Source organism: Xenopus laevis, chromosome 2S (assembly GCF_017654675.1).
Source record: "Xenopus laevis strain J_2021 chromosome 2S, Xenopus_laevis_v10.1, whole genome shotgun sequence".
Lineage (NCBI taxonomy): Eukaryota > Metazoa > Chordata > Amphibia > Anura > Pipidae > Xenopus > Xenopus laevis.
The window spans coordinates 48,332,109-48,404,197 of record NC_054374.1 but is presented as its reverse complement, the minus strand read 5'-3'; the positions used below and the strand labels follow the sequence as shown (position 1 = coordinate 48,404,197).

The 72,089-nt window shown below is 38.2% G+C and overlaps 1 protein-coding gene across 1 annotated transcript; it reads left to right on the top strand.

Moving 5' to 3' along the window:
• The first annotated feature begins 22,655 nt into the window (after positions 1–22,655).
• On the top strand, positions 22,656–71,676 carry LOC108709416 (amine oxidase [flavin-containing]-like). The gene is given in 15 exon segments (XM_041583745.1): positions 22,656–22,818; positions 31,869–31,963; positions 32,317–32,454; positions 39,420–39,524; positions 40,032–40,123; positions 42,526–42,667; positions 45,212–45,361; positions 48,865–49,024; positions 50,020–50,116; positions 50,616–50,669; positions 54,840–54,897; positions 64,751–64,848; positions 65,004–65,115; positions 65,726–65,788; positions 70,217–71,676. Coding segments are annotated over 15 exon segments (1,644 nt in total). The 5' UTR covers positions 22,656–22,694; the 3' UTR covers positions 70,373–71,676.
• Positions 71,677–72,089: the final 413 nt, after the last annotated feature.

The following is a 72,089-nucleotide window of genomic DNA, read 5'->3' as shown; positions in this document are numbered from 1 at the left end:
AAAGGGAATAAAATTGCCTTTAAATGCTATGTTAATTGCGATACAACAGGGTAATATATCTGTTAAAATGCCCTTGCAGTAAGGTGTATGTTGGACAAACAATTTATCCAGTAAAAGAACGAATTAAAGAACATAAATCGAATATTAGAAATTATAAAGAAAATTCCCAGACTGACACTTCCGTATCAAGGCATTTTTGGAGTAACAAACATAATCAGTCTCAACTGAATTGTTTAGTCCTTGAAGTGGTGTGTAAACCCCAGAGAAGTGGGGACTTTAAGAAGTTGCTTCTGCAAAGGCAGGCAATGTGGATAAAGAAACTAAGCCGCTTGGTCACAATGGGGGTTAAATGAATACTGGAGTTTTGTACCTTTTTTGTGGTTTGATATTGTTCCACTTCTTTACAGATAAAGTAAAACAGAACATATCCGCTGCCCTTTTCTACTATGAGTGGTAAGATTACCGTTAAAATTTGTTACAGGCAGTTATAAATTGATATAAATTGATTTTATATACTGATGCATAAATTGTGCTTGCTGATGGATTATCCTGCAATTGCCTTTTTCTGGTATGTTTATTTTAGTAGGCTTTTCTAGCAGTACCTGGGAGAAACGGACTAAGGACTTACACTACTGTATGAACTGGGACTTATGAATTTGGTAACTATGAACTTAATACTGTGATACTGTAATACTATTTTACCTTCACATATTTTGGTATAATATGTATTTCACCAGGGGCTAGGCTAATTAAGTATACTCCCTATAGCAGTGGCTCATTCCAATCAATGCACATGGTGGGTGTGACTATGTCTATTTAATTGAAAGGTGGTATACTCTGTGGATAACACTTGAAAAAGGGCTTTGCCTGAAACATGTCGTATTAATACATGTATTGCAGTTAATCTGCTAGTGCCTGGCTCTACTACTAATACTTTGATGCTTTAGCCTTTTATGGACAAAGGCAGAGCCACAGGTGCGAATAAGGCATTATTGGAACCAGTGCCTTTTACAAAGAAGACTGGAATGTTGTGTTTAAAGGAAAACTATACCCCAAACAATGTAGGTCTCTATAAAAAATATATGGCATAAAACAGTTCATATGTAAAACCCTGGTTCATGTAAATAAACCATTTTCATAAAAATATACTTTTTTTGTAATATGTGCTCTTCGGTAATCATGAATACAAAATTGCATTTTCAAAAAATATGGGTTGCCCCCTGGCCAAACAAACCATACGTTAGGTCACATAAACCTGTTTACAGACAGAGTTCTGTCTTTTGCGTCCACAATTCTTCCTTTTACAGTTAGAGACGAAGTCTATCTGGTCAGGTGATCTCTGAGACAGCACAGAGACAGAAGCATCACAGAGACCAGAGACCATCACAAAATGGTGTCTCAAGGGAAATTATGCAAAAGTGCAATATTTACTATATATACTGTAAATTCCAATTTGGTAAGATTCTTTAATATGCCACTCAATTTGATATAAATTATCTGTTGCTTAAGTATTCATTTTGGAGGTATAGGTTTCATTTAATAGAGAGGAAAAAACAAAATAGCTAGTGCCATTTAGGACAACCATCAGGTGGGTACACGGAGGAGACCAGTCAGGGGCCCCATGGCAGAGGAATACCCCTAAAGATGCAAGACCCAGTTCATGGTAAATGAAAAGGGTGTGGTATGAGGATGTTTGGGCAAATCAGTGGTAGGGACATGTTAGAATTTGTTGCCTATTTTTTAATTATTGAGGACCCATTCTGCTTAATCTGGAGGGTCCATTATACCTTGAGCCCATAGGGGCAGTGGACTAATAACTATGGCTTTCTGGGGGTAGGCCTAAATAAGTATTATTATGCTTTATGATTTATGATGGTGGCTGTGGTGGCATCAAACCTATAGGCAAGCAAATGAATGGCAATGCAATAGAAATAACTCTTCTCACATGAGAAGGCCAAGGCACGTGAGATTAATTTTCTTTAAATATATAAAAACAATGTATTACAAATATGGCCCAGCAATCTTAAAAGTTATATTAGCTTTTTTTTTGCCAATTTGAGTTTGCTGATGGAATGCACAGGCAACATGCAAATGTACAACCTTTTCAATATACTTTCTAGCTTACACTCCGAATCTTATTTATTAAAGGTTGGATTTTAGTGGTTTTAAAGGATTTTGAAACTACAACTTAACTCACATACTCTAAAACCTCGGCTGTCAATGAATTTATTAAAAGATCTGAATGCAAAAAGTATGAAAGAAAAAATGCTCTGAACGATGCACTAAAATATATGAATACCCCTGAAAATTATCGCAGCTCCCATTGACTTTATAGCATCTCGACAACTTTTATTTGGCAACGTTTTGCCATAGAGGTTTTTTTGGTTTTTACATTGAATTTTTTGAGCTTTTTAGAAATATAGGAAAACCACCAATTTTATTGTTGTCAGCCTTACCACTAATTGGAAAATAGAAGGGGATTAATCAATAAGATGGTGGTGAGGACATACTTGCTTCTTCTTCTTTGCCAAAAATACTTCAATGTGTTTATTTAATGTGGAAATGTTTTTTTCTGGTTATCCAAGGGCACCATAATAAACTCATGGGGTGAGTGGCTGACCTTGGTGTGTGCGTTTATTATGCTGCCATGGTGATGACCGTGAAAGGAAAATTATGGTAAGTATAAAACAATTTTCTCCTTTACTAGACTTAGCCAAAAAGCTTGAGCAAGCTTAAATCAGGGCCTGGCATGGTGATCAAAATCATGGAAAGATCCATTATCTAAAAAACCCCAGTTCTCAATCATTCCAGATAATAGCTTATACAGTACCTGTAGTATGGAGATGTAAAAGAACAAATCTGTACATTTTGCCACCCGTATAAATGTACTGTATGATATTGTTACACAAATCATTTGCAGTTAAAAAATACAGTGATGTCCTATGGAGTCTCTCTCCTAAAGTTCAATCAGATTAACTCCCCACTGTTCTGGTACTTGAGAAGTCTTTTTACAGTTCCTGTTCTATGTTATTTCCCCTGTGCTTTCTAGCATACTTTCATGAAAATGGCAAAAAAAGCCTTGGCAAAATCAAAGATGTTCATATCATTATTTCCCAGAACAGAAAAGAGTCGGTTTAACTGGAAAGGCCCTGTATACAATAATTTAGTGCTACGACAAAATGAAACACAGAGTTAGCAGCAGGAAATATTTTCATCATTCTGTCTATTTTTATTATTTCTAAATTCAATTACGGTAAATATATCAAGTTAACAATTCATTAAAGAGCACATTACACATAGTTTAGAGCTAAAATATAAATGAACTTAAAGGGGTTGTTCACCTTAAAATTAGCATTTAGCATGATTTAGAGTGTAGACAATAGATTCTAAGATAATATGCAGATGGTTTATATTCCTAGGTTTTTCGTTTTTTTCTCTTGTTTGGTATTTCCTAGCAACCAGGCTTCTATTGAAAATTCAAAATAGAATATTTATAGGAAAGTTTCTCTACCCAAGCAATCAACAATAAAATGCAGCAAAAAACAATAACATGTAGCATTACAGAGAATCTGTTTTGTGTTACTGGGTCAGTGTTAGACCTGATTTAATACAGTTTAATTTAAAATATTATTATTATAAGATAATCCCACATAGAGCAGCATGAACTACAGAAGTTGATGTATGACTATGGAAAGGAAAACATTTACAAATGTAACTTTGCAAGCAGTTTTGGAGTTTATACATGCAATGCACTTCTGCTTTAACTACAAATTTAAGCACAGGAAGATCTGGCAGGTTAGGGGTAGACAACCCCTATCTCACCTATGAGATAGCTTTTCATGTGATGTAGAGAGTGATATTCTGAGACTATTTGCAATTAGTTTTCATTTATTATTATTTGTGATTTTGGAGTATTTAGCTTTTAATTCAGCAGCTCTCCAATTTGCAGCTTCAGCAATACAAATTATCCTCGCATCCATGTATTGATTGAATAAGAAAATGGAATATGAATAAGAGAGGGCCTAAATAGAAAGATGAGTAATAAAAAGTAGCAATAGCAATACATTTGTAGCATTACAGATCATTTGTTTATTAGATGGGGGTCAATGACCCCCATTTGAAAGCTGTAAAGCGTCAGAAAAAGAAGGCAAGTAATTAAAAAGCTATAAAAAATAAACAATAAAGACCAACTGAAAAGTTGTTTAGAATTGGCCATTCTATAACATACTAAAAGTGAATTTAATGGTGGCACGTGCCAAACAAAGCAGGGAAAGAGCCCCAGGCTAATAGTGCTGATGACCAAGAGCAGGTTCCATGGAAGGCAGGGCTTGTCAGATTCCAGTGAACATGTTCCTGTTCAGTAATTGCCACCATTGAGCCTGGAACCAGAAGTGTCATGGCTAGACAGGGTGTCCGTCAGCTCCAGGTATGAAGTATCACTTTTCTTTTGGGCAGTTGGGTTAATGCAGCTGCCATCAGGGGGATCCTAGAAGAGGAGGGTGAAATCTTGTTTTGGGGAAGGTGCAAATAAAACATTTTTGAGGAGAACTGTGTTAAAAAATAGCAGTTGCACTTTACGAAAATCTTAACCATACCATACATATATTTAGAGTTGTTTAGAGATTATTTTATTTAAATGATACCCATAGTGCAATCTGAAAATATATTTGTATATCTAAAAAACTAAAATAATTCATAATGCAATTATCTCACCATACTTCAGAATATAAACTCTTGTGAGCAGAGACCTCTAATCCTACAATCATATGCCTTTATCACTAAAGATAAAGAGCCTATATACTGGGAATTTCTCTCTAATCCTTTTAATTTCCTATAAGGCCAATGCTTGTTATATATTAATTGTAAAAAGCTTTGTAATTTGATGGCAATATACAGTATGAATGAATGATGGTGATCATAAGGTTATACCTAAGCCTTTTTTTAATGTAAATGATTACTGCCACCTTCTGGAGATTACCCTGCTCGTCTAAAGAATTCCAAAAGATGTTAGGAAATGTCAGCAGTTATATTGCATTTTTTTCAGTTTAGTGGGCAGATGTTCCTGTTTTCAGTGGCATTTAAAATATGCCATGTGGATGATTTTGTTTATATGAAATATTAATGAGTTACAGATTTACTTTGATTTAATTTACTTTTTTTCCAGACTTAATTTTGGCATCATCTTTTGCCATCTTCGTTTATGTCATTTATAACATTAAATATTTATGATACATGTGCAATGGAATGTAATGAATATGCCTGAAAATAATGAAAATATCTATAGATCTATTATGTGATTTATTGTTAAAGAATATTTTATCATACCATTTTTTCATCTTAATAATTATGTCTGATGTGTTTTCAATTAATTTTCAATTCTTAAAGCTTGCACTCTCAGCTTTAAAGGATAAGTAAACCTTAAAAACAATGTAAAATTCTAATTCCTAAGCACTTTTGCAATTTACAATTATTTATTTTTTCAGTTTCAGAACTATTTAAGTTTTTTTAAGATTAACTGCCAATATAATGAATATTGTAACAACAGTTGCTGCTCAGTTCCTGTAACTGTACAGTTAAAGACAATCAAGTTGATACAGTATACTGTATCTTCACAAGGAAAACAGAGAAGTGTTCTGATGTGCTCTGCTCAGAAAGGGATCAGAAGCCTCAGATGCCCTTTCCCATCTCCTTTGTAACATCAGAACACTTGCAAAAGCACTCGAGCAATTTTACAATTATATTTTTTTTAAGGTTCATCACTGTAAAAACAATGACATGGTAAGCCAACTGAGCCCAAATATATAGATCTATTCATTTATGACTGCAAGGGAAATTAAAGGTAAGTTTAATGCTCAGAGGGTAGCACTGCAAATGTTTTTGTGAAACTGTGGCAAATAGTGATGGGCGAATTTGCGCCGTTTCGCTTCGCCGAAAAATTTGCGAATTTCGCGCGAAATTCGCGAAACGGCGAAAAATTCGCGAAACGGCGCCAGCGGCTCGTTTTTGAAGCTGGCACCCGTTTTTGACGCCGGTGCCCGTTTTTTTCTACGCCGGCGCCCGTTTTTTACGCCGGCGCCCGTTTTTGCAGCGAATTTTCGCGGGCATTTTGCGAATTTATTCGCTGGCGGCGAATCACGCAAATTCGCCGCGAATTCGCGCCTGGCGAATAAGTTCACCAATCACTAGTGCCAAAAATATGCCATGATACTCCACTTACCCTAAACAATGACATGAGCATGGAAGCATAACATTTAGCCGCTGAAGGCTGCTTACAGTTATTAAACTTACAATAGCTTAACTTTAATTAGCATAACCTATTTGAGCTACCCCACACCAATCCTGTGACTAAGCACCGGCCTCAAAACTTCCCACTTCCTGTGCCAAAGCCTAGCCCCAGGCTTGCCCCTCAACCTCGTGAAAACTTGAAAAAGGGCTCTGACCCGAAACATGTAGTGTTCTACACTGCTAAATAAAGAAAGCACTTGCAGTTTGAAATCACTGCTTTTGAAGCTGTTTATTCCATCTACAATTACTCTTGATTACTTTTGGAGTGTGACACAAACTCCTGAAATCTACAGCTGGAAGAAATTAATACGCTGGCACCAAAAATCTTTGCATTACCAGTTTCTATTGTCATTGAATGGATGGTTTGTAGCCCATAGCCTTCTCAAATTGCATATTAGAATCAATGTTTCCAATTATGCAGGTGTATGTTGGGATCTATGCTTTCTTCCACGTTCTAGCAATTAGTCTCCTTGCTGCTATCAGAATGTGGTTTAAGATTTTCTCTTTCATCACATCTCCCTGTTCTGGGAATATGCCAAGTAGAGCCACACTCGGGGTTTGTGGGAGATTAATGCCTAGGGATTTCGTGATAATATTGATAATATATTTTTATATGACCACATTTATATGAGAACAGCCTATTCCGATGATGGACCAATGGTTATGTGTCAGAGTGTAAGAATAATAAAGTCTAATACCAAATGTATAAGTCCCCTATCATTCCAACGCAGCAATACCAACGGTCTAAAGCAGGTAGGTGCAGGGAGGGGTGATGTTCCCCCGTTAATTATTTCTCTTGTAAATGACATCCCCGTGATAAGAATCCACTTTGTAAGCTACTGACAGAATTCAGAGTGTCAGCAGATGTAAGATGGGGCCCCTGTACAGATGTGTTTTCTTCATGGCTGAGTTCATCACAGAGTTTGTTTTAAACAGATAAAGAACTACAAGGCTGAGTGACAGTTGTAAGCGGGAAACTATATTCAGTTGCAATATCTGTAGTTAAGAACATCTACTCCTCTTCCAACATTTTGGGAGGGTTCAAGTTATATAACATATTTTTGTGTACACCCATTTGAATTTACAGTAATCATCCTCAAATTGCTATAAAAGTTTGTGACAAGGGGAGTGTCTTTGGCAAAGCCCTCATATTCCACTTTGGTGTAACATTGACTGCTTTCCCAAAGCAAAACCAGTCTATGTTCTGTTGTTAAACTCAATAAACCTCATTCTATTTGAAATAGCCTTATCTTTGAGTTTTGCTTTATATAACGAGGTCATAGCAATAAAATTAACAATATAAAACACTGTTTTCCAAAATACTTGCAGTTTAGGAGAGTCCCACCAAATGTGTAACATAGTCCCTTTATTTTTGCAATTCCTCCAGCAGAATGGCGATGTCCCTGGATAGATTTGAGCCAGTTTTTCCGGAGTTAAGTACCTTCAATATTTTGAAATAATAAGGTGGTCTGCACAGCTTGTGTGCATTTTCAATTGTCGTATGGCTCTCCACCAACTCTCAATCGGCATTTGTTGAATAAAACCCTTCTCCCAGTTGAGCATTGCCAAGAATTTCTCTTGTTGGTTAGTGTCTGATAGTATTTTGTAACACAGTGCAATGCCTTTGAGGGGTGCAGGGTTCTATGCACAGGTTATCTCAAGTGAAGATCGCTCCCTGTTGCAAGGGTTTGGGTGTTTTGTCAGCAAATGTCTGATTTGAAGATATTTGTAAAATTCTGATTTGTGGAGACCATATTCTGATTGCAACATTTCAAATGATTTCAGGAGGTTGTCTTCATATAATGACTTTAGTGTTGTAATCCCTTTGGTGTCCCATACTTTAAGACTGATTGGAATTGACATCTTCAAGGCTCTTATTGGGGCATTAAATGAGTGAAGCAGTGTTTTACTATTGGATCCTGTACATGTTGCCCAGACCTGTAAGCCAGCTTTTACCGTGTCCATCCATACTTGTTTAGTAATTTGTTGTGGATTTTGTGCCCTCAAGCTTTATCTAAGAGAAAGTTGAGATATGCAGTGACTTTCTATTTGCAGCCACCTCTTATTTTGGGTGGGTAAGTGCCACATACAAGTTTCGGCTAAAATATTTGCTTTGTAATAGCGTTCAATATCCGGTACCGCTAACCCTCCTCTATTGCTAGCCATTATCATTAGCCGAAGTGCAATCCTGGGTTTTTTTTGTTCCCAAATAAAGTTATTAATCTATTTTTGTAGTGCTATGAAAAAAGTCCTTGTAACTGGTATTGGAATAGTTCTAAATGTATAGAGAATAATTGGCAATATCATCATTTTCACAATTGCTAATCGGCCAAACCAGGAGACCATAGATATTTTCCATGTTTGCATAACATTTTTTATTTTCCCCATCAAACCTTGATAATTGGCATTGAATAAATACTAGGGAAACTTTGTTAAGTATATTCCGAAATATTTCATGTTTCCAATCATAGGAGTACAGTTTTTGCAGCTTTTTATATGTTACTTCTGGAATATGTGCTTGTGTTTTACTCAGACTAACCTTATAGTATGATACATTTCTAAATGTCCTCAACAATGACTGTAATTTTGCTGTACCCTCTATTGGGTTGGTGATTACTACAATCACATCGTCAGCGTAGAGACCAATTTTATGGACTGTATAGATTGTGTGTCTCTAACCCTTTATGCCATTGTTTCCATTATTAGGCTAAAGACTTAGGGGGATAATGGGCAACCTTGACGTGTGCCATTAGAGAGGGTGAAAACATCTGATAGGAAACCCCCCTTTTTTTCTGGTCATTAGAGTAAAGAGCTAGGATGGCTTTTAGACCTAAACCCTCAATCCCATAAGCCTTTAGTGTGTATTTTAAGAATGTATGGTGCACTCTATCAAAGACTTTTTCGGCTTCCAGGGATAGCACCAGCACTGGAATTTGTTTCTTCTTTAGTACTTGCATTAAGTCAATAAAGTGTCTGGTGCCATCCATGGCCTGCCGACCTTTTACAAAGCCTACTTGGTCTATGGAGACTATGTCTGTTAGAATGTCTTGTAGCCTTGAGGCTAAGATACTAGCATAAAGTTTGACATCAATGTTTAAAAAGGAAATTGGCCTGTAATTGGAGCATTGTTTGGAATCTTTTCCTTCTTTATGGATTAACAAAATGTGTGCTTCCAACATTTCTTTTGGAAAGTGTTGGTTTTCTGCAGCGTGATTAAATAATTGTGTTAGATGTGGTATCAAAAGATCTGCATATGTTTTATAGTATGTGGCTGTGTAATGGCTTTTTCCACTTCTGAAGTAGTAATTGGCTTATTCATATTAATCTGCTGAGATTCGGATAGTTTGTAAGATTGGTTTGTTGCAAAAAATTCTTTTATATCCTGGCTAGTAGGTTGGAAAGTAGTAGGGTCTTCTCTCAGGTTATATAGTTTGTGATAAAATCTAGCAAACCTATCTGCTATGTGTTTCGGATTATATATAGGTTGATTTTTTTTCTCATCCAAGATGGCTTGTACTTGTGTCCTTATTCATAGGTTTTTGATTTGTTTTGCTAGCACCTCTCATAATTTGTTTATTTTATAATAGCTTCTAATCTTTAACTTTCTGAGACATAGTTCCATTTTTTGTAAATCTAACTGGTGTAGTTCTTCCTTTGTCTCCCCTATTTTTTTGCTGTTTTCTTGTGGGGGAATTCTTATTTTTTGATTTCAGCTGTACTAGTTATTGCTCAAGTGATATTGTTTTTTGTTTATGTTCTCTCTTTTGCCTTGCCGACAGTTGTATACAAAGCCCTCTAATAGTGGCCTTATGGGCCTGCCAATTCGTAAAAGGAGAGGTTTGTGTGGGAAGGTTAAGTTGGAAAAATTCTGTTATGGCTTCTCCTATCTGTATCGTATTTGGTTGTTGTAGTAGCATGGCCTCATTGAGGTGCCAAATAGGGTCCCTTTTGGTTTGGTAGGTCTGTTTGAGTGTTAAGGAGGTTGGGGCATGATCCGAACAGGTAATATGCCCTATGGTTGCCTCAGTAACATTTTGTAGTATGTACTGATCTACAAAAAAAAAATTCTTGAATACATAAAATATACTGGAGAGAAGTATGTGTAGTCCTTATGGCCATGGGTCAAAATAAGAGCATGATGCTTTATGTTTCACTAGGGGGTACCTAAAGGGTTGTGTATAAATTTAGTGTTACTTTTCCTTTTTTCTTTGTAAATCTATTTCTGGGTTTTGTATCAGATTGAAATCACCTGCGATTATGGTAGTTCCCTTTTTTAACGCTTCCAATTTTTGTAAATCACCCTCTATAAACCTATGCCTATGCTGTTAGGGGCATAAAGATTGAGTAACGTGTATGTGTCTCCTCTTATATTCCCTATAACAATAAAATATCTTCCCGGGGGATCTCGCCACTGTTTCTCTATGTTAAACTTAATGCGGTTACTGATTAATATGGCCACTCCTTTTTTATTTTCCTGTGCTGATGCGGATAGCATCACTGGGTATTGTTTGTTTTCAAACTTGGGTTGGGAGTCACGATTAAAGTGGGTCTCCTGCATCCCCTTTAGCTCTAAAGGCTTCATGTAATAATTTAGACCTTTTGATTGGGGAATTAAGACCTTTCGCATTAATCAAAAAACATTTAACCGCCATTTTCGGGGTACAGGAGTTGCTGAGTTTCCGTGGCGAGAACCCCATGACAATATTTTCCACAATACCAATTATGACATACATTTGATCATGCATTGCATGTAATTAAGAGATTGTTTAACCAACATCTGGCTCTGTGCCAAATATTTACATATATGGGGAAAATAATTTTCCTAATGATTCCCATATATATGGGGGTTTGTTTACTACAAAAAAAAATTGCTTTAAAGAGCTTTAGAACTGTGATGTCAAAAAGTTACTGGGGGAGTGGAAAGACCATCTCAGTAGCCTGAGTCACTATGTTATAGTGGGTAAAAACCATAATATAGATATTATCGTTACCAGTTCCAGTTTCTACATCAACAGACTGTTGCTCATTGTGATCGGCTAGCGGTGGTTCTGTGTGTTAACCAATCTGTGCCTAGTTTGGGTCGGCTTTTTTTTTCTTCTGAGGATTGTACATACACGGCCAAGTCTTTTGTTGTTACTGACTCCGGTATGCCCCTCAGCTGCACGTTGTTTCACCGTGATCTGTCCTCCATGTTGGCCAAAATGTCCCCTAGTTCTGCACGCAAGTCTGTCACTGCTTTCTGAAAGTCTGAAAAGTGCCAGTTGCAAGACTATCTTCTGAGTCTGTCGGGCTTTGTTCCCGGTATTGCGTATCATGCTGTGGAGAAGCTGAGGAGACTGCGCGGGACACATCATGCTCACCGACATCTTGAGGCCTTCCCGCTGTGTTTGCCTCTTTGTTCCTTGCTCTGTAGAAGGTGGTCAGCTTAGTCGGGGAGCCTTTTTTCTTGGTACTTTTACACATCTTTAGATCACCAGCATTAACTGATCTTGATAGGGTAATAGTTGAGTATTCTTTACCCTGTTGTTATCTATTTTAGCGGGCCAAAGCTCGGAGCTTTAGTTTTAGTTTTTAGTTTTTACACAGCATAATAAATATGCCCCGTAGTGATTTCTGTTTTTAAAAACAGGGCCTGTGATTAAAACCTGATATATTTAGAAGTGAAGACACTGCACTGAGTTAGATGCATAGTGTAGTCATGTCACCAACGTGCAACACTCATTTATATGTCTAGTATAGCATGGGTTTAAAGGGATGTTATTAAATTAGAAATTTAAAACAAAGGTTTTAACAGTAGGCTCAGAAGGAAATGTAATCATATTGGTTGGTACACATATTTATAATGTGTATAGGACAATAACAATCATGTCCAGGTTAGTTTCCCAGAATCCAAAGCAGCAGATCTCTCTCTAGAGCAGATGTTTGTGTATGAGATTCAAAAAAAGAATTAGAAAACTGCTAGTTCTTGGAGCTGTTATAGGAATGTGGGAAATATATTCATAAACTGATTTTCCATAGGATGCATCTGAATATCTGTAGCACAGACTGCTGGGGTGAGACAGATTACAGCTGGAGCAAGGTAGGGGGAAAGGAGCACAGGAAGGTGCAAAAGATATTGTATTAATTCATGTGTATAAAGAAGGGGGTGGGGCTTTAAAGGAGTTAAGGTCTGAGGGTTTACTAATCTGCAGTAAATGTGTCAATATTTTTCCACCAAAATATTTGCCACATCAAAGTTTACTAAACGGCAATGCGCTTGGAAATCATTGAGGTCACTGGTGTTAACTACGCTAATGTACCATCTTACGATAGCTTTAATTTCAGTGTGTTTAGAATTTTCTGGCAACAAAATAAGTTTTATATTTTATTTACTATTTTATATTTAATATTTATGCTATAAAATAGTCTTTTTTTATGGCTTTTATTATGGCATTTTTTACTGACACATTTCAAAACCGAAGAACTTCATTAAAGTTATTGTGAAGGTACCATCAACATGGTACCGTCAGACTGCTGGGGGTGAGACAGATTACACCTGGAGCAAGGGAGGGGGAAAGGAGTACAGGAAGGTGCAGAAGACATTGTATTAATTCATGTGTATGTAGGGATGTGAAAACCTTAGACACCCTTACACTTTACAGACAGGCACATCCCTAGTTATATGGACGTCTAAAAGGTCCTTATGGGGAACTTGTGCTTATGTAACCCCTGTAGTTCACACAGTGTACACCAGATGGCACTGTGCCAGAGTATAAAAGGTTTAGGAACCATGAGGTTTGGGTCCATTCAGGGCCGGACTGGGAGTAAAAAGCAGCCCTGGCAAAAAAAATCAAAGCAGCCCACACGGAAATGCATGCTGGTCTTTTATTTACACACGGGCATATTTTATATATATATACATTACAGTAGGGGGTACATTATCACTTATAATACATGAATGATACTCAGAGTTCCCTGTATAACTCAGCCTGCAGCCTTGTGCCTTTATATGGTCACAGAACAACCCCACAGTGAATTCTAATATTCTTATAATTTACAGTAGGGGGTACATTATCCCTTATAATACATGAGTGATACTCAGAGTTCCCTGTATAACTCAGCCTGCAGCCTTGTGCCTTTATATGGTCACAGAACAACCCCTCAGTGACTTCTAATATCCTTATCATTTACAGTAGGGGGTACATTATCCCTTATAATACATGAGTGATACTCAGAGTTCCCTGTATAACTCAGCCTGCAGCAGTTCTAGAGTTGCCACCTGGCATACTACAGGGACTCCAGTGCCTGTCTCTGCTTCTCTCCTGCTAACTGTTGTTGTAACCCTGCATTTGTACTGTATCTCTGTCTTCCTTGTTCCATTAGCCCCCAACATTTCATGGAACGTAGTGGCCACCAACTATTACATACTATGACAGCCCACTGTCACAAGAATTACAGAAAGAAAAGGAAAGAGGATGGATCCTTTCTGCTTTATTTTTTGTTTTCAAATTCTCTCTCATAACCCTTCAGCATTAACTTTTCTTTATTCCAGCTTTCTCTCCTTTCATTCTTTATTCTGCTTCCCCATCTTCACTCCTATTTATTTTGCCCCTTTATTTTTTATTCCATCAGCCTCTCCTCCTTTTACTCCTATTTTTTTTTTCAATTGTTTTGTTTGCACATTGCAAAACAAAAAAATGTATAATTGAATCTTTCTGTGGCAGGGAGCATTACGTTCAGGGCTTCAGGCTCAGCACAGGCAGACCAGCAGTCAGCATAAACAATATAATCCACACTTGTCCACAGCCTCAGTAACTACTGGGAAGACGTGGACCTGCTGACTGCTGCTCTACAGTAATGTGTGCTGAATCCTGTCTGTACTTACTGAGCTGATGCAGACTGAGAGGCCCTGTTCGTCCAGTTTACACTCGTGCACGCACTGCATGGCAGCAGCAGCAGAGAGCAGAGAGGAGTGGGAGGGGCGGAGCCATAGTGGGAGCTAGTACGGAGGAGCGGGGTCCTAGAGCCAGCCGGATGTAGTGAAAGGTGAGTTCTAATTAGTATTATCGCAAAGGAGCGGCCCAATTAAACAAAATATAACACGGCCCCTCAGGCATTTGCCCGAACAGTTACATGGTCAGTCCGTGCCTGGGTCCATTGCTTTAGCCCAACCAAGCAGGCTGGAAGGGAATGGGTAGTGTCGACCCTAGGCGCCTTGGCCCTAGTAATTAGACAGCTATACTCAATTATAGATCACTCTAGGAGTGATAGAGAGGTTATTTAGTTGAGCAGCTCAAGGCTCCGCCGAGGAGATTAGAGGGATTAAGATCCCAGGGTATTACTGACCCGGAGTAAGGAACTAAGTGTTGAGATAGGGATGATAGGAATTCCCCTAGTCTGCTACTTGAAGATATCCTGAAAACTGGGCAATACCCATCACATGCCTGTGGGGATTCAGCCTATACGTGCTGTGAGTATATGCTTCCTTTATGCTGCTGTGTATATTCTATGCTCCATTGTGGATCAATGTGCTGAATGATCTATGTGCTATTATTCAATAAATACAGTTCTATGTTCAACCGTTAAAGAACTACTGGCGCCCATCATTGTGCTATTGCACCTGGTTACAGTTACACTACACCCTGCCTCCACCGCGTTGCGAGGGCTTGCCCCTGAGAAAGAGAGCTCATCTGTGGTCTCAGCCCACAAAGGAAAGTAGCTAGAACTGTCCTTGCACAAAGCAGTTTACTATAGCGCTACATGTATAAAGAAGGGGGTGGGGCTTTAAAGGAGTTAAGGTCTGAGGGTTTAATAACCTGCAGTAAATGTGTCTATTTTTCCGCCAAAATATTTGCCACAACAAAGTTAACTAAACAGCAATGCGCGTGTTTAGAATTTTCTGGCAACAAAATAAGTTTTATATTTTATTTACTATTTTATATTTATATTTAATATTTATGCTATAAAATAGTCTTGTTTTATGGCTTTTATTATGGCATTTTTAACTGACACATTTATGGCCAGAACCGAAGAACTTGATTAAAGTTATTTTGAAGATACCATCAACATGTATGCATCAAATAAATCCACAGTTCAATCCATCCAATCACAAGCCTTACCCCCTGCCAATAGAATCATTTCAATAAAAAATCATAAACAAGTTTTACTAACCATCTTGTTCTGCCCCACATCAAGGGTTGAAGAAGCATTACTATTCAACAAGCTAGAATCTGTATTAGCTAGTTACGTGCAGTAGAAATCCACTGCAACCTATGTTTCTTACATTTGTATAATAAAGTTGTTCTTAATTATGCAACTACAGTGCATTGTGGGTAGCTAGTGCATTCTGGGAAGGAGAAGGGAGCCACCATACTGTCTACAGCACATTCGTATAGCTCTCCTAGCATTCCTGCTTCTTAAATCTCCACTACCCCACAGCCAGCATATCTGGTAAGAGTTATACAAGTCTCACGATAGTCTGTTCTTTAGTGATGTCTTAGATAGTTCTAATCTGCATTTAGTAGTTGTTATGCTAGTAGATAGCCAGTCATGCGGTCTTATAGGTCGTCAGCCATCTTCAACATGTGCTTGGTGCTATGTAATATGTTCAGACATGCTGATTTAGAATGAATGCTGCTGTATATGTTATTCATATGTTTTTGCTATATACTTATACAAACCATTTGTATCTTTATAGTTTTACCGCGAACATGCATCGACACACATACATCGATGCTCCTGTTTACTAATTGCAACTGACCACTTACAGTCAAACAACCTGTTATCAATAAACAAGTTAGATTACAAGACGGTCTGCTTATTTGGAAGACAGGGATGGTTAAGCTGAATGTTGGATTGCACACTGTGAGAACGTGTATGAAGGCAGAACAGTAAAACAGATGCTGGTCAGCAACGATAGTGGATGTGACCAAACGGAGCTGCCATCACACACTCGGTTCCGCGGGCATCATTAGAAAAGGAACGAGTAGATCTGCAAGCGTCGCTAGAAAGACTAGCTGCAGAGAAGGAAGCGGCAGCCGCAATAGCCAAAGCAGAATACCTGGAAGCCCTGGAGTTTTCCGGATGTGAGAAACACAGCCGAGTACTTGGGCCAGACCTAGACGAACAAGATCCAGCCCAGCGTGTCTCAGAATACGTCCACCAACACCCCAAGACAAAGGGCAACTATGAGCCAGGACATCAGCCAGCTTATAAAGAGTGCCAAAGATCCTACCTTGAACCACAGTACCTTAGGCAGGACGATATGCGACCAAACGATGCTGACAACTACTGCCCTATGGAGCAGAGACTACAACCTTTGCCTCGAATTAAAGGGACACCTTTTGCATCAGAACGGCATTATACTGACTGCTCTAAGCCAGAAGCTCTTAAAAGGTATGGTAATATACCACACGTGCAGCATAACAGCACACCGGGTTGTACTAATGCTAACTGGGCCATCATGGACTTTGCTAAGTTCTTTGCTAAACGGGAGCTGGTTACCAAGGGACTTACAAAGTTCACCGATCAGGCCGAGAACTACAGGTCATGGCGAGCCTCCTTCCAAAACGCCATAAGAGACTTAGACCTTTCCCATCAGGAAGAGTTAGACCTCCTGGTAAAGTGGCTTGGAAGCGAGTCCATTGAACACGCCAAAAGAATCAGAGACATTAACATAAACTATCCTGACAGAGGCCTAAAGATGGTGTGGGAAAGACTTGATGAGTGTTACGGGTCCATAGAAGCCATTGAAAATGCTTTGTTCAAAAGGATTGATAACTTTCCCAGAATAGTGAGTAAGGGTTACCAGAAGCTCAGGGAGCTCAGTGACTTGTTAAGAGAGGTACAGGTTGCTCAAGAAGAAGGAGATCTACCAGGGCTAGCTTTCCTAGACACCGCCAGAGGGGTCAATCCTATTGTTCAAAAACTCCCTTATAACCTACAAGAGAAGTGGGTCACACATGGTTCTACTTATAAATGGGTTCATAATGTACCATTTCCCCCCTTCGAGGTGTTTGTAAACTTTGTCAGTAAACAGGCAAGAATCAGAAATGATTCCAGATTTGATCTCACAATGTCATGCCCCACTACCCCTGGTGTCAGACCTCATAAAACACCAGTGGCAGTCCACAAAACTAACATTGCCTCCACAGGTTCTCCATACAAGCCGTCTAAGTCTTCTCAAGAAGGGAACGGACACAGAGATCTTAAAAAAGAATGCCCCCTGCACAAGAAACCACATTCTTTACTAAAATGCAGAGCCTTCAGAGAAAAGACTTTAGAAGACCGCAAAGAGTTCCTCAAAGACAACAACATCTGCTTCAGGTGCTGCACTACAACATTGCACTTTGCCAGGAACTGTGAGGTCAGTGTGTCATGCTCAGAATGTGGTAGCACAGAACACAATACGGCTTTACACCCTGGACCACCCTCTCAGGCAGTGCACCAAACAGAGGATCATGAAAAGAAGCAGATAGACACTGACAAAACCAACACAGTAGTTACTTCTCAGTGTACCGAGATCTGTAAAGGAGTGGTAGGAGGAAAGTCCTGCTCAAAAATCTGCCTTGTCAGAGTTTACCCGGCCAGTCACCGAGATAAGGCGATCAGGGCATACGCAATCTTAGACGATCAAAGCAACCGGTCTTTAGCAAAATCCACCTTTTTTGACACCTTCAACATCATGGGACCCGGTTCTCCCTACTCCTTAAGGACATGTGCAGGTACAGTGGAGACGGCGGGGAGGAAGGCAACGGGATACAAGGTAGAGTCCATAGACGGGCAGACCTGCTTGTCACTGCCAACCATACTGGAGTGCAACCAAATTCCTGACAACCGTTCTGAGATACCTACACCGGAAGTAGCAGCATACCACCCCCACCTGAAGCGTATAGCTCACCAGATACCAGAACTGGATCCAGAAGCACCAATAGCCTTACTCCTAGGAAGAGACATAGTACGTGTTCACAAGGCTAGAGGACAGATTAACGGTTCCCAAAATGCTCCATACGCCCAGAGACTTGACCTAGGGTGGGTCATCGTAGGAGACGTCTGTCTAGGAGGAGCACACAAGCCGATCTCTGTCAACAGCATGCTCACCAACATACTTGAAAATAGACGTCCTTCCTTATTCCAACCATGTCAGAACAGTTTCCTGATAAAAGAATTGCCACATAGAGATCCTGTCCCTTCATGGATCCTTCCAGCGAAGACCACGCCTGCTATGGTGAACGAGATCACTTAGGGTGTACAGTTTTCCATAGGTCAAGAGAAGACAACAAGGTCGCAATATCCATAGAAGACAGACTGTTCTTGGAGATCATGGATCAAGGAATGACAAAGGACAAGTCAAAAAGCTGGGTCGCGCCTTTACCATTTAGACCCCAGAGACAACGCTTACCTGACAACAAATAACTTGTCTATAACAGATTTATCTCCCTCAAGCACAAACTTCAGAAGACACCAGAGATGAAAGAACATTTCTTTACCTTCATGGAAAGAATATTCCAGAACAACCACGCAGAAATGGCACCCACGCTACGAGACTCAGAGGAGCGTTGGTACTTACCCACATTCGGCGTATATCATCCTAAAAAGCCAGGCCAGATACGAGTAGTGTTCGACTCAAGTGCCAGGCTTATCACTAAATGATGTCTTACTGTCTGGTCCAGACCTCAACAACAGACTTCTAGAGGTACTTCTATGTTTCCGTAAAGATTCCATAGCATTCATGGCCGACATACAACAGATGTTCCACTGCTTCCTCGTCAAGGAGGAACACTTGTGCACCCTCATTCGTAGAGTACCGAATGAGGGTGCACATCTTCGGAAACAGCCCTTCACCTGCGGTCGCTATCTATGGTCTCAGACTTTCAGCTCAAGAGGGTGAAGCGAAGTATGGGTCAGATGCCAGATCCTTTGTAGAGAAAGATTTCTATGTGGATGACTGCTTGAAATCCACACCCACGAATGAGATCTTGACACCGATTCCCTTCCCATGCAATGGAGTCTCGGTTTGCTCTGGGACCTGAAGGCAGACACCTTTACCTTCCAGATCAACAAAGAAGAAAAGCCCTTCACACGCAGAGGAGTTCTATCCACAATAAACAGCTTGTACGATCCTCTGGGATTTGTAGCACCTGTCACCATCCAAGGCAAAATTATGTTAAGAGACCTCACCACAGAGATGTCCGATTGGGATGATCCACTTCCCACAGAGAAAAAGGACCTGTGGACAAATTGGAAAAAGTCTCTTGAAGCTTTGACCAGCCTTCATGTGACACGACCCTATGCTTCCATACCATCTACAGAAGTCAAGATGCAAAAGCTACAGTACATATCTTCTGCGATGCTTCAATCAAGGCAATCGCTACTGTAGCATACCTAAAGACCATTGATGCCAAAGAACAATGCCATGTAGGATTCGTCATGAGTCGGGCCAAACTGACACCTCTCCGTGAACACACGATACCCAGACTGGAGCTCTGCGCTGCTGTGCTTGCGGTAGAGTTGGCTGAACTTATAACTTCAGGAATGGGCCTAGAAATCGAAGAAGTCGAGTTTCACACGGACAGCAAGGTAGTCCTAGGATATATCTGCAACAAAATTAGACGCTTTTATGTCTACGTCTCCAATCGAGTGCTGAGGATCAGGAGATCCACTAGTCCTCAACAGTGGCACTACGTGCCTACACAACATAATCCCGCAGACCACGCAACCAGATCCGTCGCAGCCTGCCACCTGAAAGCCACAACATGGTTGACAGGTCCTGGATTCCTGTACCGTTTTAACGGCTTGCAACATCGGATGTGACACATTTGAATTGATAGACCCAGACACAGATGAGGAGATCCGACCCGAAGTGTCTGTTCTTAACACAGTGACTTCTGATCGTAAACTCGAATCCCATCGTTTCAGCAGGTTCTCCACCTGGATGTCTCTGGTCCATGCGATAGCCATCATGAATGCAAGACCGTTGACTACCCTTTCCAGTGACCCTGAAGATTTGATGATCCTTACCCCTGCCATGTTACTCACACAGAAGACCAGCACCCTGAGTGCTCCACCTGGAGAATTTACTAAAAAAGACCTGTATAGACGTCAATGGAGGCAGGTGCAAAGTCTTTCTAATGTCTTCTGGGACAAATGGAGAAAAGAGTATGTCTCTACCTTGCAGTCGAGAAGGAAGTGGCAAACTAACAAGCCGAACATCAGACCTGGGGATCTCGTGCTCATGAAAGACCACCAATCATATTGGAACGAGTGGCCACTGGGCCTCATCACCAACTCGTTTCCAAGCAAGGATGGGAATGTACGTAAGGCCGAGGTCAAAATCTGGAAGCTTGGCGAGTGCAAACTATTCCTCAGACCAACAACAGAGCTCGTGTTGTTGTTTTCACCTGAGAAGACAAGTAGTGACGTCCGTTGACGCCAGACGGGGAGTGTTCTGCCCCACATCAAGGGTTGAAGAAGCATTACTATTCAACAAGCTAGAATCTGTATTAGCTAGTTACGTGCAGTAGAAATCCACTGCAACCTATGTTTCTTACATTTGTATAATAAAGTTGTTCTTAATTATGCAACTACAGTGCATTGTGGGTAGCTAGTGCATTCTGGGAAGGAGAAGGGAGCCACCATACTGTCTACAGCACATTTGTATTGCTCTCCTAGCATTCCTGCTTCTTAAATCTCCACTAACCCACAGCCAGCATATCTGGTAAGAGTTATACAAGTCTCAGGATAGTCTGTTCTTTAGTGATGTTTTAGATAGTTCTAATCTGCACTTAGTAGTTGTTACGCTAGTAGATAGCCAGTCATGCGGTCTTATAGGTCGTCAGCCATCTTCAACATGTGCTTAGTGCTATGTAATATGTTCAGACATGCTGATTTAGAATGAATGCTGCTGTACTGTATATGCTATTCATATGTTTTTGCTATATACTTATACAAACCATTTGTATCTTTATAGTTTTACTGCGAACATGCATCGACACACATACATCGATGCTCCTGTTTACTAATTGCAACTGACCACTTACAGTCAAACAACCTGTTATCAATAAACAAGTTAGATTACAAGACGGTCTGCTTATTTGGAAGACAGGGATGGTTAAGCTGAATGTTGGATTGCACACTGTGAGAACGTGTATGAAGGCAGAACACATCTGTTTACAAAATATAAATGCACAGTTTAATCTAGCCATTCACAATGAAACCAAACCCCCTGCCAATACAATCATAACTTTACAGAAATAAAAAATATACAGCCAAAGGATACCTGTCATTTCACACAAGACAACATACTGAAAATTCTGAAAATTCACAAATTTGTATTGATAAAATGTTTGGTTATAATTTTGTCTGCAATTCATGTGCATAAATTTACCATGTTTTAGTAAACAGACACCCAAGTTTGAAGAAGAAAAATCTAACCATGTATCAGCAGCGTTGGACTGGGGGGCCCACAGCAACCCTTAGTCCCCGAACCATTATGTCCTTTCTGACGCCGCCACCCCCCTCTCCGTGCGTGTGTACTATAACGGCATTCCAGCGCAACCAGGGTCAGGGAGGGCGGTTAGGAGAGTGCAGGGAGCGGGTCTGGGCCGGCGGGGACCAAAAGAGCCAGGCCCACCAGGTTTTTTCCTGGTTTCCCGCCAGTCCAGACCAACCCTGTGTATTAGGAATGGCTACACCCTCACAACATGCAAACATATGCTGAAAGTTTGTGTTCTGTGCAAATACTATATAAAGGCTTGAGCTCTTATATCTCCCAAAGAATAAATAAACCCTATGTAAATTCTGTGTACACTTGATTCTGTGTATTAGCCCTGGACTGTGTGAGTTGCAGTTTAGCACATTAGCATGTAGCACCAGGGGTTGGCTATAAGGCCAAAGTGTGTGAAAGGGAAAGGGAAACCAGAACAATATTAACAGGAATGCAGTCTCTTCCCTGCAGCTCAGAAATCTGGCATGTTGTATTCATTTTCCATTCCCGCTCCACCTCCACTCATACAGCTCTGTCAGGAGCACAGCAGAGACAAGTCTGAGCTGCTTGCAGCTTATCACACCCACTTGGTATACAAACACACCAAAGCATTGTGTAACTCATTCTCCCTCAATATGTATTTAAGTCAGACAGATATACTGTCCACCACAGTCATAGTGTTCCCTGCTACCCCTTTGTGTATGTATATCTATAAGTACAAAACTTTCTCCACAAGTTGCTCTCCAACAATTTTCAGAATTCTCTTCAATGGCTACATCAGCCAATCACTGATTCTTTGCAGCTGCCAGTCTAACCTCTCTCCATAGGAAATGGGAGGGTTCTGGTCACAAGGGAAAACAGGGCCACGGTTGGAGACTGTAGAAAGAAGGAGGATCAGGGGAGGGCTTGGGTGCTGGGAGACTGGCCTCTCTCTAGCTCTTGCCATATGACTGACATTCACTGGCAGCACAGACTCAGCCTTTGCAACAAAAGTGCAGGAAGGGAACCCACAACAAGGACAGCCATGGACAACAAGTATGATGTGATTGTCATCGGTGGAGGCATTTCAGGTTAGTTGCACAAATAAAAGTATATGTTTCAGCTTTTATGCTGTATATTGAATATTTTTGCTTGATATCTGCAGACAAGTTTGCATTGCATGCCACAGGCTTCTGACATCAACAAGGAAATTTGTTATCAAGCCAGAGCTTTCTAAAACAAATTTTAGTTATTTGTACATGTCTAATTCACTTTATTTGCAGGGCACGTTAATGAGAAAGAATTGGAAAGGTTCCAGCTGGGCTGCGATAAACAACACAGGATAGCAAACACGCAACGAAGTAGACTTACAAACTATTATCATTTTAAAAAACACAATAGTGACAGAAAATAAATGTCTAATGTTAAGCAAACTAGAGTAGTTTTTGGGAAAAAAATATTTATTTTAAACAGACCTATACTCACATATATTACTATACTGTATATACCAATATCTATGCTAACTAATGGTAGATCTTAAGACCACTATACCCTTGGATACTATGCTTGTTCAAAATGTCATCCAAGCCACTCTTAAAGGCATTGATAGAATCTGCAAGAAATAAAAAAAAAATAGTTATAAAAAAGTGTGACAATGTGTCTATCTTTGCTATGACAAAACAACAATTCTTCAATGTTTTATGGCAGAGTGGATTTAGTCATGGTTATATTAATTCAGGCCCCTTCTTAGCTCTGAACAAGGATAACATTTGAAAGTATTACATTCACATGAACTGAGAATTCAGGCTTGGCCCCCTCTCTACTACTTCGAGCCCCACTCTGCCCCACAGTTTGGAAACCACTGCTTTATAGCTTGGATTTTTAAATCACTGCAGCATTTTTAGCCCTTAATAATATTAGCACTATGACTAAGATAAAAAAGCTTAGACAGGAAGAAACAACAATTTACAGCATATGTGAGTGTTTTGAACACTGGATATGTTTTTACAGAACATTTCTCAAAATGTGCAAACAGTGCACAAAAAATAACACAATTCATTTTAAGATACATACTGTAGGTATGTATGTATATTATATTATATTATATTATTTCTACATTTTTTCTGAACTAGACACACTCATCTCACAAATCTCGTAATCTTTACAAATGCCAAAATAAAGAATACATGTAGGATAACAATAACATTATTGTTTCTAATTATGAATTATTTAGCACAAAATTCACTGTTCTTCAAAATTTCCAAAACAGTGATAGCAAGTACTTGCTCTGTCCTCTGCAAGGTCTGACACTTATTCAATGCAAGCTCTAATCAGTTTACAAATGAACAATTTGCACAATTATACTTAATCAATTTCCCACAGCCATGAAATGTGCATGGTAATGAAATGTTCTATGTAATTTTGTCATTTGCTGTAAAAAAAATATTATGTGTTGGTAACTGTCACTGCAAAATGTATTGTTTAGAAATCTGTACAGAACATTAACTGATCTGTTTCCATGAGTCCCTGGCAATGCTTTACGAAGTTGCACAGCAACCATATCAGCTACCAGTCACTCTTTTTCCCAGCATTGTGGGTACACATGGCTTTGTGTCTGACCTCTGGAAACACACCACCTTCCAGAAACCACTTTGCTCTAAGAGAAGAACCTACTAGTAACTCCCACTACATGACTAACCTGTATATCTTCAACCTTTCAAACACTTCCAGGGACCTGCCACTGTATACAGACTTGACTACTACCTCAAGTCTGCATACCACTCCACACCTGCAAGGCAATCACTAGAGTAGACCCACCCACCTAATTGAGGTACATGCCATCTCCCTAGTAGAATGCCCTTTTCCAAGTAATTTCTGGTGCATTATGATCTCTCCTTGCAACCTGATAAACTTTGACATGGCAATATACAGTTTTACCTTGGTTCTCTCCGTTACATTTTATGATCTACCATACTATGCCACACCTTCTCCTTCAACTTTAATAGGTCACACTTCATAGTCTGGAATCCCCCAGAACTGGAACCCATAATATACCTCTAGGGCCAGTGTAAGTCCACTTTCTTCCTTGTGTTCCCAGGTACCTACCCCCTCACATGAGCTCTTTTCTCTGCCCAGAAAATGCAAGAATGTCCCATAATCTACACAGTCTACAATAGGCTAAACTCAAAATAAGCAAAAGAATACTGTAGCACCTCATAACTGTAAAGTGTTTCCTAAAATAAACAATCTATTACTTTAAATGAAATTAGTCTGGATGAGGAGCTAAAACGACTTGTTTCCCACCTCCTAATTCTTTATATGGTTGCCATACCAGGTTGCCTCCATAGCAGCCCAATCTTAAAACAGTATGAAGCATACCCCTTTTCAGGCACACCCATCCTAGATAAGCATTTCTTAAAAATAGCTACAAACTGAAACATCGACAGCAGAGACTTATCTTCATGTAGCGACCACCTAGTGGACCTGCACATCTCCAAAAAGCTGCAACAACACTTCACTGGGCATTTAAAACAGCCTTTTCCTTTATATCAAAAATTACACACACATAGTTTAAACCAGCATTGAACGATCTACAAAAGAAGATATCACAAATGTCTGAACACAGAAAATTACTTTTTTGGTGGCTATACAGCCTCACCCAGTATATCGACCAAAAAATCATATTATCAAATCCTCTTTATGACCCTGTAGTGTGGATACATACCTTTCCATGTCCACCCTCTAGTGCCACACCCTATTATGCACTTCCTAGATAGCTGGGGAATCCTCAAGAGATCCTCTGAAAACAGAAACAGATCATGTTGTGCCCCAACTGACGATCCAATAGAAATCAAGAGAAAGCATCAGTTGTCCCATTGGATTCACTTGACACATGACATGCCATGAATAACATGTTGTAAGGGTCATATTTATTATGCTGTGTAAAAAAATGTTGTAAAAAAAAAAAATATATAAACCTATTTAAAAAAAATTGTCGAATTTATCAAGGTGTACGTAATTTTATGCCATGTGAACTCCAAATTTGACGTTATTTAACATGGTGGAAAAAGCATAACATTTTACAGTGTTTTTACATGGTGAAGCATGCCGATGTGTGGTGTATTATCCCGCTGTCTTTTTACATATGCCCCTAAGCATTTTAATACCAAGTAGTGTCTTAACATAATGATTACTTGGACAGAACTGTTCTTAATGTTGTTAAGCTTTTTTTTGGTCCTGCTTGCACCATTCTTTTGGCCACTGTCCAATATACCACCTACCCCAAAAGAAGGCTTCAAAAGCCACCATTCCAGAAGCACCCATGAACAGTTGCAAATCCATACTTGAGTGATTTCTAGCAATAGGGAACAACTATTGTACTCTAATAAGAATCTTTGCCAAACCCTCAAGTCATCTTTTGTTATCCCGATTCAACAATATAATGTTGCTGCTGTTCAACCCCCACCATCCCCTCAGTTAGTCTCCCCGCTGAACACCCTTTCCATGGCTCTTATCTTACATAGTTACATAGTTACATTGGGTTGAAAAACAACAAAGTCCAACCCCTCCAAATGAAAACCCAGCATCCATACACACACCCCTCCCTACTTTCACACAAATTATATATACCCATACCTATACTAACTAAAGAGTTTAGTATCACAATAGCCTTTGATATTCTGTCCATCCAAAAAATCATCCAAGCCATTCTTTAAGGCATTAACTGAATCAGCCATCACAACATCACCCGGCAGTGCATTCCACAACCTCACTGACCTGACTGTGAAGAACCCCCTATGTTGCTTCAAATGAAAGTTATTTTCTTCTAGTCTGAAGGGGTGGCCTCTGATACAGTGATCTTCTTTATGGGTAAAAAGGTCCCCTGCTATTTGTCTATAATGTCCTATAATGTACTTGTAAAGTGTAATCATGTCCCCAACCTTGACAGTCTACCCTCATAATTTAAGTCTTTCACACCTCTAACCAGTTTGGTTGCACTCTCTCCAGCTCATTTATATCACTCTTAAGGACTGGAGTCCAAAACTACACTGCATACTCCAGATGAGGCCTTACCAGGGACCTATAAAGAGGCATAATTTTGTTTTCATCCCTTGAGTTAATGCCCTTTTTTTACATGTGAAATGTAACAGACCTGAAGTGACACCAGACATTTATTTGAATTGGCCCTTCACACTTAAAATAAGTCATTCTAGTAGAAGATTACTGAATGAGTCCTGACTTGCTCCCGAACCTCCCATTCTAGTAAAGTACTAAAGGCCTCAAAAGTGTGCATGATATGGACACATTCCCAGGCTGTATAGTCAAAAGAAGGGTAGGACACCCTTGGTCTATGTCATGACGAACCTCTAGGATAGGAAAGATTCAGTAATCTGAAATTTACTGTCCTTTCTTGGGTTCAGCTCAAAGTAGTGACAACCACAAATTTAGAGTAGGTGATACTGAGATCTATGGCATTAATATCCTGCTGTAACAGGAAAGGGCTTTCCCCCACTGTTGTAACCAAGTAAAAGCAAAAGATTTGTAAGAGAAGTGCATGTGAGTGAGGTTCTAAGTAGAAAATATATCGAAACACATATGGAAAATTATAATCCGATATGTCTGATTTATCAACTGAATTTAATGTGATTGATGTAAATCAGAAAACAATTTTGGAAGAAATTGCCAACACAGGAGCATTTTTTAAATGAAGATAAGTGGTAGCTAAGTGGAAAGGATCTTTTATAGCAATGTAGACCAATGTATATGTTATTGCAAAGCTAAAAACATGTTATCTAACCTTCCCTTGAATGCAATGCATTTGGGCAAAACTTTGAGGCTTCACAAAGTTGCAAGTTTGCTCATCACAAATTCAAATCTTTCATGATATTATTACTACTTAAAGTACAACACAAACATTTCTATATTCAGGATAAATGTGAACAACACACATTTATATATTTCATTTTAAATGTGAATTAGTAAAATTAATGATGACATATAGTTATTTATTATTTTTGCTATGTTAACTCTATAACTCTGAGGTTCTTGCTCTTTTAACTTTTACTAACTCAAAATTCACACACATATCACACACATAGTTTACATCAACATTCAACTATCTACCAAAGAAGACATCACAAATGTCTGAACAAAGAAACAGGCGTTTTTGGGTAGACAGGTTGAACACATGTTTATGTTGACTTGCTAAAATGAGGATTTGTTTATAAAAAATGGTTCTGGAAATAGTGATAAGGGAGGCAAGTGCTTTCATATTACTTACTACTGTTGATCAGTTGTGAACTTTGAACAAAACAAATAAAATGTATGGACAGACAGAGAGCAAAGGTTTTACAGTTTAAAAATGTAGAGCAAGGGTTCAAGAATGATTCTTTGTAGCATATGTCACATAGCAAAGGTGCTGTTTGTATGGTTTTCACTACTTTCATCGTAAGTGGCACACACAACACTGATATTCTCTCAAATAATTAGGCTACCAGGCTAACCGCCCAATCTAGTTGCTTTGTGTCCTGGCACAAGGACCAGACTTTGTACGCCTTTGTTAGGCCCTCTAATTTAAATGAAGAAAGCCTACCTGTGATAATTCTGCCCCTTTTGAATGCCATCCTTTGTTTTTGGTGATTTAGCTGATGAAGCTTTTGGAAGGTGTTGAGCAGAGCTTTGGTGGGCAGTGGCTAGCTTGCCTTACAAAAATAGTGTCTTACTAAAAAGGAACAGAAACATACCGCATATAGAGAATATAATTTAGGTAACATTGAATGCTGATATAAGGATGGATAACCCATACATTGCTCTTGCACACCCTTGCATTGTTTTGTCACTTAACATTAAATGGAGTCACAGATTGGATGCAGCTTTCTCTTCATGTCTGCATTTCCTTGTTGCACATGCTAAAAATCAAATAAAATTAAACACCCTTAATGCACTTTGAGAATCATGGTTTTTCTGTAGGCTGGAGTATGGTTTACTTTTGTGCTCTAGTCTGTAAAAGTATCTTGATCCCCCCATAGTGGAAGTAATCAAACTAAAGGGGTAATTAATAAGCATACATAACATTTGTTTCAGGGTAAGATTATGTGTGTGTATGTACAATACAAGGGGCAACGTCAGTACATATCTACAAGATCTTGTACAGACTGAGGCCTAAAATTTCCTTGAAGGGTTAGTTGCACATCCCTTAAGAGAAGAGAAGGCTATATCAGCTCTGCCTGTTACCAGGATGTCTCAAAACAATCAGTTCCATATGTTTATATTTCTGCTGTGTACAGAAATATCTGTTCTTCATCTTCTTGACTACTACAGAACATATATATGTTCACATCTACATCTACAATTTTCTTTCCCAAACTACATAACCTGCTTATACAGTATTTTTCTGTTAACAAGTTCTTCAGGCTCTTCTGCACTTCTGCACTTCTGCAGTTTCAGCAGATGTACAGCAGTTTTAATTACAAAACAATAAAAGTACTTCTTAATATTTGCATGACTTGTTTCTCTTTCCCCCTGCATCATTTCTCACCCAAGTGACCACAACGCTTCTTAAAATCCTTATAAAGGTCTAGGGCCATGTTGGTGTCATTTACAAAGCACAGACAAAGGCAGCTTCTAATGTCAGCCTTGTGTTATATACCTACCAACATCTGGAAGCCTAAGGTTAAGTTAAAGGATTTAAATGCTTATTCAGATATTCTGAATGGCTTCATCTAGAATGTTAAGGCAGAATTGACATTTATTATAATAATTTTTATAGTTCCATTATTTTATCTACTTACTTACAGTGACACTCTCCATGCCAGACATTAGTAATGACATGGCCTCACATATAATGGACTAATGGAAATGTAATTCAGATAAAGCAAATTAGTAGCAGCAAGGTTAGAGGATAAAATGTTCTCTTTTGCATTTAATGAATATTGCTGTTTTGCATCATGAGCTCTGTCATTCAAATTGAATGAGCATTTGGAAGCTGATTTTCTTTATGTATTCAAAAATCCTACTGAAAAAGTTTTGCCTGTAGAATGTCTGTGGATTGGGGATTACCATATATACTCGAGTATAAGCCGAGTTTTTCAGCATCCAAAATGTGCAAAAAAGTCTACCTCGGCTTATACTCGGGTCAGCGGTCAGTAGCTGAGATTGCAGTCACTTTTAATCATTCCTATACCAACAGTTCACTTGGGGAGAGACTGTAATATCACACAGGGCCCTCTGTTGGTTATATGAAAGAATAACAGTGACTGCAATATCACACAGCGCCATCTGTTGGTTATATGAAAGAATAACAGTGACTGCAATAGCACACAGCACCCTCTGTTGGTTATATGAAAGAATAACAGTGACTGCAATATCACACAGCGCCCTCTGTTGGTTATATCAAAGAATAACAGTGACTGCAATATCACACAGCGCCCTCTGTTGGTTATATGAAGGATTAACAGTGATGGCAATATCACACAGCACCCTCTGCACATGGTAGTGGGACAGTGGGACAATGCACATAGTAATCTGTTTGGCAATTCTCTGTCACCATCAACTTTGCAAAGAAGTCCGGTTGATCGCTTGGGCGGTCGCTTTGGCAGAATGTGCGATGCTGGGAGACAGGGCTGTAGTTGTGTCTAGGCTTATACTAGAGTCAATAAGTTTGTTGATCGCTGGGGGGGTCGCTTTGGCGGAATGTGTGCTGCTGGGAGACAGGGCTGTAGTTGTGTCTAGGCTTATACTAGAGTCAATAAGTTTTCCCAGTTTTCGTAGGTAAAATTAGGTACCTCGGCTTATATTCGGGTCGGCTTATACTCGAGTATATACGGTATCTGCTGTGTGAATGAGCATGTTATCCTTATCAACTCAAGATTACTCTAAGGCAGTGTGGTTGTCATACTTTTTTCTCTTGGAGATTGAACCTATTGTGAGAGTTTTCCACAGGTGCAGTCACCAGTAAAGACTATTGCTTGGAAAAGGCTCATTACCATATTTCAAGCAACAGCCTTGTATATGGCTGCCACTGAAATTAAGTGCAATGTTTAGTGTTTGGGCCTTTGTCTGCTGAGCTGAAAATTGCTTTGCTGACAATACAACATGCATTGCCCTGTGCACAAGGTGGAACTAATATATGGCCATGGGTAGAGATACCCAGCTTAACATATCCCTACAAAGGGCTGGATGTCTGTTCACACTGCCCATTTGCTGAACTGTGCGAGTAGTGGCTTCATTTGTAATATTCTTAACATGCCACCAAGTTTAGACCATGTCACTGGCATTAATTAAGCTACGAAATGTGCAGTGAGGACATGTTTTTTCATGATATATGATATGTAGTGTCTATTATATGATATAAATGCATACGCTGTTCCAAATTGTTCCAATGTCAGTGCCTATTCCTCGGAATGTTATGGGTTCATTTTTGTGTCTTTCTGGTACACAGCTCAAGATGACATTACTGCATCAGACTAATGCTGTTTAATAACATTTCTGTTTGTTTATAATCCATTATATAAAGCTGCTTTAAATGTAATTGTATGGGTGCAGGTCAGCTGCACAAAACAAGTTATTATTTTAGAAGTTTAATTGTAGTATTGTTTGCCTTATAATAGACTGCAGTTGTAAATTGCCCTAGTGTACAGAACATTTGAAGCCTGTCATGTGACCACCTATTGTGATACTTAGAATCCTAACATTCCGATCCAATTATCCATGGTAGATTCCCCGAAAAGCTGATTTCTTGTAACAAGTCATGTAGTAAAATACTGTATGTATGCAATACATACTTTTTAATTCTTAAGGAAGTTTGAAAAATCTTGTTTACATGAATTTCAAATTCAGTTAATTCAGTTAAATCCTATTATATTCTATGGGACTATACAGAACTTCGTTTGGCAAAATAAGAGAATAAGAAATTAATATTTTACTGCTTCTTAGTTATTTTTGTTAAAATCTTCGAAAAGCTATTGAAATAATGGAATTTTAGTACCACGTTACAACCAATGAAAGTTGTAATTAGAAACAGTTTGCATCAAACACAGTTATTTGTTAATGCTAAAATATTGTGATATTGTCTATTCAACAAATGTATATGAACTGGTTTCCTTATAAAAGATACAGTATAACACAATAAATTGTTTTCTAGGTCTCACAGCTGCTAAGTTACTTGTTGAGTCTGGACTAAATGTTGTTGTGTTGGAAGCTCGTGACAGGGTTGGTGGAAGGACCCACACAATAAGGGTATGTGTGCAGATTTTGTGGTACAAAAAACATATTGAAGCATATTTTTTAATTTAAATAATATACAGTATTACATTTAAATAGATAGAGGGCAAACATAGAAAAGTTGGTTTGGTTTTATCATGGCTGCTGGGTTGAGCTACAGCTTCTGAGCTCTGAGTTCCCTAAAGCTCTTAGCTCTGAGACCCTAAAGTTGAAGATGAGGTGGTTATTTTATGTTTTTACTATGTTTCCCCACATGGATTTAATGGGGTTGTACATCATCCTGATTCAAATGTATATGTATCCAAATCCTATTCTTTGTATTCTAATAAATAAAGTGAAAACTATGTATATTATTGTTTTTCCATCAGAAAAAAGAAGTTCAGTATGTGGATGTTGGTGGTGCATATGTTGGGCCAACACAGAATCGTATACTACGAGTAGCCAAGGAGCTGGGAATTAAGACATATAAAGTGAACATATCTCAGCGCTTCATCCACCATGTTAAGGTAACCAATTTGAGTACGAAGTAGGTTGCATCTATTTTGCCTGTGCTATAGACATGTCAAAGTTTTATAAAAATATGTTTAAATATGTGTAAATGTCAGTAAAAATCTTTTGGCAGCACTGTGTGGCAATGGTTAACACTGCCGTTTTGCTTTCTCCGTGTCTGAATGGGTTTTCTCAAATGAGGAGGATTATGCCAAGAGGTTTGTCCTGACCCAGACAAGTCACTTAAAGGAACAGTAACACCAAAAAATTATAGTGTTTTAAAAAAGTAATGAAAATATCATGTACTGTTGTAATGCACTAGTAAAACTGGCGTGTTTACTTCACAAACACTGCTATAATTCATATAAACAAGCTGCTGTGTAGCAATGGCGGAAATTGAAAAAAGGCTAAATAGCACAGTTTAAATAGTGGATAACAGATAACACCATTATGCTCTACCGAGATTATATGCTGCGTGACCTGAGCCTTTTCTTCTTTGAATGGCTGCTCCCATTGCAACACAGCAGTTTATTTAACAATATTAGTGTTTCTGAAGCAAATACAACAGTTTTACCAATGCAGGGCAACTTTGTATAATATTTTTATTACTTTAAAACACTTTAATTTTTTGATGTTACTGTTCCTTTAAGATGTGATTTGCCTATCCATGGGGTGCCCGTTATTTAACCAACATCAGCTTGGAGCAGCATTAGGGGCCACACGACAGCCCTGCCCTTATTTCCTGACATAGGGAATGCTGCAAGGACAGGCCATATTGTGCCCTTTGTCATTCCTTAACATGTGTGTATATAATAATATATGGCAACATCCTGGCTCAGTGCTGAGTACAATGCTGCCCTACAATTTCAGTTTCAGCCAGAGCAAAATATTTAGCATGCTCTGTGTGCATGTATGTGTTTCCTCCTAAACATCTACAAGAAGGTTAATTGGTTTCAGGTAAAATTGACCACTGTTTGCATGTATGTAGAAATGTATTGATAAAGCACTGTAAGGATACACAGAGCTGTACAGTCTTATATAAAAAGAAAATAGAATAAATATACTCCTTCCTGCTGTATCTCTTACCACTTAATCACAGTGTACAAGTGATTTTTTGATCACACCTATTTTTGTGGCCACATCCCCAATTACCATGTCCATTTTACAAAATGTTTCTGTTTATGAACGTTTGAACACATTTCTGTTGTTTTATGTGTCATTATAGCTAATGAAGGTGAATTGCCCTTTAAGCTGCAAATCACAGTTTCCCCAAGAGACCTCCTGATTTTAAACTGTTACAAAATTATCTAAGTATCTGGGCTCTCTGCCAAAAGCCAATTGAGTTAGGAACTTTGTATCTTTTTTTGGCTGTTCAGTAGCGATGTGCTGGTTGAGTAAGACTTGACCGCACCAGACCTGGACCTGGCCTCCTTCCACCTGCGCCCGCCCAAGCCCGACTTCTGGGTTTCTTTTATAGACCCACACCATCCTGCCCCGCCGATAATGTCACAAAAGGGGCGGGCGAGCAGGCACACTGCTATAAAGTCAGAAGCCGGCAGCGTAGAATGAGGAAAGGTGTATGGAAACCAAGACACACACAGGAACTATACTGTTACCCTTTTGAACCAAAAAGGGTTGGACAGCTTTCTCCACTGCTGCACTGAATGTGCTCAGCAAGAGTTTAGTCAGCACTCATACCTCCAAAAATCCTTTTAATTTGGTCTCACAGTTTCCACCACCAACTGATTTTCGAATTCTTTGTATCACAGGCAGCACCATCCATGAATGTATTTTCTTCAAATGACTTTATTGAGACATTGGCTCTTGACCCAGATAAAACACAATGTTTCAGACCTGCATAGCCAAAAAAGGCTTGAAAAAAGACCTATGCAGGTCTGAAACATTGTGTTTTATCTGGGTCAAGAGCCTATGTCTCAATAAAGGCATTTTAAGAAAATACATTCATGAATGGTGCTGTCTGTGTTACAAAGCACTGAATGTGCTTACATTCAGATCATCTGAATTTCTAAAAAGCCACATTGCTTTTGTTTATGGTTAATATCAACATATTGTATTCATTTGTGAATGCATTTAACATTCCAAACCCTTTCTCCCTCCTCCTATGTATGTATGTATGCAATTATCTCAGTACATATCAGCATCCTGTCTGTTGCTTTAAAAAAAAAAAAAAAAGTCAAATATTCTTTTACCTTGTGAAAAGCTAGTACATTCTTTGTTAATTTATGGAAAGAAAAACAAAGGGTGCAAATGGTAATATCCTTTGTTAAGTAAAGTTTATCAACACATTTTCTATGCTAAATATTTTGGCAAAAATACATATAGTTTATATTAACATCATTGTTGCAAACTATAACTTTGATAGATGATCGTGAAAGGGCATATATTTGCAGCTTAATCTCATCCACAGTTGAAGGGATTTATTGTCAGTAGAGGACATACAGAGATGTCTGACTATGTTTCATTGCTGAGCTTAAAAGAGGGTAGGAGTCTCAATAGTCATTGAGGTAGGGGTCTCAAACCTTTTTTTTCTACCTGTGAGCTATATTTAAATATTAAAGAGTTGAGGAGCAACACGAGCATGAAAAAAGTTCTTAGGGCTGCCCGGTAAGAGCTGTAAATGGTTATTTGGTAGCCCCTCTGTGTACTGACAGGCTAGAAGTGGGCCTGTTTGGCAGTACACGTGATCTCCAAAAGTTGCTTCCAAGGCAGAAATCCAAAAATATGCACCTGCTTTTAAGTCACTTGGAGCAACATTTTGACACAGTGTCAGCAAAATAAAGTCCAGACCTTTTCACACGGCTGTGGAGTGGTTTGTAATTATGGGCCTCAACAATAATTAACTGAGTTTTCTCAAGGGATATCTGACTGTAGTTAAAGTTTGTCTCTTTTTATAGCAGATTTGTGTTAGTCTGCACTAGTAAATCAATAAACAAGGTGATACTTTATAAATAGAAAAACCAAAAGTGTTTGCCCTTTGCTGACTGCTTCTTCAAGGGTCTTAAAGGAACAGTAACACCAAAATATAAAAGTGTCATTTAAAATAAGGTAGCTTACAATGTGATCTGTGTTGTAGTAGCCAGGGAAATGTGGATTGACATTAGTAGGTTTGTATCCAGGAGAATACAATATACAAAATTCGGGGGGTTGTGGAAGCACTCTAAAGGCTACAATAAAATATATTTAAGTATAATGGAAGTGCTACTTACAATGCACTTCCCAGGTCCCCTGTCTCATAAGTGATTCAGTATAAATGCAAGTGCATGTGTTTACAAAAACTCTCTTAAAAGCCGTATGGCGGGGGAGGATTTAGCATACAGACTGAAGCCAAGGTTCAGGTCACACTGATTACAAGGAATGCTACTATGCAGAGAAGTAAAATACTTTTTATACTGTGACCAGAGGTAAACAAGTTAGGGACCACCGCATGGGGTTTACCTTGACGTGGTATGGTGGCTTTTCAACTTTATGATCATAACTTTGTAACTAAAAACCCTGGGCTTTTAAACATATGTATTTGCAATTATACTGAATTACTTATTAGACAGGGGCCCAGGGAATGTGCCTTGAAAAATAGCACTTCCATTATACTTATATATATACTTTAACTTAGCCTTTGAGTGCTTCTACTTCCCTTTCCCCTTTTCCCTTAGTGAATATCATATTGTATCCAGGAATACAATAATCCAGGCATTGCATTAATGGGAGCAATTGTTAAAGATGGCCTATTAGACTTTGTACAATCAATAGTTTGATCACAAGTATTTAAATTCAGCAAAACTAAGTAAATTTAACTCGGCCTATCTATTACCTGGTTATCAGAGCCTTCTCATCATAGATTGCCTCCTGATAATCTACCTCATAGGAATTTAATGCACATGATTCATTTATAAATGGGGTGTTAAGTGTTTCAATTTGTAGTTGCACAGCAAACTCCATGTAATTTCTCAGCATGCTGGTCACTATCAGATGTGTGTGTGGGGGAAGCATGTAGCTCTGTGCTATGCTGGACAAAGGGAGAAAAAGATTAGTGATTAAAGACTTTCTTTATTGAGTTACTTTGTACATTTGCACTGTACCTGATTCCTGATTCTTCAAGGCCAGGTATACACAGCGTTCTCCAGACATGGAAGTTTTCATTCATAAAGACAATTTGTATTTAAAGAACACAAGTGGGTACTTTTACTTTTCCACAAATTAGCCTACATTTATGTGGGGCACACTTTAAAAAAAAAAGCTGCAAAAGGCATAAGGGATGTAACAGTGCAGAAACTATGCATACTACACTAATGCTTGAGGACACGTTCTGCCAGAATAACACAAGGTACAACCATAAGAAAAAGAAAACATGTTTTGGGCTTCTGTACCAGTTCCCTTTAGGGGTGGTACAGTCATTTGAGTATATAAAATACAGCATTGCTAGATGTATTCTTTAAAGGGTTTAATGCACCTTTAAATATAAGCATTTCAGGATTATGAGCATTCAGCCAATGTCTATTTTAAAAATGCATGCAAAATTATTTTGTAAGAACAGCCTCTGGGATTCCAACATATTTTATTGTTCTTTTATACCATGCAGTAGTCTTTAGGGCTCATGTTCATGTCCCCACATTTTTTTCAAATTGCACTTCTTCCTCTGTATAGTTGTGCTCAGACCTTCCTACCTTTCATTCCAAATTGCATCTATTGATACAGAGGAACCCTGGAGCTTCTGCCACCTCTGGACCAGACAGTAGCTTATTGATTTTCTCAGTGCCCTTTGTAAATCACCATAGTTTAGTTCCACTGAAAGAATAGGACCCACATGACTCTTGCATGGTGAATGGCCCCAGAGTTCTGGTGAAAATGGCACAATGTGAAAAACAAACATGGCTACTTTGCTCTAAACTGCACTTTGCTCACTGCATTTTCGAACGTAAATGTGACCTTTTGTGAGCATGGGACATATTAGGGTACTTGAAGTATGCAAATGCAGGGACAGAAATCAACACAACGGCACATGTACTTCATCAAAATCTGGTGCAGTTGCGTGGAATATTTTCAAAGCCTCTCTGCTGGTATTTCTGATGTTCGGTATCCAAGTGACATGTGCACCCTATACTTTTTATGCAACTGAACTGCGACAATTTATGCAGGGCACTAAGGAAACCCTGGAGCTACTGTCTTGTCTGGAGGTCGTGGTCAATATTCTTAGCAGTGCTGAATTTGGAATGGGAGCAAAGGAAGCAGAAAGGGCTTAGCAGCACCACGCCCAACTATACAGTAGCACAAGGAGCCAATTTTGATGCAAGTTCCTTTAATGAAAGTGGTGTTATGTTCAACTGCACTTGTGGACATACATGAGCCTTATTGTTTTTGGAGCATTTGCTGGGATGTACTTGTATGTGCAAGAGGTACATATGAAGTAGCTAACAAGCACATTTTTACCCTAGTTTGTGTGATTTTACTTGGTTTCATCTAATTTAAAACAATTGTTTTCAAAATTACAACCATTAGTACGTACAAGCTTACAGTTTGTCCTGTTGTGTTAGGTTTATGTGTAGGTGCCAAAGTGACATTGGCAAGTAGTGCCTGTAAGCAACATGCCTACCACAGTTTGCTTTGAGAATTTTATTGAAGAGTTTATTTTGATCACAGCATGCAAAAAAGATTAAAGAGGCCAAAGGACAGATATATTTCTACTGTGTTGAAGGCTCCCTTTACTATTTAAAGGTAAATGTTTATAAGTCTGAAGTCCTAAGCTACAAAAAATGCCCTGTGGGCAGTATATGTAAATGGATACTTATCTTACTGCAGTATATTTCAAGTTTCAACAAAGGTTAAAAAATTATATTGTATAGCTCTAACATGTGAGTACAGTATATAGGCTGCTGAGCTTAGCTCTGAGTATCTCAGCTAAATGAGATACATAATTAAAATTCAGCGATATACACATAGACCCTCTGGGGCTCATTTATCAACACTGGGCAAATTTGCCCATGGGCAGTTACCTATAGCAACCAATCAGTTATTAGCTTTTTAAAGCTAGCTGCAAGTAGAACAATGAATGCAGCAATCTGATTAGTTACCATGGTTTACTGCCCATGTGCAAATTTGCCCATTTGCCCTGTTTTGATAAATGACCCCCTCTGTGTTTAAAGTGTAAATCAAGGAGAATGCAGAAGTATTAGAACTAAGCCTTTTATGGTCCTGTGTGCATAATGATTTCTTGGAACATTATTCTCTTGGATGCAAGTCAAAATTCTGTTTTGAATCACTGTTGTCTTCTGTTGCTGAGTTTGATTAAATCTCTGTCATATGTTATTTAAATAATTCTCAGGAATACAGCATAATGTTATGATTTCACATAGCTGTTTCTGAAACGATCAGCCTGGCCCAATAGATCTTGTGAGTTATTTGCAATTGTAATTAGCATTTGAAATTCAAAAATTCTAATTCATTTAGTTAGGATCAAGTACAATATACTGTTTTATTATTACAGTGAAAAAAGGAAATCACTTTTTTAAAAATTTGGATAACATGGAGCCTTTCCCAAGTTTGGAGCTAGAGCTGGATAACAGATTTCTGGTAATTGAATGTGGCTCATGGGTTGGGGATCCCTGATATACATGAACCAACTACAATACTTGCTAATTGAAAAGACAGCTTTTAAAATGTGACATTAGATGATATCCTTCAAAAGATTAAATGGAGCAGGGTCTATCATCTGAACTAGGCTCTCCAAAGGGACACAATGCAAATGATGTTCTTTTTTTAATTGATGCTTGATTTTATATTCAAATAAGTAGAAGGAAGTAGAAAATGCTTTTGTTTATTCTCAGGCCAAATTCTGTCTTGTGTGCTCAGTGGCAGGCAGTCACCATCAATCAATGTCAATTTATTGTAAGAAATTTAAGTTGTATTTTAAACTATTTGTATATAAGAAATGTGTTGCCTAATTTACATATGCTCAATATTATTTTAGGGAAAGACCAATGCATTTCATGGATCGTTTCCACCTGATTGGAATCCCTTTGTTCTTCTTGATTATAATCATTTATGGCGAACTATTGATGAATGGGGAAAAGAGGTAAAATTACTTTTATAAATGTACTTTATAAAAAGTTTGTACAACAGTTTGTAATCTTTGAGTGCATGAACCTTAGATCATTGTTTTGAACTCTAGTGGGCCAATTCGAATTCATAATTTTTCTAATTTTTTTGCAGCAAAAAATGTGACTTCAAATTTAAAGTAGCATCCTTCTGTTATAACATCAGAAGAATACAATTATGTAGTAACATGATTTAGGCTTGTTCAGCAGTTAGATATTGTTTGACATAAACAATGGTGGCACCATTCTTAAGGCACATTTTAATTAATTTCAAAATGAGGATAAAATGTGTTACTGTCTTGTGGAATGTACAATGTAGCTAGTGGGGAATAACTTTTTTTTACACGGTCTTTATTACTTGAACAACTACAGCACCCTGTCATGAAGAGTGAAAGTGAAATCTCATGCTTCATTTTGTTTTCACAGTATATACAGTATGGGTGCATATATATTTGTTTCAGACATAACATTGGATCTTATTTCAGATTCCTGAAGATGCTCCATGGAAGGCTCCTCATGCTGCAGAGTGGGACAAAATGACAATGAAGGAATTTATAGACAAAGTGTGCTGGACAAAGTAAGACTTTTATACTATATCTAGCAAATGTCTGTTTCCAGTCAGTAGGGCTAGTGATCAGATATAAAATTGCTTACTTACAGATTTTTTCAATATATAAATTTCATAGCAGTTTGTGGAAAAGTGGCCTTTTGGAAAGAGACATAAAATTCCCCTGGAGGGGCATGTGGGCCATAAGTCCCCAGCTGAGCAAAACTGGGGTTATAATCAAGTTCAACCCTTCTGCTTAAGTGAAACCTAACGGCTAGATGATTTAGAGGAAGCAAATAAACCCACCTGATTCCTGAATCGTTTCCAATTTGCCTCAGAAGAGGAAAAGTACTTTATGACACATAAGGGTGAGGCCACACTGGGCGTTTTGGGGAGATTTGGTTGCCTGGCGACTAATTGCCTTGTTTTTACTCCGACCAATTCATTTTCCGAAGTCGCCCAAAGCTGCCTCACGAGGAAACTTCGGGCAACTTCAGAAAACGAATCGCCGAGTGTGATTAGTGCCGGCGTTTTCTCATTTTAGGGAAGGCGTTTGGGGAGATTGGTCGCCGCAAGGACAAGGTGATTAGTCACCAGTCGACCAAATCTCCCCAAAACGCCCAGTGTGGCCTTACTCTAAGAGTCCCAGGATCAACTTTTCACTAATTGCAGTAACTTTGACATTTCTCACTTTTTCCAAAGGTCAGTACAACAGCCATATAGAGAGATTTCTATACCTTCACAGCTTTCTGTATAAAAATCCTTTTTTGCAGTTGGAAGCTCCTTTCTTCTAATCTGATTGGATGGCCTTGTGTTAACTGGAAGGACCTACTGTTGAATAAAGCATCCAAGATTTTATTATATAGCCCCCTTGTACAGTGGCGTAACTACAGCTAACCGGGCCCCCCTGCAAAAAAATCTTCAGGGGCCCCGGCTTAGCTGCACGCACGCATTAACCTGCATGCGCATACACGCATCCGCTGACCTCCTTCAGCGCTCGCCCATCTCCTGTCCCTTCGGAAAGCCTCCGATCCGCCCCGCCGCTCTGCCGTTAAATTACTTGTGGCGGTCGCCGCATACAGTGTGCAAGGAATTTCAGTTCAGCAGACCCCTTGGTCCGGGCCCCTCTGTCCCAGCCGCGGGGTCTGCTGTATTATAGTTACGCCACTACCCTTGTATATTCATTTAAAATAATTATATCTCCCCTTAAGCAATGCTACTCCAGCATAAACGACCCCCATCTTATCTATATGACTGGCACTTTCCATTCCCTTTAAAAGTTGCTTTTCTTTGAACTTTCCCTATTTAATTAATATCCTTTTAAAAACTGAAGACCAAAACTGCTCAGCATAGATGGGGCCTTACTTACTAGTTTGTAAATAGGGAAGACTGAGCTTTTTGTGCACCATTTTTTTAGTCAGTAAAAGCTGGAAACAGATATGCCACAGGGGAAGGATACTTGGGTATACTGGATAAACTTTTTATGGCGTATGTAAGAAAGTGCCTACAGCTATAAATAACTGATCTAGCCGTAACATAATACACACACGTGCAAATATACAGTATATAATAATTATTATCCTGGATATACAATAATCCAGTATAAGAATATCAGGCATTCATTTCTGTTCTGTATTTAAAAAAGTACCTCTGCTCCCAAGAAATTTCTTATTACTATTTCAGGGTGCATACTCTCTTTTTACACAATTACCATTTTACATCCCCCCTTGTCTTCAAAGAATATTGTTGGTTGATGCTCTTTATAGGTGTAGATTGCTACACTTGTTCTGATCAGCATCTGAGAACTCCCAGTGTCCACCCACTCTCTACAAAGGCATAGTACTGGCTAGCCAATTGGCCAGTTAATAGCTTGTTTGCATAATCATATGCAGTGTCGGACTGGCCCACCGGAATACCAGGAAAACTCCAGGTGGGCCTAGGTGTCAGGGGGCCCTAGTGCTGCTAAAGATTTGGCCTATTTCATGGCCATTTCCTATTTCTTTGAGAACAAAGAGACTAAATAGATGGAATATTAGATTATAGTATGTACAGAAAAGAGACTAGGAGAATAGAGGTTGAGTGAGGAGAAGAATAATAATAGTGCTGAGAGTGGGTCCCTTATCTATGGTTCTTTGGTGGGCCCCTGGTGTAAGGTTTTTAGGTGGGCCCCTGGTGTTCCAGTCCGACACTGATCATATGTATTGAATATAAAAATAGTTTTATTTCTACCTGGCCTGATCTCACTAATGGGTTGCCAGTCATGCTTAGCTATCAGTTTTAGTAGTCTTTATGCACCAAAAAGAACTTAAAAATACTTGGATTGTGGCAATTCATTTTAAATTGAGTGTGACCTTTGACCAAAGCAGTGGCCTTAAACATTTCATGTAGTTGGTCTGTTAATATGATAATATGTATGTGCTTGATTTTAACAGGAAAGCTAAGAGGTTTGCTCAACTTTTTGTGAATGTGAATGTCACTTCGGAAACCCAACAGGTGTCTTTACTGTGGTTCCTGTGGTGTATAAAGCTTTGTGGTGGTACATCAAGAATGTTTTCTGTAACTAATGGCGGTCAGGTACTGTAAAAAAGTATTGTAACTTGTGGAATTACAAATGGTTCATATCTTTCTCCTATTAATATTTGTAAATGTACATGTTAAAATAGAAAAATATTTGTTTATGAGCAGACAACTTAATTTAATACTACACACGTTTTTGAAGACTTTCTTACCTACTGCAGCAAACAAAAAACTATGCCTCAGATCTTATCCATAGATGCAGAAAGTTTAATAATTACAGACCTGCAGAACTTGTGGAAACTGACTTGTGATTCATACTAAATTTGGAGAAAAAGAATGGTGTTATTTAAAGGTGTGGTTCACCTTTAAATTAATTTTTAGTATGATGTAAAAAAAAAAGAAGGCAAATAAGAACAAAAATACAAAAACAGACAAAATAAAAGGCAAATAACAACAAAAAAAAACAAAACAAACATAATATATATATATATATATATATATATATATATATATATATAAAATAAACAAAGAAGACAAATTGCATTTACTAGTCACCTGTTTAAAAGCAAACGTCTTATTGGTAGCAATGGGTTACTTCACTTTTAAGTTTATTAAGTGGGGTTGTTCATCTTTAAATACATTTTTACTATGATGTACAGAAGAATATTCTGAGAGCATCTGCAGTTGGTGTTAATTTTTTGAATTATTGAGATATTTAGCTTTTATTCAGCAGCTCTCCAGTTTGCAATTTCAGTAATCTAGTTGCTAGTGTTCAAATTACTCAAAATACAAAATGCATTGATTTGATACTGGAATATGAACAGGAGAGGGCCTGAATAGATGAGTAATAAAAAAGTAGAACTGGTCAGTGACCCATTTGAAAGCTGGAAAGAGTCAGAAAAATAATATTTCCGCTGTAAATTTTTGCCTTTGTTTCAAAGAAAAATTCAGATGTCGAAATTTTGCTGCAAATCCATGCCTGGTGAATTATGTTATCATTAGTGGGAAATAAAAATATGTATTTTACTATATAAATACTCCCTATGGCAAATAAACCCTATTTCTGCAGTGCAGTGGGGTTTCAGCATTATGCTACATATATTTCATGCTCTGTTGGTTCTGTACCATTGAAATAATGTAACAGTAGTCAGATCTCCCAACACTTCAGTTCCCAGTCAGTTTCTTGACTGCCTGGAACATTAGGTTGGCCATTTTTAATACTGGAACACTTTATACTGCTCAAAGTGTTCCCTTGCATTTTTATTGCATTGAAGTTTGAATGTCTAGAGAGTGGGAACACACCATATATTGCACCCCTGCCCTAAGTGTTTGGTGATCCACACATTCATACAAACGCCCTCCAAGTTTTAAGATTAATGCAATGTTGTAATGTCTTAAGATGGGCATATACAGTAGTACAGAGGCTGTACGCTGTAGGGTCACACTCAGAGGGCACACTAAAGCCCCATGCGCTATATAAAAATTTTAAAATTGAAGTTACATCTCCTTTAAACAAGCCAGAGGACATCTGCTGAAAATGGGTGAGAATTGCTTAGGGGCATATTTATCAAGGGTCGAATTTTCAAATTAAAAAAACTTTGAATTCAAAAAGACCAACCGAAATGAAGTCAAAGTTTTTTTTTCCGAATAGGTCTGCTTTTGATCGAATAGCCCATTAGATCAAATTCGATTTGAAGTTTTTCCCAAAAAACCTTTGATTTTTCAAAGTCCACCAATTGACACCAAGTAGGTTCTAGGAGGTCCCCCATAGGCTAAAACAGCAATTCGGCAGGTTTTAGATGGTGAATGGTCGAAGTCAAATTTTTAAAGAGACAGTACATGATAAATGTCTATATTCGAATTTTCAAATTTTTTTTCAAATCCGAATCGAATTTGGACTATTCCCTAGTCTAAGTACACAAAAAATGGCTTGAAATTAGAATTATTTTCATTCGAAAATTCTCCTCGACCTTTGATAAATCTGCCCCTTAGTGTGTGATTCAAGTAGAATATGTTATTTTTTTAGCAATGCATAAAAGGATTGTCCACCTTTATATTAACTTGTAGTATTATGTGAAGAGTGATATTCTGAGAGAATTTGCATTTGGTTTTCATTTTTATCTGTGGTTTTTGAGTTATTTTGTTTTTTATTCAGCAGTTTTCCAATTTGCAATTTCAGCAATCTGGTTGCTAGGGTCCAAATCACCCTAGCAACCATGCACTGATTTGAATAAGAGACTGGAATATGAATAGGAGAGGATCTAATTAGAAAGATGAGTAATAAAAAGCAGCAATAACAATACATTTTTAGCCTTACAGAGCATTTGCTTTAGATGGGGTCAGTGACCCCCATTGCAAAGCTGGAAAGAGTCAGAAGAAAAAGGAAACTAATTTGTAAAACATAAATAGTGAAGTCTAGTGGAAAAGTTGCCATTATGTTACATACTAAAAATTAACTTAAAGGTGAACCACCCCTTTAAGCTTTCTCTTGATAAATGATCTACAGTATATTCTCTTTGGTATTTGTATTTGCAGTGAAAATATGTGTAATATAAAGGGTTTCTGAATACCCGTATTACTGTGTGTTTTTTTCCACTTCAGGAGAGGAAATTTGTTGGTGGTGCTGGCCAGATAAGTGAGAAATTAATGGAACATTTACAAGGTCGGGTAAAGTTACAGAGCCCTGTGGTCAGACTTGATCAGTCGGGTGATACTGTTATAGTAGAAACCCTAACACATGATTTATATCAGGTAACCGAATAAGCTTTTTCATTCTCATGATAAATACATAGTACAGGTACATGGTACAATGTGAGCCATAATACATATTTATGAGAATTCCCCCAAAAGCTCCATATACAGTATACGCTATCCAATATCATCCAGAAACCTGCAGAAATTCTTCTTTATGTTACCCAGGATGTTATTCCTCTGCATTTTTTCCTGTTGTCTATCTGGCATGAACTGAAACCTTGTTTGCTTCTATAACTGTCAATAATACTATGAATGTGGTTTATAGTTTTATTCTGTTCCCCAACTACCCCTGATGTTTATACTGTATATCAAACTGCCAGGAAGTTTTGTGCCTGGATATTTTCTGATATGAAATGAACATGTCTCTGCTGCTTTCTCTGTAGTTATCCCTACCATCTTCTAAGTGGAGATGGATTTTGCATTCAATAAAAGAAAAAATAAAATGGCTCATTAATTGTACCATGTATTATCAATTATTACATTCTCTGCAAGTGTATATACTTTAAATTCATTTTTGTTTTGATGATTCAGATTCAGAATTACCATTCTACTGCAAACTGATCTTTATGTGCTAGAAATTTACTTTTGGTCTATTTGATAGGCTGACATCTGCACAATTCATTTGACTAACATTTTAACTTTTAACATCTTTTAATTTTAAACATCACTTGGTCAATGCATTTTCTTACAGGCTGAACTTCTTTGACAGTGAATTTGTGTATTAGGCAGAGATCTCAGAAACCAACCGATAAACCTGAAGATTGGTAGGTTCTGTGCTAAGTACATGAAAATCTGTCCAGTCTTCTCATATAATAACTACTAAAGATGCAGAATTGCTCTAGACTCCTGCCTAAGTTATAGGAAGTCATTATTTGAACAAATATTGTAAAAATCTATCATACAAATCTATCATACACATTTATTTGTCAAATGGATTATAAATCATTCATTTTAATTTTTTGTGCATTTATTTTATACTCGATAGTCTATCACAACTGTATTTAGGCGTGGTTTCCTACACATGCTGATGTCCAGAATTAATGAAATGATTAAAGGAACAGTAACACCAAAGAATTAAAATGTCCTAAAGTAATAAAAATATAATGTATAGTGATTGGCAAATAAATTCGGCAGGCATGGATTTGCGGCGAATCTCTGTGTTTCACCACTCGCAAATTTATTTGTGAAACTGCATCGAAAATTTTCCCGTGAAAATTCCGCCACAACAACAAAAAATTGTCGCCCATTGACTTTAATGCATTTGGACAAAATAGTTGTGCGTATAAAAATTGTTGCTTCCGTCAAAAATTGTTGCTCATATTTATTTTACACCCATTGACTTCAATGCGTTTTGCGAATTTTTGTCGTTTTGCGAATTCTTTTGCCGTTTATCAAATTTTCCACTGTTTCGCAAATTATTCCGTTGAGCAAAACTGGACAGATTCGCCCATCACTCATAATGTACTGTTGTGCTGCACTGGTAAAAGTGGTGTGTTTGCTTCAGAAACAAAACTTTTGTTTATATAAACAAACTGCTGTGTAGCAAAGGAGCAGCCATTCAAAGCTAAAAAAAAAGGAGAAAAGGCAAACAATACACACAGCATATACAGCACTATAATATAAAAGGAAGAATTGTTTCATACTTACCATAATTATTCTTTCCTGGCCACTCTCCATATCAGCATTATGCCAGGGGAGTCCCCTCCCATCCCTCCCCCTCTAAAATGTTAAAGGTACCCCGAGACTCACCTAGTTTGTCTAATACCAAGTTCACCTACAAGGGTGGGAAATGTTGATATGGAGAGTGGCCAGGAAAGAAGAATTACGCTAAGTATGAAACAATTCTTCCTTTTCCTGGCCACTCCATATCAGCATTACGCCTGGATTTACCAAGCCATTAACAACCTCAGGGTGGGAAAAAGAACTCGCCAAACACCCTATATGATGCAAAAAAAATCATTTATTTAAGACACAAATGCAAGGCGAGTCCCTGCTGCAAAGGCATGATTACTGGAGCTCGAGACCAGGAAGCCACCTCGCAAATCTGTGACATTGAAACCTCCGCCAATGCTGCCCAGGATGCAGCAACCACCCTAGATGAATGAGCCCTTAAACCCTCTGGAGCTAGCTTGCCTTGAGACTGGTAGGCTCTTGATATACATCTATCAAATGATGGCTGAAGATGAAGCGGCTTGACCTTTATGACAACCTGCTGGAACTACAAACAAATAATATGACCTGGACTACAGGAAAGAGCTTGTAGCTCCCTCGCTCTTGAAGCAGAAGCCATAGCCACCAGGAAAATGGTTTTGAGAGTCAGAAGCCATATTGAAATAGTCTCTAATGGCTCAAAAGGATCTGAAGCCAACGCTTTTAACACTAGAGGAGGACTCCAAATTGCTGAAGCCCTCTTTACTGGATGACGTAACTTTAGAGCGGTGACAAAAAAATCTTTTTATCATGGATCTTCGGCCCAGGCTCTCCCGGATAATGCAGAAAGGGCTGACACGTGGGCCTTCAGTGTCCTATATTGAAATTCCTTCTCCAGACCCTTCTGCAGGAAGTCCAAGACCTGAGATAGCGAAATGTCCTCTGACTCCTCCTGTTGTCCTCTTTCCACCAGGAATATCTCCCAGAGGAGGCACCATCTTGCCATTTCTAATGTTCTATAAGCTGCTTTTTGCTCCACACATGCGCAGAACTGGTTTGCTTTCAGCTGAGCCTGTAGCAGATATGTTGTGTGCATGTCCATACATGTCCATGTCCATCCTTGGATATTTGGTTGTTTAAAGGAAGAGTAGAGGAACAGTAATGAAAATATAATGTACTATTCGCTACACTGGTAAAACTAGCTTGTTTGCTTCAGAAACTCTACTATAGTTTATATAAACAAGCTGCTGTGCAGCCATGGGGGGCAGCCATTCGAAGAGTGGAAAAAGGAGAAAAGACACAGGATAAACATCAGATAACAGATAGCTTCTCCAATATACAATGGGATTCTTCAGAACATATCTGTTATCTACTGTGTATCCTGTGCTTGGATGGCTACCCCCATGGCTAGATAGCAGCTTTTTTATATAAACTATGGTTGTGTTTCTGAAGCAAGCACATCAGTTTTACCAGTATAGGACAACAATACATTATATTGTCATTCCTTTCAAACACTTTTGTTTTTTGGTGTTACTGTTCCTCTAAGAAGTCATTCAAGCCATTCTTAAAGGCATTGGAGAGAGAGAAGGTGGAAATAAAATTGCTTAATCCAGACAATTGTAAATGAAAAGGTTTAACAATTTACATGAAAATTACTTCAAAATGTCAGATATTATTCTTATTTTACATCAGGTGTGTCACCAATATTCTATTGTTAGCAGAACAAACGATTATTTATTACAAATTCTGAACTACAACTAGTAAAGCACATGCTTGAGTTTTTCTTAGCATTATATCTACATTTATGACACATGACACACTTTGAAACAATTTCATGTTCTTTATTTCAGGCCAAGTATCTTATCAGTGCTATACCACCAGGCCTTACTACAAAGATTCATTTTAATCCAAAGCTCCCACCAACAAGGAACCAGTTAATTCAACGCCTTCCAATGGGTTCTGTGATAAAATGCATGATGTACTACAAAGAAGCATTTTGGAGGAAAATGGGTCAGTAACTAAACAAACCATGTGTGATGAACTGTTCTCTTCTTAAAGGCAAAGTAAGACCAGAATATGAAAAATATAAAGAGCATAAGCGCTTGCTTTATACTTCCTCTTTTATAGTGTATAATTCATATCTTCTGTTGTCTAAAATACACACCCACATTTGAATAGGGACATTTTACTTAATTTCCCCCACAATTCACTATGCACCTATACATGAGCAAATTGATATGGAATGATTGTGGCTTTATTTACTCCTGTATTAGGGATTTCTTGGGTATGACAAACATGGTTGTTGTTCATATACAGATGGTAGGTTTTAATTAATTATCACAAGTACAGGTATGGGGCCTATTATCCAGAATACTCGGGACCAGGGTTTTCCGGATAATGGATCTTTCTGTAATTTGAAACTTCATACCTTAAGTCTACTAGAAAATCATGTAAACATTAAATAAACCCAATAGGCTGGTTTCGCTTCCGATAAGGATTAATTAAATCTTACTTTGGATCAAGTACAAGCTACTGTTTTATTATTACAGAGAAGAAGGAAATACTTTTGAACATATTTGATTATTTGGATAAAATGGAGTTAATGGGAGACAGCCTTTCAGTAATTCAGCATTGTGGATAATAGGTTAACGGATAATGGATCCCATACCTGCACATACTGTATAATAGCATTGCAGGTGAAACAGTACTGCACAAAAACATATTAGGGTTGTGTTGTTGTATTGTAATTTGTGTGAGAAAACAACAGCATAAAACATCACGACTGCATATGGTTCCTGAGTTTCTGCAAAAAATGCATATAGTGAGAAAATGCTAGTGCTGTGTATATGAAAGCTCACCAACACTGTGTTTGTGCATGACACAGATTTGTTTAAACATTCTAGCAATGTTACTTGAATTGCAAGTTTGAATAATATAATGTAACGCATTTCAGATATTGTTCATTTAATAAAATCATACATAATGACCTATTCCTTTCTAATAAGATTATTGCGGAGCTATGTATATTGACAGTGAAAACGCACCAGTTGAGATCACATTAGATGACACCAAACCAGATGGTACATTTCCAGCTATTATGGGGTAAGACAAATTATTTTTATCAGCAGTGCTCAGTACACAATTCAGTATAAAGGTGGATGTAAAAATTACGTTCATTCATACGACCCTTGGTTCGATTTCAATACAAACGTGTTAGAGCTCAATCGTCACGTATACAGGTAGAAACAATACTATCTGTATCTGATGATTCAGCACTAACAGTGGCCAATGTTCAGGTGCCTTCAAAGGCCCTAATCAAAAATTTCCAGCCAACCTGATCGACAAGCCCAATATCCAAGTCTTCTGCAGATATCAGTCGGCTCGTCTCCCTCCATACATGCGGTGAATATTGTATGAAAAAAAGTTTTGTATGATATTCAGTGCATGTATGGCTTAATTTCATACAATATTCAGTGCATGTATGGTGGGAGACAAGCCTATTATTATCTGTGTGTCTATTTCCTTCTTAATATAATTTTAGATGTATGCATTTTTAATTCTGGAATTTTTTAACAAAATACATATTTTTTTTATCTTATAGTTTTATTCTGGCCTGAAAAGCAACGGCACTAGCACATCTCAGCAAGGAAGAGAGGTATGACTATAAATGATCAAATGACACTATTAATCTAATGTTTTCAGCAATAATGATACCTGTTCATATAAAACACGCCATGTATTAACCCCATATATTATTTAAGCTACCATTTTGGTGCTACATGTAAGGCCTTGAAGTGACACATGCCCTACATCTTATTCAAAAAGATACAAACAGTTACCTGTAAGGAGATAGAATTTGTGAAAGAATAGTCTCACTAATCTGGCACATTTCAATGTAATAGAAAGATGGAAACCTCTCAGGGAATTTCTTTCTAGTCTGTGGTCCTTACAATAGGTGGGTGTTGGCTTTAAATACTCACCTTAGTGGAGTCCAATACTGCTCTTGCTAAGCTGTGCTGTCTAAATCAATACTTATATGAATGTGCTAAGACAGAATTTGCTATCCACTGCCATTACCGCATTCACAGGGTCACTGTTTTTCAAACTAAAGGTCCAAACTTGATACTGAAGCCTCATGCTCCAGATTCCCAGCATATCCACCCGAATGAAAGAGACAAGTGTTCTCTCCTCAGAGGAGCACATCCACTCCTAGTACTAGTAGGAGACCAAATAGAAAGAAAAACATGTTCTCTCCTATTAAATACAGACAGGAAATGGTCACTAGATTCCTGGGCCACTTGGTGAAACCTCCCTTCAATAGGGTATACAGTAGGTGACAGAATCTTGAGCAGCAGGTGAATTTCCCTTTGTATCCCAAGTGTGACACCTACAAACAATTTGATGTGTGCTATCAAACAGCAGACAGCTAATTCATACATTATTACATTTTACTTTTGTTCTCTAATGCTGGATAGTTGAGAACTAAAGACTACAGTTCTATTAGTGGGGTCATAACACACATACAATTGTGTACAGAATTAGCAATGCAATACTTGCATAAAAAGCACACATATACTATAATTACTTATTGCATAATATATCAAAGCCATAGAATGTCTTCCTGGGTGAGTCCTCCTGTCTATGTGAAAAATTCACTCAAACACCCCCTTTCTCACAAGGACCAAACATTCAGTAGCTTCAATTTCCCTCTTTCACCTGTTTTGTTAAAGAAATAACAAAAAAACATAATTTGTTTAAAATTAAAACAATAGGCAAAAATATGTTCAACATAAGCATTATTCATTGATTGAACCCATGGGGGTCTACTGCTGCTTTAATGTTAAAACAAATAAATAACAGTATGGGACCTGTTATCCAAAAAGCGTGGGACCTGGGGTTTTCCAGAATAATGGATCTTTCCACAATTTGGACCTTCGTACCTTAAAAGTCTATTGAGAAATCAATTAAACATTAACAGTAGGCTTGTTTTGCCTTTAAGAAGGATTAATTATATCTTAGTTGGGATCAAGTACAAGGTACTATTTTATTATTACAGATTTAAAATTTTCAATTATTTGAATAAAATATATTTCTGGAATTTGTAGTGTTCTGGATCACAGGTTTCCACATAACAGATCCCATATCTGTACTTTATATGCGGTTGTATAAGTTACATATCCTGGGTTCCTAACTATTCATCATTACAAGTTTGCATATCTGAGTGCATTGAGGACTGCTGTATTTCAGGATTCTTTATGGAGATACAACTCTGTTTTGGTTAAATCAAAATAGCATTGTAAATTATCTAATTTATTGTTTAGCTTCCTCACTACAAACTTCTTACATTTCTGATCAGATTAAACCCTATATCTATTTGTTATTGAAGGCTCCCTAAAATGACATCGTTTTTTACTGCAACATCAATATTTAATTTGCATCTTATTTTGGATGTCTCATAATATATAACTAACGGCAGCATAATGTTAATCAAAATCATCTTATATGAGTTTGTTTGTTGTTCCATTTTTCTTTTTAAAATGGTTACACATGCAAATAACACTAGTTCTTCTCTCTGTTATACTGACAATGTTAGCTAACTTAGCTTAGTAACTAACTAAGCAAGTCCACAACTAAGGTTAAGGCTATAAATGATATACTCTATAAAACTGTATACCTCTTTCTGCAGCTTAATGATTTCTGTTATTTAGAAAGAACACATTTAAATGGAACATATAAGCCTCATTTCAAAGTACAGAACAGTAGCACAAACTGCCATATATTCTTTGCCAATTCTGAATTGCAAAGACCTACACTTTGTATTTATAAGGGATGGACTATGACCAGTATGTGGATATCCACTTGGCAGTCCACTTGCACATCATTTAAATGGTCACTGTTATCCTAATAATTTTAAGTAGTTTCTAGTTAAGTCTATGGTCTGCAGTTGACCTGATCATTAAGTGCAATGACACACAGCGCTTCTGTGTTTCTGTTCATATTTTCTGTGTCATTGCTATAACTTCTGCCATGAATGGCATTAAACCACTGTGTAAAAACGAAGCCTATTTTATTTTACACAGCTTATCTGTTATGTGCTATGTAAGTGTTGTTTACGAAGGAAGAATTCACTGGCACACGAAGGCTCTTTCAAGCAGGTACAAGCCCTTGCTAAGTTTATTTTGCAGAGGTGCAACGTTTCGGGGTGAACCCCTTTATCAAGCATGATAAAGGGGTTCACCCCGAAACGTTGCACCTCTGCAAAATAAACTTAGCAAGGGCTTGTACCTGCTTGAAAGAACCTTCGTGTGCCAGTGAATTCTTCCTTCGTATGTACCATTGAGGTTGCCGAGGCCTCCTTCACAGTGCACCGGGTCATTTTATCGTGGAGAGCCAGGGTGTGCAAGTGTGGTAATCCTGTACTGAATGTAAGTGTTGTTTGCCATGTTGTGCCTCATCTCTTTAAAATTTCAGAAACAATGTACTACTTAAAGTTCCTAGCAACTATTCAATTGGTCTTCAGTATTTATTTTTTATAGTTTTTTAATTATCAAAACTTATTTTAGTCCGATTTTATCTCAACATTTTCTGTTACAAACTCCAATCAAATCCGCTCTGGTTTTTTACACTTATGTAAAAAAAAAGTTTTTTATAACATTTTCCCAAAAATTTGCTTTGAAGGAAAAAAATTTGATTTTCAAGATTTTTTCAGATTTTACACTGGAAAACTGTGATTTGCCCGAAAACTCTAAAAACTTCGGGGCATTGCATTAAACCCAGTTCACATAAAAAATCATTAGGACTTCTCCCACTGACTTATATGCAACCTCCACAGGTCTGAGATGCCACATTTTTTGATTCAGGCTTTATCATCCTCGGGGGTTTAATAAATTCCGAAAATTTTGTGATTTTCTAAAAGTCTGATTTTATTAAAAAAAAATTATATTCGGATTTAGTTAATAACCCCCTAAAAGGTGAACAACCCCTTTAATATATAGCACTTCTGCATGGCATTAATAATATGAATATATCACTGGGTAGCCAAATCATCCCACACATAAAATGGGCAGAGAAAATGTATGTAGCTACCAAAAAAGACATGTTAAGCAACAGGGGCAATTTTAGCAGTGTGGATCTGCAGTTTATCACAAGGCTGCTATACCAGTTGACTAGTACAATAAGATTTTTGCATACCAATCATTGCCATCCTAATATTTTTTCAAAGTTTACAGTATGTGCCCTAAATACAATAATTAACCCCCTCTATTTACCCTTTTTGTTTCCTTGCACAATTGCAGTGAAGCACTAGATAAAGACTATACCGTTGTTTTCTTTTTCCTACTGTGTCTATCCACGCTTACTTTTATACAGCAGTGTTGCCCAATTTCTGTTTTGGGTTTTATGCAGTGTAACTAATTCTTTCTCAGCACACAAGTTCATTAGAAGGTATTCATAGATTTGCCCTCAGGTGTATGTTGTTAAGAATGAGTGAAACTAAATAGTATGGCAAAATGTATTAAATCATGGTAGTTAGCAGTTAAAATCACTCTGAAACTGTGAGTTGGAGATTTTGAAATCCAAGAGTAAATGGCTGAAAACAGTAATTGCAAGAATATAATCGTCTTTGTGTTTTCTTCATATGAAGGAAATTGCTTGTATATTTGTCCACAAAAAAATAACATCAAGAGCCATTGATTAAAAACTGCATTTATCAAGCTGTTCCTATTATAAATGCAGTAATAACAATAAACTATACTGTAATCTACATTGGATTGCTATCCTTAAACCATATTTTAAAATGTATGCTGTTTTTTATCACTTTGTGCAGAAAGAGGCGTATATGTGAATACTATGCTAAAGCCCTGGGTACAGAAGAAGCACTGCACGTAAGATACTGTGTTTTGCAATATATTTTTAATATAGAATATACTAAAAGCTCTAAGAAGGCACTTTTACCTTTTTAATAATTAAGGTGTTGACTACAATAACAATTATAAATTCTTCTACATTGCAGGTCTGTAACATAACATTTTTATGATATTTTTAGTGGTTACTTTTACTTTTTTAGGATAAGGTTATTTTATTTTATATTATGCGTCTATACTTGAATAGAAAGCTGTTATGCTTTATGTAAGAATTTTCTATCCAGTTTTATGAAACACTTTAATAACTGCACTGATAAAATGTAGAACTCTCTTATTTGAAAATCCACTAAAAAGATTTGAACAAAAGAGAGAATATCAATGGGCTATATTGTATAATTTAACTAGTTAAAAAGAAAATCACTTTTGGGGGCACATTTACTAAGGGTCGAATATCGAGGTTTAAAGGAGAAGGAAAGCTCCAAGACAGTTTATTGCCAACAGATTAGCCACAATAGTGCAAGCTAGAATGCTATATTTATTCTGCAGAATGCTTTACCATACCTGAGTAAACAGCTCTAGATACTGTCTCTGTTTGTTTAGGATAGAAGCTGCCATATAAGCTTGGTGTGACATCACTTCCTGCCTGGGTCTCTCCCTGCTCACTAACAGCTCTGAGCTCAGATTACAGCAGGGATGGGATGAGGGAGGGGGAGAGGAGCAAACTGAGCATGCTCAAGCCCTGCCCTGGAGGTTTAAGATGAAAACAGGAAGTCTGATACAGAAGCCCATGTGTACACAATAAAAGGAAAGAAATGCTGTGTTTCTTTTGACAGAGGACTCAGAGCAGCATTACTTTGAGGGTTAACTGGTGTATTTATATAGACCTTTCTGATAAAGCTTACTTAATTTTAGCCTTACTTGACCCTCGAAGTAAAATCCTTCTAATTCGAATATCGAATTCAAAGGATTTTAGCCCAAATCCTACGATCAAACGATTCGAATGATTTTAAGCGATCGATCGAAGGATTTTTCTTCAATCAAAAAAAGCTTAGAAAAGTGATGGGGAAGGTCCCCATAGGCTAACATTGTACCTCGGTAGGTTTAAACTGCCGAAGTATGGATTCAAATTTTTTTTTAAAGAGACAGTACTTAGACTATCGAATGGTCGAATAGTTGAACGATTTTTAGTTCGAATTGAAGTTGAAGGTCGTAGTAGCCTATTCGATGGTCGAAGTACCCAAAAAAATACTTTGAAATTCGAAGTTTTTTTCATTCGAATCCTTCACTTGAGCTTAGTAAATGTGCCTCCTAAAGTAGAATTGAGAAATAATATGTATTGTTTTATGTTCAATGCATTGGGGCTTACAGGCACTGCACTAGCGAAATCCAGAAATTACATCCAGGTTGAAGCTAATCGTATGTTCACTGTTTACTAGCATCTATTGTGATTAGTTTATTGCTGAAAGCACCTTTATAAATAGTATTGATGCATGTTCAATTTTGTCCAAACTTGTCTGATGTGATCTATTTGGATTTTGCCAAGCATTTGATACTGTGTCCCACAAATGACTGCTTTCTAAACTAAGGTCTGTTGGGCTTAATTAAGTCATTTGCACATGGATAGGAAACTGGCTACAGGATCGGGTACAGAGGGTGATTGTTAATGGTACATTCTCTACTTGGAGTAAGGTTCTTAGTGGGGTCCCTCAGGGCTCGATACTGAGTTCACTTTTATTTAACTTGTTCAATAATGACTTTGGGGAGGGTATTATAAGTAATGTATTAGTGTTTGCAGATGACACAAAACTATCCAGCCCAAATAATTCCATCCAGTATGTGGCATCCTTGCAAAACGATCTTGACAAACTGCCTATCGGGGCAGCTAAGTGGCAAATGAGATTCAGTGTTAAAAGATGTAAAGTCATGCACCTTTGTGGGATGTAAAAATATCCATATCCCATTAATGGGACTGCACTATACAAATTCATTATGGGAAAAGACCTTGGAGTCCTTGTAGATAATAAACTTGGCTGTAGCAAGCAATGCCAGTCAGAAGCATCAAGGGCAAATAAGGTATTGAGCTGTATTAAAAGGGACATTGATTCATGGCAGGAGGGGGTCATTCTTCTACTGTATAGAGCACTGGTAAGGCTCCATCTAGAATATGCCATACAGTTTTGGTCTGAGTTTTGGTGCTCAAACAGGACATTATTGTATGAGAGGGTACAGAGAAGGGCAACTAAGCTGGTAAAATGGAAAATATTAGCTATGAGGAAAGACTGGCCAAGTTGGGGTTGTTCACGCTGGAGAAGAGGCGATTAAGGAGTGAAATAACTATCTATAAATATATAAGGGGGTCAAATAATAATCACTCTAATGCTTTATTTACCAGTTGGTCTTTCAAGCTGATGCAAGGTCACCCATTCCGATTAGAAGAAAAGAGGTTTCGCCTAAATATTCAGAAGGGATTTTTTCCAATGAGAGCTGTGCAGATGTGGAATTCTCTCTCTAAATCAGTTGTACATGCTGATACATTAGATAGCTTTAAGAAGGGGTTGGATGGCTTTTTAGCAAGTGAGGGAATACAGGGTTATTGAAGATAGCTTATAGGCAGGGCCGCCATTAGAAATCACGGGGCCCCGTACAACAAAATTTTTGGGGCCCCCTGGGCCCCGCCCACACTGACGACCAAGCTCCGCCCCATATCCCGCCCACATCGCAGTTAAAAGACCACACAGACATCAGCGCTAAAAAAGTAACCCCCCCCCCACACAAGTTGTAAAAAGCTATTGATGGTCAGGGCCCCCTTATAAAAAAAATTGGGGCCCCAAAAAAAAAAAAATTACAATTTTTTTTTTTTTAAAAACATTGGTGGCAGGGGCCCCCTGTTAAAAAAAACTTGGGGCCCCAACAAAAAAAAATGTAAAAAAAACTAAAAAATAAACAAACATTGGTGGCAGGGGCCCCCTTCTAAGTTAAAAACAAATTGGGGCCCCAAAAAAAAATTTGAAAAAAAATTAATTTTTTTTTGAAAAAAAAAAAAAAACATTGGCGGCAGGGGCCCCCTTATAAGTTAAAAACAAATTGCGGCCCCAAAAAAAAAATTTGGAGAAAAAAAAATTTTTTTGAAAAAAAAAAAAATGGTGGCAGGGGCCCCCTTACAAGTTAAAAACAAATTGGGGCCCCAAAAAAAATTTAAAAAAAAAATAATTTTTTTTTGAAAAAAAACTGGTGGCAGGGGCCCCCTTACAAGTTAAAAAAATTTGGGGCCACCAAAAAGAAAATTAATTTTTTTTTTTAAAAAAAAACCCAAAAAAAACAATGGTGGCAAGGGGCCCCTTACGAGTTAAAAAAAAAATTGGGGCCCCAAAAACAAAAGTTTTAAAAAAAAGATTGGTGGCAGGGGCCTATAGAATATTAAAATAATACATTGGTGGCCAGGGGATTAAAAAAAAAAAAACACAAACTGGTGTTCAGTAGAATTGAACTCATGGCTTCAGTACTTCAACTTCGCCTCCTTTCGTGACTTCGGGTCTTTTCACCGCTTCAGGACTTCGGCTTCGGCTGTTTTCGTGACTTCGGGTCTTTGCGCTGCTTCAGGACTTCGGCTTCAGCTGTTTTCGTGACTTCGGGTCTTTTCGGCGCTTCGTGACTTCGGGACTTCGGCTTTTTCCGTGACTTCGGGTCTTTTCGTCGCATCGGCTTCGGCTTTTCGGCACTTCCGCATTCGGCACTGAAGAGGCAAGACGTACGGCTCGGGCGCTCGTAAGGGGGGCCCGGATCTTCAAAAAAATGCAGCGCTGCCGGGCCCCCCTTCATGCCCGGGCCCGGTACGCTTGTCCCCCCTGTCCCCCCCTGATGGCGGCCCTGCTTATAGTAGAAGTTGATCCAGGGATTAGTCTGACTGCCATTTTGGAGTCAGGAAGGAATTTTGAGAGGCTTCATATGGGATTTTTGATTTCCTCCTGATCAACTAGCATTTAGGCAGGTTAAAAAAAGAGTTAAGAGGTTTCACTTGATGTTCATGTGTCTTTTTTCAAAATAATTTACTATGTAATGCTTTTTTTTTTTAAAGTAGATTATTACAGCCAAAACATCCAGTAGGAATAAATGCCTTTCCTATTTCAGAGATTAAAGCTACTCAAATGATCATCATGTTGTTCATGGTTATGCACAAATAGAAGAAAAACCCTGCTTCCCTGATGTTTGATTTCATGATTCTAATTTCTCTAGACCAGCAGATGTGCAGATTTGTATCTGTGGTATACAGGGACTAAAAACCTTGCCAATATTGGCAACAGTGATCTTTAGCACAGCCCCCTGCTGATTGGAGATGTGTATGCCAGCTCCTCCATTCATATCTATATAAAGTATATACAGTATGTCTAGTTGTCTGAGTATCTTCTGCTTGTCTGGCACTCATGGGTGTCCGCAGAAAATTTTCCAGGGTGGGGCAAGGAGGCATCTGTGGGCGGGCCTGTGAGATAGGTGGGTGTGTCACTGCCATCAGGGGGTGGAGCTATGCCACGGCGATCAGCCGATCGCCGGGTCAATCAAGGAAATCCTTCACAGTTTCCCTAATTTGAAAATCCATCCAGGAAGTTTTGACCCGGGCAACCCTTCAAAATACCGGTTGTCTGACAAGTGGCAACCCTAGTTCACACAAAGATGGCAAAGTGGCAAGTACATGTATAAATACCCCCAGAACTCACAAACAGATGGCACAGGGGCAAATACATGTATAAATACCCCCAGAACTCACAAACAGATGGCACAGGGGCAAATACATGTATAAATACCCCCAGAACTCACAAACAGATGGCACAGGGGCAAGTACATGTATAAATACCCCCAGAACTCACAAACAGATGGCACAGGGGCAAGTACATGTATAAATACCCCCAGAACTCACAAACAGATGGCACAGGGGCAAGTACAATAAGACGAAACTCCAGCACAGTGCTGGAGTTTCGTCTTATTGAGCATTTGTTGGAGGTGCCGTCCTCCTTTAACCCCAAGCACCGGTGAGGATACTGAGAGACCAGGTGTGCTACTGCTTCTATTTTGCTTGAACAGGGGCAAGTACATACATAAATACCCCCAGAACTCACAAACAGATGGCACAGGGGCAAGTACATGTATAAATACCCCCAGAACTCACAAACAGATGGCACAGGGGCAAGTACATGTATAAATACCCCCAGAACTCACAAACAGATGGCACAGGGGCACGTACATGTATAAATACCCCCAGAACTCACAAACAGATGGCACAGGGGCAAGTACATACATAAATACCCCCAGAACTCACAAACAGATGGCACAGGGGCAAGTACATGTATAAATACCCCCAGAACTCACAAACAGATGGCACAGGGGCAAGTACATGTATAAATACCCCCAGAACTCACAAACAGATGGCACAGGGGCAAGTACATGTATAAATACCCCCAGAACTCACAAACAGATGGCACAGCGGCACGTACATGTATAAATACCCCCAGAACTCACAAACAGATGGCACAGGGGCAAGTACATACATAAATACCCCCAGAACTCACAAACAGATGGCACAGGGGCAAGTACATGTATAAATACCCCCAGAACTCACAAACAGATGGCACAGGGGCAAGTACATGTATAAATACCCCCAGAACTCACAAACAGATGGCACAGGGCAAGTACATGTATAAATACCCCCAGAACTCACAAACAGATGGCACAGGGGCAAATACATGCATAAATACCCCCAGAACTCACAAACAGATGGCACAGGGGCAAGTACATGTATAAATACCCCCAGAACTCACAAACAGATGGCACAGGGGCAAGTACATGCATAAATACCAGCAGAACACACAAACAGATGGCACAGGGGCAAGTACATGCATAAATACCCCCAGAACTCACAAACAGATGGCACAGGGGCAAGTACATGCATAAATACCAGCAGAACACACAAACAGATGGCACAGGGGCAAGTACATGCATAAATACCCCCAGAACTCACAAACAGATGGCACAGGGGCAAGTACATGCATAAATACCAGCAGAACACACAAACAGATGGCACAGGGGCAAGTAATTGTATAAATACCCCCAGAACTCACAAGTACAAGGCTGCAGACTGCAATAGATAGGGCTTTCCTTCCTTCGTTTTCTCCCGCGCTGCAATCTGTGCTACTGGCCAATCAGATGCTCCCTGGCTGCTCTCTCTATCTGTCACAGCTGAAGTAATACGATCCGGCAGCACCGTGACAAGGGAGGGGGGAGCGAGCAGCTAGGGAAGGAGCTAAAAGAAAACTCTGCTGCACAGAAGAAAAATCTTCGAGGGATCGCGACAGAAACCACAGTAAGCTGGGGCCAATGCACGAACAGGTGGAAACTTGTGCACTGCCCCCTCTTGCCCCCCTCTGTGGACGCCTATGCTGGCACTCTGTTTGTCTGTCTGCACATGTAGGTAAAGATAATGAAAATAATGTTATGAACATGTTTTATGTAGCCAATTCCTAAAGTACAGTGTGACGTTTGTTGTTTTAGTTAAGTTTTAGTTAAGTTTTGCTGTTTCAGTGCATTTTGCTAACGCTGCCTATATGATTTACAGTAAAGGTCTATGTGTCAGTGCGGTTGGAAGTACCGTGTTCGTGACAGATTTTCCAACCGCACGTGACTTTAGGTGTGGCTATCAGGGGTCACTCACTCAGTCTCTCACCCACCTTGCACACAGGTTAGACTAACACAAAAGCACCCCAAACACCAACCAACACCCACAAAACGTATTCGCTGCCACCATCTATCATTCACAGGCGATAGAAACCTAGTGTGACTATTCCCCTGTTCTCTCTTACAGGTAATAATTCACAATACACCTACTGATTCAACAAGTACTTCAGTATGCAGAGGGTTAAGGCTCACAGTTACACTCTTTCAGGCTAGGTTCGTTTAGAGCATCAAAGACAATCTTATTAAATTCTCTTTAATATTATAAAAGGTATAACAGTGCAAAATACAAAAAAGATGTTACAAAAGAGACATACATTCAATAATACAAGTACAAACAGTTGTAAAATAAAAGGGAAAACATGGAAAACCTATACTTAACTCCAAAGATATAGAATTCCTGGTCCTGGAGGCAAGGGGAAACAAACGGGATAACTTCCAATCGCAATTGGTCCTCCAAAGTAAATCCAAAGTTTAGTCAGAAGAGCTGACTATTTATTAGTGATTTCAGGGCATCAGGTAACTGCACACTCCCCCCTCTCTCTGGAATGTAAGGGGGCGTGGCCTAGCAGGACACAGATTGAGTTTTTATGACCTCCTGTGAGTAGGAACTGGACCAAGAATATAATGACCATAACTCCTTATTGGAACATAGGAGAGAGATGATATTATATTCATTGGTTATTAATTCTCTCAGGGATTCCATAGATACTAAACATCAATACTGTGTGACCTGCCCCTGCACAGATATCCATATCTAATACACAGAGTACCAAACCTAGTCATGTTTGGACTCGTTGGAAAGATGAAATTGCCTTGAACCCATCATCAGTTTTTTATACTGTTCGTACAACAGGTATGGGTTCTGTAAGGATAAATATATTTGAGTATACCTTATATGTGACCTTCACTTCACCTTTGAGGGTCTTCCTGGGAACTTTACGTTCTCACTCCTTGGGCTTCCCCCTCCCCATGGAATGGCTCTTATCAGCCAGGGCATGGAGGAGGGCATTACAGCTCTGACCCCTCTGACCATAGTGAACAGAGGCCTGTTATATGTCTGATTTAGATGCTGGTAGAAATATTTCTCATGATACCTTGGCCTGTTTTATTAACTATTACAGGCCTGTATCATGACAGTCAGTGATGCAGCATCACATAATAAGTTATATCTCCCAAATTATTATAGCACTGCACTGCTTTCTCTCAGCAGGAGAGAGCAGGATACTGACTTTGCTAGGAAAGAAATGCAATTCTCCTGAGTACCATTCAGTCATTTTTCTTAAAACGACCAAAGCAAAAAAAAAAACAAAAAAAAACAAACACTGAAGATATTACACTTTCAGAATAAATTAAGCAGAACTTACATTACATTTTTAATTTGTTCCTAAAGCTACAGACCTCTGTTCCCTTAAATGACAGAAATCAGATTGCATTGTTCTTATAAGAGCTTATTAAACTTCCAAAAATTGCTCTGTTAAAGCTTTGACCTTTTAGCAGAAATAGTAACATTGCGGAGTAAGTAAAAATTTATGTTCTAATTAGTGTACACACTGTAACCTTAGAAAATATTTTCCACAATTCTTTTGTCAAGGTCAAATAAACCCAAGGATACAGGTGTTATTCAAATAGTAAAAATGGAGCTGGGTAACAAAAAGAAAGAAGCTTGTCCTTCTTCACTTTTTTTACACAGCATATTATTTAGATTTTGCAGTGTTATACCTAAGCCTGCTTGCATAATTATGTATATATGTATATTTTTACTTATATAAAGCTACTAGTATATGCAGTGATGTACATTTTTACAATACAGAAAAGAACAACCAATGCAATAAATCAGTACAAACATACAGATATAGTGAAGGGCGAATGAATTCGCAGGCATGGCTTTGCGGTGAATTTCTGCAGATCGCCACCCACGAATACATTCACGAAACACGCCATTGAAAAATTTGCCGCAACAAAAAAAATTGTCGCACGGATAAAAATAGTTGTGCATCAACATTATTTGGACGTCGATTGACTTCAATGCATTTGGACAAAATAGTCCCGTCAAAATTGTCACACTTCAAAATTATTTTGATGCCCATTGACGTCAATGCATTTCTCGAATTCTTCGCCATTACATGAGTTTTTCGGTGAAGCAAAACGGGACAGATTCACTCACCTCTACACAGATATAAAGTGCCATGTGTTATAAAACATAGGATACCAATTTACCTTACTTCTCCCTTTTCTGAATTAAATACATCAATGCTAATAGCATGGGCCCACCAGTTCACAGTCTTTGGCTCATTGACCCAAAGCAAGTGCTGGCTGACGCCAGTCAGTGGCGTAACTATAAAGGAACTATTGTTTTGTAAGGCTGGTCTTAGGGTGATAGCATGCCAGCAGATAAATCATCTCTTCTGCAGGCAACTAATTTCCTGTAAATGCTTTCCCACCAGCAATAAAGTGAAACGCCAGTCCTTTGACTTAAATGCATTGGGGAAATGTCATTATTTCCCAAATTTTTACACGGTTTCACTAATTTTTTTCAAACCTCTTTTAGGGATGTCTGGGCAGTGGCTGTGGGTCAGACAGATGGCCAGTTAGGGTCAGCTTTGGGGAATAAAATATATGCAGGTATATGTATTTTTGACAGCTTAGATCTGGTTTATGTACCCTTTTAGCATAAGTCAAACTAAGTTGTCTAATGTAAAAACAGGGTGTATTTAGTGTGTATTTTTCCCTTTAAAATGGTGTTGAACAGTAATACAACTGGTACTGCCCAACTGGTGGGACAGATTTCTCCGAGCATGCCCCTGTTTCCAATAGAACTATTTGTATGACAGTTTTATAAGAATCCATTCCCCATACATGTTAAATAGTGAATGTTTCCCCTAGCATGAAAAATCACTGCTCTGGGGCAAATGGGTTACACAAACAATGCCTTGTCAAACAAAACTAAATATATTATGTAATAAAACTATTATATGATCTAAAACTGGAGCTGATTTTCATAATGCTTTCTAAGTGAGTATTATGTGTAAAAGCACTTGATGAATTTCCTTGTGTAATTAGCTCTTTAGTTAAAATAAATTCTCAACTTACAAAATTCTAGCATACATTATCATATGAAATATATAACATGTGGCATTTTATTGATTAACAGCCAGTGCACTATGAAGAGAAAAACTGGTGTGAGGAGCAATATTCTGGTGGCTGCTATACGGCTTATTTCCCACCAGGCATCATGACTCAATATGGAAGGTAAGACATTAATCCAGATCTGTGTACTCGTATGTTTAATGCCTCTCTCCATTTTCCACAAACAAAATGTGACAACTGCTTTCTGGAGAGCTGATTGAGAATTGTTTACATTTGATTTAAGTGATTTTTTGTTCATAAGATTGTTACGTCTTCAGTGCTATTAGGCAGCCTGTTGGGAGGATTTACTTTGCTGGCACAGAAACAGCTACACAGTGGAGTGGATATATGGAAGGTGCTGTTCAAGCTGGGGAAAGAGCTGCTAGAGAGGTACAGTATCTTTGTATAATATTTCATTCTGCAAGCAACCTACATATTAATAATTGTATCACTGCATGCTGAGCAATAAAGGCTAATAATACTTTGGGTATTAACAATAATAAAAAATTGCATTCACTTTGTGAATGAGGCCCACTGTTATGTAGAAATTTTCACACATCCTTCATATTGCTTTATATTGCTTTTTAATGTCTCTACTATAGTTCATCTTTTAATAGAAACACTTTCTGACATTTTGTTACTGCATAAACCAGATGTTTTGGGTGGAATTACAGAAGCTTTTATCAAAAGAAGTTCTGAAACTTGTCCTCAAGTCACACCAACTATGCATATTTTTTTGCATCGCCAAAGAGGATCAGTCATTATCCCAGATGGAGCTGTCAGAATTTCCCCGAATATATAAATATATGTTTATAAATATATGGTGACATTGATCTGTTGCTTTGAAAAGTTATAATCTAAATATGTAAAGTCATTCTTCTGTAAGCCAAACTTCAGTTACCTGCCTGCAAATCCTATTATCACTTTTGCATCAGGTTACCGTTCCCTTTTAACATGTGGTTTGTAACAAATTAATCACTTGTATTATTTGCTCATGTAGGTATTATGCATAATGGGCCGCATTTCAAAGGAAGAGATATGGATGCCTGAGCCAGAATCTGAGGTATGTTATTATTTGTCTCTGTTAACAGATACTGCACCAGAATTAATATGTTTATTGTATGGGTAATGGCATAAGGGCATTTTTGGCAATTTGTTATTTGAGCAGGCGCTGCCAGGGGGTGAGAAATTCCCCTCAGGCGGCAGTAGCCCACGAGTCACTAGGGGCAGCAAAAAGCCACTCCTGGTAACTTTAAGAGCCAAAATTCCCCTTGACCTGCTCCAATGGAAAAATTTAAGCATGAGGTAGTCCAGGGGAGGGCAGAATTGTCTTGGCCACCTCAGTAGCCCCGAAACGCCCCCATACCTGAGAAAAGCAGTTTTGACTTATGCAAGTATTTTCATATTCAAAGACGAGTGGTTTAAGGTGATGTTTGCCCACAAGTGTTTATACTCATATTGTGGTTATACTCATATTGTGGTTATACTGCTTTTCTTATGTATAGATTCTGGCAAATTATTAAAAAAAAGAATTAAAAAGACAGATAACTTCTCGGACCTCATTCTGATAGGTACAGAAGCGTTTTTAGAATGGAGCATTAAATATTTCTTCTGAACGGCATTCATTAGTGGTAGGCTGTGGGTGGTATGTGTGTATTCTAGCTTGCACCCCAATGGGTACAAGAAACAGCAGAGGCCTATATTTACTTAAGTACAGGGCCTTGCTGTGCCTAAAATGTAGCTATGCCATTGAAGTGGTCTGTATCTGATTATTAAAGAGTATGATTTTTCAACAATTATTACCCTAACACTTGTGGGGTTTTAATAAATCAACCCTGCTTTGTGCTAAAAGCCTAGAACAAATATTTCACATTCTGTGAACAATTTTTATTTGAAGAAATAGTAAATGTTATTCAGTTTAGCCCAGAAAGGGCTATAACAAATATTCTTTTGAGATCTAGGTCATTTCATGCAATATTACTTTTCAGTTTAATGCATTCAGGAGTATTCAGCCTCTCAAAAACAGAACTTGCAAGGGCAAACAGCTTTTACTGAATAAGCCCATTAGAACCATGATGCTGCATTTAAAAATAACATTTTCATCCTAACAACTGGCTGTGCTACTGCTTGATAGATACAAACAGGCCTAAGAGTCAAATTATTACAATAGTAACAGGGCTCAGTCCTAAATGGGTTCATAAAATACCATTTAAACATTTTTTTACTTAAATTTATGAAACCACTAAATGTACCAAGTTAGCTAAAACATAAAATTATGCATAACGAAAAGGGCCTGAACTTTGAATTGTTATTACACTAATACCCAAGGTTTACAATGAACATATTCATTTAAAGGCTCGTTATAATAGAATATTCCTGCAATTTCAGCTTGCTACAGAAGAGTACATTTTGGATTTATATCTTTCATTATAGGCTTTAACAAAACCTAGGGAGTTGTTTCTGCAATGGATAGTGGCATCCATGTATGGCTCCATTCCACTGGCCACATCTCAAGGGCATCATATCCCCTATACTGCTAAGTTCCATACTGGCTTCTTGTAAAAGATTAAAAAATGAGGCACATGGGAGGTAATAAGGGAACTTGTGGCAGCCAACGTTAAAACTGCAAGCAGAGTTAGTAATATATTCATAGAAACTCGAGGAAAAGGGGGGAAATCAGCTATTTCTAATATTTATGTGACTGGGGAAAACATTTGTCAGGCTAAAATGTCTCATTGCTGTCAGTTAGCCCAGTGCAGTTGAATTCATTTATACTGTAGACATATGTTTCTCTGACTTTGCACTCAACTTGCAGCAGGCTAAAATAAGTTTTATTGTTTTCTACTGGACAAGTCAAATTGATTGCAAATTAATAGGGTCCCTTTCATTTAAATCTATGTTTTTAGCTGATGGTTTTTATGGCAGATGGTGCATATTTATCATAGAACTGTTTACCACAACCCGAAACCCTACAAACCCAGTTTTAAGGCTTAGCATTTTGGCTAGGGCTCCCCTTGGCTCACAACAAGTTTACAGATATATGAAAACTTTACTGTTTCAACCAATCAGCAGTACAGTAGTTCCAAAAATATTTAGGGAAGAATGTGTTTATCCCAAATCTCACTTTATTGTTTTAGAAAACAAAAAGGTGCTCGCTCCAGATCTTACTTACTTACTTCAAACGGCTTTCAACCTAGGCCACCAAGTCAAAGCTCTGGAACCCTCTTAGGGGAATAGCTCTTTGCAACCTCTGCCCTAAACTCCTTTTCCCCCCATTGGAAACCAATATCATCATAATTCAACCCAACCAAACAACACTGCCAGTATACAAACTATATACCTGTACCTACATATATATACATAACTATAGAAACACCTATTGGTAAAGAGGCGAAATTGTGTTTTCATCCCTTAAACAGCTTTTTTGCTTTATTAGCTCCTGACTGGCTGATTGACACTAGTCATTCTAGACTAGTTTATTATCTGCAAAAAACCCAATCTTGTCTTTTAAGGGGACCCCAACAGTCAACTATCCCCAGGGGGCACTGTGCCTCATGGTACTTAAGGTCAGGTGGTTGTGTAGTGTTTCATGCTTGACAAAGAGTGGAGTGCCGCTCGAAATGTTGCATTGTGCTGCTGTCCTACAATCAATAAAGACAGTTTTATTATAATTGGAATGCTGTCCATTGGAGAAAAATTCCCTTGTCCAATCTATCTTGATATTATTTGCTCCATTTTATCTGTTTTACACATCAGTCTCACCCTCTACCCATGTATCTTCCCCCTACCCACTATGCCAACTTCTCTATCCTTTACATATTTTTCTTACTGTCTCAAGGCACCTGCCTGTTACTAACTTGGTTCCCATTGTGTGTTGCACCCACACATACAACTGATCTAATGAATGGCATGCTAAAGTCATTTCTAGAAGAGTTTTGTTCAGTAATACTTGTACCAGTTCTCAAAATGCTGATAGCTACCATCTGTTTGCCCCCCATTTATGTTAATAGAAAGCAGCATGGGTTGCATTTGACATGTAACCATTGTGTCTGCAGGGTAAACTACAGCTGTTCCCATGTCCACCACTAACAGTGATCCTATAGGATTACGGTTAGTAGTAGACATTTTAACACTAATACAAAGATTTCAATAATTAATATATTAAAGGGAATGTCAACTCAAAAAAATAATTTTATGCCTAATAGAAGAAAATATAATTCTAAACATGTTTACAGTATACTTTCATTACACATTTTCTAAAGTTATTTGTATATGTATTGCTATTGAAAGCAGTGTTTGTATATCCATTTCTATTTGCCCTGGTGGCTGAGACTATGGAAACAATGTAAGACAAGGCAGCTGATTAACAGACCTCTCTGTGCTGGGGAATGAAGACTTTTGTAACATTGTTTAAAAGTAACAACCAGGGGTCATATTTTCTAAAGGGCAAAATGGCAGTTGCTAGCCACAATTCGCCAGAAATCCAATCACAGGGATATCGCCAGTTTACAGGCATAGAGGACAATTCGCTAGTGTAAGAGTACATTGCTAACACATTTTCACGCCCTTTCACCAGGCCAATTTTTCCTCAGGCTAATGATCGTTACTCCGCAAATTCACTAAAGTGCGAATTTTACATTACGTTACCTCTTTCACCAGAGTGTTCTTCGCCAGCTTAGACTGAACTGATAATATGAAGCTACTTTCTCGTCAATCTTATGCCAGGGACATCATATTCTGTATACGGAAAAATCATAAAAATTATTTAAAAATAAACACTGGTGTTTTTTTTCATATTTTACAGTGGGATTGTCTTTAAAAGTTGTAACTATTAAAAAATGTTTTACATTTGAGGGGTATGCCACATTTGTTTTCGGGTGGGCTCATGTCTAGGACAATAGAGAATATCTTTTGGCTTTATTTTGCTTCCTTGAATATTTTTAATAATAAGTGACCACTTCAAGCATTTGCATGAAAATCTCTAATAAAGTCATATACTGTATAAGATCTATATGAACCTGCCCTATTCAAATTGACCTAAGCATAAATGTACTAACAAAGTTTCACTAATCGCTAGGCATAAATGAATGTTAGAAAAAGTTTGCTATGAAATGCTCGCGATGACGAATTAAGACGAAACTTAATCGAAACTTCATTAGTGTTCAGCTGCAGAGACACAACTTTGCATTCTAGTGAATTAGTGTAGTGGTAGTGAATTTGCCCTCAGGAGTTAAGCAAATGCTGTTTTTAATAGCAATTGGTTTTTACAAATAACTTTAAAAGCACTGGAATTTTTTTTATAAATGTATATTGGAAAGTTGCTTAAAATTTTTTATTTGGCAAAATTTTATTTGGGGTTGACTTGCCCTTTAATATTAAAAACTATAATAACAGAAATTGTACTTTATAGAATTTTAGTGAATTGGTTATGTTGAGCTTTTTGTGTTATATTGTCGAATTATTAGCTATATTATTGATATTTTCATTTCAGGATGTACCGGCACTGCCTTTTCCTACTACATTTTTGGAAAGAAACCTGCCTTCTGCCCAAGGATTTGCACGATTCCTCTGCTATTCCACATTTTTAGCTTCAGCTACAGCTCTTGGGTTCTTTGCATACAAGAAGGGTTTTGTTGTCCGAGTGTGATCTACAGGCTGCATAACTTGTTTAATGCTGGATATTTGTACCCTACCAACTACATACTCATGTTGTTCATGTCTGACTCATGTAATTTGTATTGACTTAATCGTGTTGTGGCTCTTTATTAAGGGTTGTGCAGTATACAACTGCCATGACTCCCAGAACTTTGTTGGTAGGTTACACTGAGCCTGATTAGGCATACTTTGGTAACCTATTTGTAATAAAGCAGGTAAAAGCCAGTTAAAGAGCCATTCTTGTCTCAGTCTTTTTATGAAGCACTGTAGGATAGGATAGACCAGCAGGACCATATACTGTAACACTCCTTTTTACCTCCTAATATTGCTCACTCCCATCATTGCTCAAATTGTTTTGACTTCTTTTAGATTGCCAGTTCTACCAATGAAGTTGTTAGTGCAGAGTTTAATTTAATAATAATAAATAATGAATGCTAATGAGAACTTAAAATGTAATGAATATTTGGGTAAAGGTTTATAATGGGGTTAGGTAAAATAAGGCACTAAAATTAGCCCAGGTGCAGTAACCTATAGCAACCAATCAGCAGGTATATTCACATTTTTAAAAACATATATCTTATTGGTTGCTATGGGTTACTGTTTCTGGGCAAACATTTAGTGCTTTTTATTGTTAATTTGTTTGGAACTGGCACACATTTGCAACATTACTTTATTAGCCCAACCAAGCATTATGCAGTTAATCTAAAAGCACTTGCTACTGGACAACATGAAATCACACCAGGCTATTACATCAGCAGTTATTCTATAATCACAGGGGTAGATTGTAGTAATGATGAGAGGGGACAAGGATCTACAATGGTATCCTGTGTGTTTTTTTTATATTAAACCAATCTGCAGGGGAGATTTAGACATCTTCCCCGCAGCCACTGCTGGGCTGATTAATTTCCCGTGTGATTGGTGACCATTGCCCATTTATCAGCCTCTGTCAAGATGTAGTCATTCTAGCTATGTCCCTAGGAAATACTTGGCCTAGAATTTGAAAAAGCACACAGAAGAACGGAAATATATTTCTAGTCAATGGCACTTTCGAACCCCTTAAAGCATCTCTTTATTAAAGTATAAAAGAAAAATAAAACATTTTACATAATGCAAACCTTTCTTTTTATCTCCAGATGGGATTATTTCAGTCAGATATTTATCAGCGATGTCAGGTAATATTTCTGTCCCGCATTCAGTGTAGAACAAAACAGAATTAGAGAAAGGAGGGCTTTTTGTCTAGATTCTGTTTCTGTCAAAAAGCATCAGTTTTGATAAAATGAATGACTTGGTCCTCTACAACTGTGCAAGTTTCCTCACATCACATCATTAGTGTCTTTGTCAGAGCTATTTCTTCTATACTGATGTGTCAAAATGTACCTCTTTTGGGTCAAATGAATGTACATGTTGTTACGTTATTTTATGCCCTCAGGAAACCAGTTAAGCAGCCTTTCAGTGTACTTAAACTTAGATGAGTATCTGCACTAGTAAAAAGGTGGAAAAAAATTGATACTGATGCTATGATACTACTTTTTAAAATATGAATGTACATAAAGTTACCTATAGGTCATGTTGATGTAGATCTGTTTTTGTAAATAATTTTTAGTTGATGTTCCTAAACCTGACTGTTTTGCTAACCTGACTGTCCCATCTCATCCTGTCAGTTGAAGTTTCTAATGCGAACGGACTCCTGCTGCACAAATATGGCAGCC